Source organism: Mobula birostris, chromosome 16 (genome assembly GCF_030028105.1).
Source record: "Mobula birostris isolate sMobBir1 chromosome 16, sMobBir1.hap1, whole genome shotgun sequence".
Classification (NCBI taxonomy): Eukaryota; Metazoa; Chordata; class Chondrichthyes; order Myliobatiformes; family Myliobatidae; genus Mobula; species Mobula birostris.
The window spans coordinates 3,042,591-3,110,369 of NC_092385.1; the positions used below are offsets into that span (position 1 = coordinate 3,042,591).

At 50.6% G+C, this 67,779-nt stretch overlaps 1 protein-coding gene across 3 annotated transcripts; it reads right to left on the bottom strand.

Moving 5' to 3' along the window:
• Positions 1-203: 203 nt before the first annotated feature.
• Positions 204-36,463, bottom strand: LOC140210941 (sodium- and chloride-dependent taurine transporter-like). 3 transcript variants are annotated; one of them, XM_072280218.1, is made up of 11 exons: positions 36,381-36,463; positions 29,860-29,992; positions 26,524-26,658; positions 23,419-23,522; positions 23,195-23,319; positions 18,608-18,720; positions 12,126-12,263; positions 11,590-11,692; positions 10,213-10,313; positions 4,849-5,019; positions 204-3,888 (listed from the first exon to the last, which is right to left on the bottom strand). In XM_072280218.1, the coding sequence occupies exons 2-11, from the start codon at positions 29,968-29,970 to the stop codon at positions 3,736-3,738; spliced, it is 1,254 nt and encodes a 417-aa protein (XP_072136319.1). In that variant the 5' UTR covers positions 29,971-29,992; positions 36,381-36,463; the 3' UTR covers positions 204-3,735. The 3 variants fall into 3 exon arrangements, with proteins under 3 accessions (XP_072136319.1, XP_072136321.1, XP_072136322.1); XM_072280220.1 differs by lacking the exon at positions 36,381-36,463 and adding an exon at positions 31,430-31,518; XM_072280221.1 differs by lacking the exon at positions 36,381-36,463 and adding an exon at positions 30,311-30,393.
• Between the last annotated feature and the right edge of the window lie 31,316 nt (positions 36,464-67,779).

The window sequence follows — 67,779 nt, forward strand, 5'->3', positions numbered from 1 at the left end:
ACCCTCCCTCGGTTCCACCCCTCCCACAGTGTGACCCTCCCTCGGTACCGCCCCCTCCCACAGTGTGACCCTCCCTCGGTACCACCCCTCTCACAGTGTGACCCTCCCTCAGTACGACTCCTCCCAGTACTACTCCCCCTCCCTCAGGACTGTCCCCACACCCACTGCGTGTTACACTGTAAGAAATCACTGAAGACTGGAAGGTCAGTGAAAACTGTAAACATTTATTAATTTTTTTTTACTCACACATACAAGATCAAAGTTTCTAATACAATTCAAACTGTTACCTAAGAAAGCACATGACACATGAATATACCGTATCATATAAATACATATTTTTTTATATCCTTTATCTGTCTAAAAAAAACTTGCAAACTGCTAAACATTGAACCGAGTCCAGAGAAACGGTGAGAATTGGACAGAAACCGGCCCCCAGACAGCAACTGTGGGACAATGAGACTCACCCCACCCTCACAAACCCTTCACCACTAGGCCTGGTGTCCCAGAGTTTGGCAGAAAGGTGGGTGTGTAGGTAGGGGGAGAGGGAGGGAGGTGGTAGGGGAGGATAGGGTGAGGGGCAGAAAGGGAGAGATAAAGAGGGTAAAGGGGTATAGTAGAGAGAGGGGGGCTGGGGAGACAGGGAATGGGGCGGAAGGAGGGGGAGCCTCAGGCTGACGAGGCACATTCTGCTTCCCACCTGCAGGTTGTCTTGAGAGTGGGGATGGAATGGTAGCCATATCCCTTAAACCACCTCCCCCCACCCAACTCTTCACCAAGTGGCCGGGGTTCCTGCCGTGAAATCGAAACAATTCGACATGAGTCGAGAGAATTACCAGCGAACTTGTCGAATTCGGAGAACGCAACATTTCCGTATATAAAACAAAAATGCACATCGTTTTTCAAAGCTTATTCACTAGGAAAAGTGTTTGGTATCTAAGATTGCAAATCTGTCGTCTTGACACATTAAAAAAAGGAGTTAAAATGCTATGTAAGTCAGGGGCACCTGTATTTACAGAGGGCATCAAGAGGGGCTGGGGGTGGGGAGTTTGTGGATCAGAGCGATCACTACATCAGAGAGCGTCAACAAATGCAGGTTTTTTAAATACATAAAGCTTGTATTAATCACTCAATAGAATCAGAGCGACAAATTCTTGCCAACACTGTAAGAGATCAGTGTAGTGTGAGCTGCTTTCAGCACTGCCTTCCTTCTGCCAAGGGAGTTCTCAGTGGCACACACTCAACTATCTGCCTCCTCTCAGTGAAACTGTCCCTGCCAACGGCCTACAGCGTACATTGCTAGTGTGTGTGATTGAGTGTGCATGTGTGCCTGCGCGCTCACGTGCGTGTGTATGTGTGATTGAGTGTGCATGTGTGCCTGCGCGCTCACGTGCGTGTGTATGTGTGATTGAGTGTGCATGTGTGCCTGCGCGCTCACGTGTGTGTGCGTGTGCATGTGTGATTGAGTGTGCACGTGTGCCTATGTGCTCACGTGTGTCTGTGTGTGATTGAGTGTGCATGTTTGCCCGTGTGCGTGCGTGTGCATGTGCATGTGTGATTGAGTGTGCATGTGCCTCTCTCCCCCCGAGTTTGTCTGGACTGGCCCTCTTGTAACCCTAACTATGCACAGCCCTGGCAATGGTACCACACTCACCCTGGACAATGGTGCTAACTCCAAGTGGGGGGTTGTTAGGAGAAACGTTCCCTCCCCACGTGAGACCAGGAACTCCATGGGTATTGGGGGCCGATACCTCTCCCCATCTGGGACTTGAGCTGCATGAGGGATGGGGGAAATCGAGCTCTTCTCCAACTGGGACCAGAGCAGTACGAGTGTTGGGAGCAAGGGACCTCTGAGGAAGTTTGTTATGCAGTGTGGCGTGGCACCCTGGAATCACAGAACGTGCCCACAGCCGTTCAGATCTGGGCGGGCCAGAGTGGACCATAGATCACTGGTGAAGGTGTTCAAATCTCACCTCCCTACTCCCCACTCACCTGAACAGGGGGGAGTGATTTCCAGTGAGCCCCGGGCTGACCAAAGCATCACATTTCCCTCCTAGAGATCCAGCAGGGTTCTCTGCAGGGATGTCCTGGTGGTGGTGGTGGGGGGGGGGGGCGGGCAGTGAGCTGTCCTCAGGTGGGACGAGGAGGGGCGGGGTGCAATCAGGAGATACAGCACCCACCGTCCACGGCAGGGCTGCGCTGTAGAGAGGAACCCCCTCCCTCACCGCGGCTGCAGGTTGGGGCAATATATCTTGCCCCTCCCTCAACGTTAACCCTACATCCGTGTGGGGTGTGTGTGTGTGGAAAGAGGGTTCGGAATGGCCTCAGGTTCACTCTCCAGGTCTGGGGTACAGATAGTACAGTCCAGCATCGTGTTAACTCTCCCTCCCCTCCCCAAGAAGGTGACATGGGGGCCAGTTCGGTTGAGGTGGGAGACGGAGAGAGTGACGGAGGGTGAGAGAAAGGGTGGGAGAAGGATGAGGGGAAGGGAGAGGGAGGGAGAGGAAGGGAGAGGCAAAGAGAGAGGGGAGAGAGGGAGGGAGGGAGGGGGGAGAAAGAGAGAGAGAGACTGACTGTCTTTAAATACTCCAGAAGTACTCAGTCATAGAACACTACACTACAGAAACAGGCCTTTCTGCCCATCTAGTCCATGCCAAAAAGATCCAGTGACAGACCAGTAGCACTGTTAAGCTGCAATATATTCAATGCTTCTCAGTAAAATATACAGTAAACCTACAACAGATTAACACAAAGTTGTCGTGGATTGAAAAATACGCTCCATACAAAAAAAACGACAAGGATTTTAAAATCTTCCTCAAACTCTCTACAATATTGATGCTGGGATCATGTGCACAATGATCTTTGTTACAAAAAGCCACAGGTACAATGTAAATTTAATTAATTATTCTTACATACAGGCTCACACACACACACACGCACACTCACACACACACACACGCACACTCACACACACTCATACACACAAAAAAGTCTTAAAACACTGTGCAACATATTTTTTTTTAAGCTTTTTGTAAATCTACCAGCTGTATGTCATTGACAAAGCAGCCTCCAGCCACACCATCTCCTGGCCATGGGATCCTGCCGTTTACAGGGGATTGGTCCAGTGTTGTGTGGGATTTGGGCACTCCCCCTGATTTTTGGGAGGGGAGGGGGCAGGGCGTCAGAGGGGGAAGGGGAGATAAAACAGGGGGAGAGTAGACTCCCGACAGAGTTCAGTGTTTTGAACTGAAACTCATATTGCCCCAGTAATATTTAAGGGCTGATGGTATTGACAGACAGAGAGAGGGGCAGGGAGTGTTGGCGGCAGAGACTGGAATTGGCCGGTTCTCTGCAACGACTCTCCCCAGCAGTTTGACAGGGTAATCCCACCCACCCACGAGAACCTGCAAAGCGAGATTCGAGGGCGGTGACAAGGGAAGGGGAGGTGGGGGGGGGGCACGACAAATTGCCTACCCGCCAGACACCTCCTCCTTTGGAAGCGGGGAAACGGGCGTTGGATTGGGGAGCAGGTTGACCACTCGGGCAACTTCGATGGGTTGGTAGGTCGGTTCCATCGTTGCCGGAACGCCAGTGGGCTTGGACCAGCTGCTATGAATGGACGAGGTGAGACGTGGGGGGGGACTATGCTGGACGGTGGTGGGGTGGTGGAGAGGGAACTGGTCCTAAAAAGACTAGAGTTCGTCAAAAAAAGCAGAAATTGAGTCTCTCACAGAGAGCTTACATCGCAGTTTCTATAATTATTTGCGGTGGTTTCCCTCCATCGCTTTCCACAATCCCATTGGGACTGAGTGGGACCACAGCTTCAGCATCCAGAGCCACGTCTTTGGGCTTCCGGCCTTCTCCTTTGGGTGCTGTGAGCAGCTTGATCCGCTGGCGAGAGAAGGGAGAGGAGCAGAAATGATGAAGCACAGGGGAGAGCTCGCCCGCCCCTCCAAGATCCCAGCACACGGTTCCGAGGAGTGATACCCCGCCTGTGCCCTCCCCTTCCCGGCCGTGGGGAAACCCATCTCCCCCTGACCCATCAGGCTGTCTCAACGCCCTTCCCCTGAAGTGGGCAGCCAATATCCCGGCAGATTTGTAATTGCGTGCTGGTGACCGGCTACAGGAGAGAAATCTTCCACCCCCCTTTGGGGAACAGAAGTATGATCTCTCCTAGGAGTCTCCACTGGATTGTGGCGCTGAGGTAGATCTCCCACTGACCACCAGATCGTTCACTGACCACTAGATCGTGCCCACTCACCAGATCTTCTGACAACCAAATGTCCCCTAACCACTAGATCCTCCCCGGGTACCAGATCTCCTACCGATAACCAGATCATTCACAGGCCATCAGATCCTGACAACCAGAGACCCCCCACCCCCCACCTCCTTCAGCCTTCACAGACCAGGCAGGACAATGGCATAACAGGGAGGGGTGGCAAGGGAGAATCGTCCTTAGCACAACATTTCATAGCACCAGAGACCCAGATCAATTGCTGCCACTGTCTGTAAGGAGGTTGTATGTCTGTCTGGGTCTCCCCCAGGTGCTCTGGTTTCCTCCCACGTTACAAAGTGGTACCGGTTAGGGGTTTGTGTGTTGTGGGCACGCTGTGTTGGTGTCAGAAACATGGCGACACTGGCAGGCTGCCCCAGCACATCCTCGGACTGCGCTGGTCATCGATGTAACACATTTCACTGTGTGCTTCGATGTACGTGTGACATGTAAAGCGAATCTTTAAACCTTTAAGTGCCCATGTTGGAGGTCCATCTGTTGTGACCCAACTCAAGTGAGAATGACCGAAGCCGGTCGGGTGAATGATGTTTGAAGAGGATCTCTCATCAGCCACTTACCTCAATGATCGGCCCATCTGAATGAATGATCTTCACCACCACCACCAGCGGGATGCAGACCATGGAGGAGAGGGCAAGCAGCCAGCCGACTCCCTCTGCCCAGTCCGGGTACTTGTATGACTTGTTGTAGGTCAGGGGTGTGTACTTGGCCAGAGAGAACACAAAGCAAGCCTGTGGGGAGAACATCAGAATGATGGTCCGCCAAGACCTTGCCAAACTTCACCCAACCAGTCCCTCCTCTCCAAGACCTTTCAAACCTTCATCCATGAGCACTCCCACCCACTCCCTCCTCTTGCCGATCCACTAACCCCGCCAACCTTCACCCACCCACTGCTGGTCCAGCGAGACTTCGCTAACCTTTACCACATACACTCCCCTTCTACAGACACACTGAGATTTCACCAGCCTTCACCGTGTTAAATCCCAGCCATCACTCCTCTAAGACCCTGCCAACCTTCGCCCACCCACTTCTTCTTGGTTGGTCCAACAAGACTGTGCCAATCTCCAGTGTGTACACCTCCCACGCACTCCCTCTCTGCTGGTCCATCAAGAACTTACAATCCTTCGTGTGCACCCTGTGCCTCCCCTGCCACTCCGGGGCAGAGAACACCCATGTAAACATTGAACCAAATAATGGTTCAGTTGTACACCATAGAAACAAGCCCTTCATCCCAACTGGTCCACGTCAACAAAGGTCATTGTACCATTTGCCCAAGTCTGGCCCATATCTCTCCAAACCTTTCCGATCCATGGACCTGTCCAAGTGCCTTTGAACTGTTGTTATTGTGCCTGCCTCAACCACTTCCTCTGGCAGCTTTTCCACGTAGATAACACCCTTCATATAGAAGATTTGCCTGTCAGATTCCTTGGAAAATTCCGGTTAGACCACACTACAGAGTATTGAGCCCTTCAGCCTAATCATCCATGCTGACTCCCCTACCCCAGGAAAAAGACTGTGACCATGAGGCACCTCATCTCTGACCCTCAAGATGTCACAAATCTCTAAAGGTTCACTGTATGGAAAAGAGCCTGTCCAATCTCTCCTTGGAACTCAAGCCCTCCAGTCCTGGTAACATCCAGATGAATCATTCTGCATTCCTTTCCAAGTTAATGACATCCTTCCTTTAGCTGGGTGAGCAAATCTGAACACTCTCCTCTAATAGTGGTCTCACCAACATCTGTACACTGCATTCGAACAGTGGTCTCACCAACATCTGTACACTGTACCTCAACAGTGGTCTCACCAACATCTGTACACTGCACTCCAACAGTGGTCTCACCAACATCTGTACACTGCACTCCAACAGTGGTCTCACCAACATCTGTACACTGTACCCAACAGTGGTCTCACCAACATCTGTACACTGCACTCCAACAGTGGTCTCACCAACATCTGTACACTGCACTCCAACAGTGGTCTCACCAACATCTGTACACTGTACCCAACAGTGGTCTCACCAACATCTGTACACTGCACTCCAACAGTGGTCTCACCAACATCTGTACACTGTACCCAACAGTGGTCTCACCAACATCTGTACACTGCACTCCAACAGTGGTCTCACCAACATCTGTACACTGTACCCAACAGTGGTCTCACCAACATCTGTACACTGTACCCAACAGTGGTCTCACCAACATCTGTACACTGCATTCGAACAGTGGTCTCACCAACATCTGTACACTGCACTCCAACAGTGGTCTCACCAACATCTGTACACTGTACCCAACAGTGGTCTCACCAACATCTGTACACTGCACTCCAACAGTGGTCTCACCAACATCTGTACACTGTCCCCAACAGTGGTCTCACCAACATCTGTACACTTCACTCCAACAGTGGTCTCACCAACATCTGTACACTGTACCCAACAGTGGTCTCACCAACATCTGTACACTGCACTCCAACAGTGGTCTCACCAACATCTGTACACTGCACTCCAACAGTGGTCTCACCAACACCTGTACACTGTACCCAACAGTGGTCTCACCAACATCTGTACACTGCACTCCAACAGTGGTCTCACCAACATCTGTACACTGCACTCCAACAGTGGTCTCACCAACATCTGTACACTGCACTCCAACAGTGGTCTCACCAACATCTGTACACTGTACCCAACAGTGGTCTCACCAACATCTGTACACTGCACTCCAACAGTGGTCTCACCAACATCTGTACACTGCACTCCAACAGTGGTCTCACCAACATCTGTACACTGTACCCAACAGTGGTCTCACCAACATCTGTACACTGCACTCCAACAGTGGTCTCACCAACATCTGTACACTGTACCCAACAGTGGTCTCACCAACATCTGTACACTGTACCCAACAGTGGTCTCACCAACATCTGTACACTGCATTCGAACAGTGGTCTCACCAACATCTGTACACTGTACCTCAACAGTGGTCTCACCAACATCTGTACACTGTACCCAACAGTGGTCTCACCAACATCTGTACACTGCACTCCAACAGTGGTCTCACCAACATCTGTACACTGCACTCCAACAGTGGTCTCACCAACATCTGTACACTGCACTCCAACAGTGGTCTCACCAACATCTGTACACTGTACCCAACAGTGGTCTCACCAACATCTGTACACTGCACTCCAACAGTGGTCTCACCAACATCTGTACACTGCACTCCAACAGTGGTCTCACCAACATCTGTACACTGTACCCAACAGTGGTCTCACCAACATCTGTACACTGCACTCCAACAGTGGTCTCACCAACATCTGTACACTGTACCCAACAGTGGTCTCACCAACATCTGTACACTGTACCCAACAGTGGTCTCACCAACATCTGTACACTGCACTCCAACAGTGGTCTCACCAACATCTGTACACTGTACCCAACAGTGGTCTCACCAACATCTGTACACTGCACTCCAACAGTGGTCTCACCAACATCTGTACACTGTACCCAACAGTGGTCTCACCAACATCTGTACACTGCACTCCAACAGTGGTCTCACCAACATCTGTACACTGTACCCAACAGTGGTCTCACCAACATCTGTACACTGCACTCCAACAGTGGTCTCACCAACATCTGTACACTGCACTCCAACAGTGGTCTCACCAACACCTGTACACTGTACCCAACAGTGGTCTCACCAACATCTGTACACTGCACTCCAACAGTGGTCTCACCAACATCTGTACACTGCACTCCAACAGTGGTCTCACCAACATCTGTACACTGTACCCAACAGTGGTCTCACCAACATCTGTACACTGTACCCAACTGTGGTCTCACCAACATCTGTACACTGTACCCAACAGTGGTCTCACCAACATCTGTACACTGTACCCAACTGTGGTCTCACCAACATCTGTACACTGTACCCAACTGTGGTCTCACCAACATCTGTACACTGCACTCCAACAGTGGTCTCACCAACATCTGTACACTGTACCCAACTGTGGTCTCACCAACATCTGTACACTGTACCCAACAGTGGTCTCACCAACATCTGTACACTGCACTCCAACAGTGGTCTCACCAACATCTGTACACTGTACCCAACTGTGGTCTCACCAACATCTGTACACTGTACCCAACAGTGGTCTCACCAACATCTGTACACTGTACCCAACTGTGGTCTCACCAACATCTGTACACTGCACTCCAACAGTGGTCTCACCAACATCTGTACACTGCACTCCAACAGTGGTCTCACCAACATCTGTACACTGCACTCCAACAGTGGTCTCACCAACATCTGTACACTGTACCCAACAGTGGTCTCACCAACATCTGTACACTGTACCCAACTGTGGTCTCACCAACATCTGTACACTGCACTCCAACAGTGGTCTCACCAACATCTGTACACTGCACTCCAACAGTGGTCTCACCAACATCTGTACACTGCACTCCAACAGTGGTCTCACCAACATCTGTACACTGTACCCAACAGTGGTCTCACCAACATCTGTACACTGCACTCCAACAGTGGTCTCACCAACATCTGTACACTGTACCCAACTGTGGTCTCACCAACATCTGTACACTGTACCCAACAGTGGTCTCACCAACATCTGTACACTGTACCCAACAGTGGTCTCACCAACATCTGTACACTGTACCCAACTGTGGTCTCACCAACATCTGTACACTGCACTCCAACAGTGGTCTCACCAACATCTGTACACTGCACTCCAACAGTGGTCTCACCAACATCTGTACACTGCACCCAACTGTGGTCTCACCAACATCTGTACACTGCACTCCAACAGTGGTCTCACCAACATCTGTACACTGCACTCCAACAGTGGTCTCACCAACATCTGTACACTGCACTCCAACAGCGGTCTCACCAACATCTGTACACTGCACTCCAACAGTGGTCTCACCAACATCTGTACACTGCACTCCAATAGTGGTCTCACCAACATCTGTACACTGTACCCAACTGTGGTCTCACCAACATCTGTACACTGTACCCAACAGTGGTCTCACCAACATCTGTACACTGCACTCCAACAGTGGTCTCACCAACATCTGTTTCTTCAACTTTCCTAACTGTGATGAACGACCTTCAGCTCTGTCGCCTGGAAGGGGGGGTTAGTAAGTTTGCCGATGGTGGCATTTTGGATGGTATAGAACATTGTCATAAGTTACAATGGGGCATTGACAAGATGCCGATCTGGTCTGAGAAGTGACAGAGTTCAATCGAGATGAGTGTGAAGTAGTTTACTTTGGAAGATTAAACTTGAAGGCAGAGTACAAGTCAATGGCAGAATTCTTGGTCCATGAAGTCTGATCCATAGCTGATTTATTTTCCCTCTCGACTCCATCCTCCTGCCATCTCCCTGTAACTTTTGACACCCTGACTAATCAAGAGCCGATCAATATCTGCTTTAAATATACTCGATGACTTGGCCTCCACAGCCATCAGAGGAAATGAATTCCACAGATTCACCGCCCGCTGACTAAACAAAATGACATCCTTCTGTTCTGTGGCTGTGCCCTCTGGTCCGAGACTCCCCCGCGATAGGAAACATCCCCTCCACATCCACTCTATCTAGGCCTTTCAACATTTGATAGGTTTCAATTAGATCCCCCTCATTCTACTAAACTCTGGTGAATACGGGCCCAGAGCCATCATACACTCCTCATACATTAACCCTTTTATTCCTGGATCCATTCTTGTGAAGCTCCTCTGCAGCCTCTCCAATGTCAGCACATCCTTTTTTAGATATGGGGCCCAACACTGCTCATAATACTCCAAGTGCCCCAGTTTGACCCTGCAGAGCTACTGGTCCCTGTGGGTGACGCATGTACAGCCAGCCTCTGCCACAGTGAACCGGTAATGACTCGGCCAGGCCCCCCGCCCCCCACTCACCATGCAGAGGAACGGAGTGATCACTGCCCAGCTCCACTTCATCCACCGCCCTGGTCGGTACCCAATCATGTCCTCCACTGCGTCATAGAAGTTGTCGGCTCCTGTTGGGAGTTGGGAGAGCTAACTGAGTCACCGGGGCACGCTGGAAAATGGCGCCCAGCAGCCGGGCACTGTACTCGTAGACTGCTGGAAAACTGGGGAAAGGCAGTTCACAGTGGCTGTAGCAGCAGAACTCATCCTGGGACCACCTTAGAGGGGATGGGACCATGGATGGGGTCCTGGTCAAGATGGGGAGAACCCACCCTGGGACCACCTTAGAGGGGTTGGGACCATGGATGGGGTCCTGGTCAAGATGGGGAGGGTGAAGGATCAGCCAGGGCTGAAGCCGGTCAGGAAGGGCGGTGGGCAAAGACATTTATGGGTGTTCGAGTCCGGGAGAAACCGGAGGCACAGGAGCGTAGCCATTAGCGCAATTGTGATCCAATTCCCGCTGCCCGTAAGAAGTTTATATCTTCTCCCCGTGACAGCGTGGGCCTCTCCTGGGTGCTTGTTTCCTCCCACAGTCCAAAGACGTATGGATTTAGGATTAGTAAATCATGTTTTGTACAGCACATTGATCTCAGTGACCTTTCCCCAAGAGCTACAAATCAGAAGGTGGCCGATATTCTAACAGATAAACACCACCAGAAATAAATGAGAGTGAGAGGGACCAGTGCTCTGGGGATGAGCCTAAACACTAACAGCAAGTCTTCAACACTGACCAAAGATGGTCAGGACCATGTATGGAGAGAGAGAACAGCTGCAGAAAAAATCCAAAAGGATCTCAATCCAATCAGCAAAATTCAGCACGGCCCCCCGCATGGAAAAGATTTAAAATTAGACTCCGCAAAGTCAGTTCAGGAAGAGGCAATCTGTGAGAGAGGGCACTCTGCATTTGTGTCTGTGCCTGTGTAGCACCAGGGTACAGTACCGCTGGGGATGGGTCTGTCACTGTATAACACCAGGGTACGGTACCAGTGGGGATGGGTCTGTCGCTGTATAATACCGGGGTACGGTACCGGTGGGGACAGGTCTGTCGCTGTGTAACACCGGGGTACGGTACCGGTGGGGACGGGTCTGTCACTGTATAACACTGGAGTACGGTACCGATGGGGACGGGTCTGTCAGTGTATAACACCGGAGTATGGTACCAGTGGGGACGGGTCTGTCACTGTATAACACCAGGGTACGGTACCGGTGGGGACGGGTCTGTCACTGTGTAACACCGGGGCTCGGTACCAGTGGGGACGGGTCTGTCACTGTATAACACCGGGGTACGGTACCGGTGGGGACGGTGATGATCTGTGCGTTTGACGTTCGCTGCGGAGGACAACTCACCATACACCCACGCTATTGCAATGCATTCAAAGAATGCGACCCAGAGGAGGCACATGCCACTGGCTGCATAGTAATCAAACAGCTGGAACACGTACAGACCGCCCTGGGGACAGAGGAGGGAGAACACAGTGAGGGTCAGAGCGAAGAGAACCGGATTCCACTGCCCAATCTACCAGAAATGCACTCTCACTCTCCCACCCCTCTGCATTTCACAACCCCCCCTCCCTCGTTAACTTCTCCAGCCACTCCCTGAACAGCTCTTCCCCGGGGTCAGCCTGGTTTTACCCTGTCAGAAACATCCCCCTCCCTCACCCTGCTGTTTTGTCTGTCCCCTTCTCAGCTCTGATGAGTTTGTTGGTCTGAACCGATGTGGGTTTCTCCCTCGTAGAGGCTGCCCAACCTGGGTGTCTCTGGCTGGCTCCACCCCACCCCCCACCCTCCTGTGCCTCTCGTGGAGGGCCACCCCCCACCCTCCTGTGCCTCTCGTGCAGGGCCACCCCCCACCCTCCTGTGCCTCTCGTGGAAGGGCCACTGACCTGGGTGACCATAGCCAGGCCCATCAAGTAGCTGAGCGTGCAGGTTATAGCGATGAAGATTTCCCTTCGGTAACCCTTCCTTAGGAAGGATGGGTACAGGTCCACCAGCGAAGTGATCTGACCTTCTACCTCCACGAACTGCGGGCAGAGATCAGGGGTTAGTGACTGGTTCGATTCCGGGCAGCATCCACCCACTACCCTCCCAACTGAGCAAAGGCTCTGTGCCGGGAGACCCCTGGATTCTAGGGAGTGGCAGGGAGTCTGGGTGGAGGAGATGGGGTGGGGAGGACACAGCTTAGGAGAGAGGGGAGGTAAGTTAAGGGAAGGCGAGAAGTAAGATGAGAGGGGGGATGGTGTGAGGAGGGTAAAGTGAAGTTGTGTAAAGGGCGAGCAGATATACGATGGGATGGAGGGGGTACCGTTTACTCAAAGGTGTTGGCTAGGACAGCTTACAGGGATTCAAAACCAGCAAAAGGACACAACCGAGGAAAACGTTTCCCACTGAGGAGGGCTAGATTCCATCACAGACTATCCCACTGCCCATCTCAGTGCAGGGACAAAATGGATGAGAAGAGAGTGACACTCCCTGTCCACTGTCACAAAACACAAATTGAGTGAAACTTGCCCCCACACACTCCCAGCGTCATACACAGGGAGACCTCCGTCATTCCATCCCATCACACACACCCAGGGTTAAACACAGACAGAATCTCTTCCACACTGTCCCATCGCACACTCCCGGGGTCAGACACAGAGTGAAACTCCCTCCACACCGTCCCATCACACACTCCCGGGGTCAGACACAGAGTGAAACTCCCTCCACACCGTCCCATCACACACTCCCGGGGTCAGACACAGAGTGAAACTCCCTCCACACCGTCCCACCACACACTCCCGGGGTCAGACACAGAGTGAATCTCCCTCCACACCATCCCATCACACACTCCCGGGGTCAGACACAGAGTGAAGCTCCCTCCACACTGTCCCATCACACACTCCCAGGGTCAGACACAGAGTGAATCTCCCTCCACACCGTCCCATCACACACTCCCGGGGTCAGACACAGAGTGAAGCTCCCTCCACACTGTCCCATCACACACTCCCAGGGTCAGACACAGAGTGAATCTCCCTCCACACCGTCCCATCACACACTCCCGGGGTCAGACACAGAGTGAAGCTCCCTCCACACTGTCCCATCACACACTCCCGGGGTCAGACACAGAGTGAATCTCCCTCCACACCATCCCATCACACACTCCCGGGGTCAGACACAGAGTGAAGCTCCCTCCACACTGTCCCATCACACACTCCCAGGGTCAGACACAGAGTGAATCTCCCTCCACACCGTCCCATCACACACTCCCGGGGTCAGACACAGAGTGAAGCTCCCTCCACACTGTCCCATCACACACTCCCAGGGTCAGACACAGAGTGAATCTCCCTCCACACCGTCCCATCACACACTCCCGGGGTCAGACACAGAGTGAATCTCCCTCCACACCGTCCCATCACACACTCCCAGGGTCAGACACAGAGTGAATCTCCCTCCACACTGTCCCATCACACACTCCCAGGGTCAGACACAGAGTGAAGCTCCCTCCACACCGTCCCATCACACACTCCCGGGGTCAGTCACAGAGTGAAACTCCCCCCACGCTGTCCTATCACACACTCCAGGGGTCAGACACAGAGTGAATCTCCCTCCACACCGTCCCATCACACACTCCCGGGGTCAGACACAGAGTGAAACTCCCTCCACACTGTCCTATCACACACTCCTGGGGTCAGACACAGAGTGAAGCTCCCTCCACATCGTCCCATCACACACTCCCAGGGTCAGACACAGAGTGAAGCTCCCTCCACACTGTCCCATCACACACTCCTGGGGTCAGTCACAGAGTGAAACTCCCTCCACACCGTCCCATCACACACTCCCAGGGTTAAACACAGACAGAATCTCTTCCACACTGTCCCATCACACGCTCCCAGGGTTAAACACAGAGAGAACCTCTTTCACACCGGCCCATCACACACAGACTGAGCTCCTTCACTCCACTCCATCACATACTCCCAGGTTAAAAACACAGAGTGAAGCTCCCTCCACACTGTCCCCCTCTTAGGACGCTAATCTTTCTAATGAACAGAGGTAGACAGACTGTTGAAGGAAGTGTTTGCAACATTTGCCTTCTACAGCTTGGTTACTACGCTGTTGAGGCTGCTCCTGGAGTACTGTGAGCCATGCCAGTCACCACACAACAGTGTGATTACGCTGCAGAGGGGGCAGAAAGGATACACTGACATGTTGACGGGACCGGAGGGCTGGAATTTCAAGGCGAGACTAGTACAGGCTGGAGTGAAGAGGAGGCTGAGGGTGCCCTTATAGAGGTTTTAAAGGTCAAGAGGGACTTGGCTAAGGTCACAGTCTATCCCTGGGGTAGGGGATACTGAAACTAGAGGGCACAGGTTCATGGTGAGAGGGAAGATTTAAGGTGGATCCTGGAGTCATGTTTTTCATGCAGATGGAAGAGGGTTGATGCAATGAGCTGCAAAAGGAAATGAAGCAGGTTGGTATGATTACAATGTTTACAAGCCACTTAGATAGGTACATGGATAGGAAAGTTCCGGGGGATAGGCATCAAATCTCCCTCCGCACCACCCCATCACACACTCCCAGGGTCAGACACAGAGTGAAGCTCCCTCCACACCATCCCATCACACACTGCCAGGGTCAGACATAGAGTGAAACTCCCTCCACACCGTCCCATCACACACTCCCAGGGTCAGACACAGAGTGAATCTCCCTCCACACTGTCCCATCACCCACTCCCGGGGTCAGACACAGAGTGAAACTCCCTCCACACCGTCCCATCACACACTCCCAGGGTCAGACACAGAGTGAAGCTCCCTCCACACTGTCCCATCACACACTCCCGGGGTCAGACACAGAGTGAAGCTCCCTCCACACTGCCCCATCACACACTCCTGTGGTCAGACACAGAGTGAAGCTCCCTCCACACCGTCCCATCACACACTCCTGGGGTCAGATACAGAGTGAAACTCCCTCCACACCGTCCCATCACACACTCCCGGGGTCAGACACAGAGTGAATCTCCCTCCACACCATCCCATCACACACTCCTGGGGTCAGACACAGAGTGAAACTCCCTCCACACCGTCCCATCACACACTCCCGGGGTCAGACACAGAGTGAAGCTCCCTCCACACTGTCCCATCACACACTCCCGGGGTCAGACACAGAGTGAAACTCCCTCCACACCATCCCATCACATACTCCCGGGGTCAGACACAGAGTGAAGCTTCCTCCACACCGTCCCATCACACACTCCTGGGGTCAGACACAGAGTGAAACTCCCTCCACACCGTCCCATCACACACTCCCGGTGTCAGACACAGAGTGAAGCTCCCTCCACACCGTCCCATCACACACTCCTGGGGTCAGACACAGAGTGAAGCTCCCTCCACACCGTCCCATCACACACTCCTGGGGTCAGACACAGAGTGAAGCTCCCTCCACACCGTCCCATCACACACTCCCAGGGTCAGACACAGAGTGAAACTCCCTCCACACCGTCCCATCACACACCCCCAGGGTCAGACACAGAGTGAAGCTCCCTCCACACTGTCCCATCACACACTCCTGGGGTCAGAAACAGAGTGAATCTCCCTCCACACCGTCCCATCACACACTCCTGGGGTCAGACACAGAGTGAAGCTCCCTCCACACTGTCCCATCACACACTCACAGAGATTCCCAAGGAGCTGTGGGTGACGTATGTTTTCCATAGCAGTTTACAGTTGGATATGTGGGAGAGTATCAATGTACCCCAGCATTATTACCAGGAAATATGGCTGCATTGTTTATTCACTATTTGTCTTGGCCAGCTCAATGCTAAACATACAAGATCTTTCTGCTAATCAGTCGTTTGTCAAAGACACACCTGTAAGTCAACATTACACGTACGTGTTTTAAGTCTTTTACAGCCTCGCAAGATTGTGAGTTAGACTCTGACCACAGGCAATGTCTGACAGTGTGTTAACACCCAAATGGAGTTTCTGGAACATTCTGCCAACCATCTGGTGCACATCAGATGTTTAGCTAGGGTGGGGAATCGGAGAACATTGAGAGACTCCCAGTAAGCAAGGTGAGGCCAGTGACCTCTGCTTTCTTTCCACCTCTCGATGTCCCTGAGAAGCAGCCGGACATTGGTGGAGGACTGGGTGACAGGGAGCGCTCACTACGATGGGCAAAACCCCATCAGCTGTGGGCAATACAGAAACGTGGCAGTTACAGCCACTGAGGCTTGCTTCCCGCTGTCGCTCTCCCTATGACTGTGTGGGTTTCCTCAGGGTGCTCCAGTTTCCTCCCACGTTCCAGAGATGCATGGGTTGGGTCTAGTTAGTTGTGGGCAAGCTGAACGTGGTGCTACTCGCAGGCTGCCCCCCTGCACGTCCTCAGACTGCCTGGTTGTTGGTGCAAACGACACATTTCACACAGAGCTAATCCCGTACCTCTGAAACACCCCTGCACCTCGGGCTGGGAGACGGGCAGACGGGGAGGGGAGCTGCAGCCTGCACGCGGAGGTCAGGTGAAGGTCAGAAATATAACCGGTGAAGGCAGAGAGCACAATGGAAATAAAACACTTACCTGCTCACACAACAGGATCATTAACCCACACTTCAAGCCTCTTGACTGTTCTCCGGGTACACACACCCAGCAGGCGCGACAAGACCAATGTCCCTGAGTACACCAGCCCATCCCTTGGCACACAACCACCTCCCGATCCCTGGCAGATGCCATCTTCTCTGTTCTTCTGCCCCACGGGGAGGGAGCTACGCCAGGTAAGATGGGCAGACAGACTCCCTCGCACTCGCCAAGGTACAGGCTTGTGCGTTGACTAGACACTGGAGATTGTGCAGACACTGGAAATCCAGAGCAACACACACACACGAGATGCTGGAGGAAATCTGCAGGTCAGGCAGCGTCTACGGAGGGGATAAAGTGCCCCGCTGAAGGGCTTCGCTCTGGCCGCTACAAAAGGCAGGAACTCCTGGTAGCCACCCACTCCAACTCTGCTCCCCTCTCCCATTCTGACATGTCAGTCCCTGGCCTCCTTTGCTGCCACAGAGAGCCCCCTCACAGCCTGCAGGAGCACCACCTCATGCTCTGCCTCCAAACCTGACGGCACAAACATCGATTTCTCCAAGTTCGGGTAATTTCTCCCCCTGGTTCCACTCGACCCCTCCTCATCTCCTCACCCCCCCATTACTCCCTCTTATGCACCTCCTCCTTCCCTTTCTGCCAGTCTACACTCCTCTCCAATCAGATTCCTCCTTCTTCAGCCCTACTCTTTTCCACCTATCACCTCCCAGCTTCTTAATTCATCCCACCCTTCCACAAACTACCTGCCCCCTCAGCTGGTCTTACCTCTCTCCCCCCCCCCAAACATTCGGGCTTCGTCCCCCTTCTTTTCCGGTCCCGAAACATTGCCTGTTTCCCACCCTGCCAAGTTCCTCCTGCATCTTGTCTGTGCTTATTGACTCTGTCAGTGTACGGGGCACCAAAGACCAGTTTGGGTCTGGTGAGCATGCCTTCCAGGCTGGGGAGCAGCCTGGAGGTGCTGGCCGAGCGAGGCAGGAACGAGCAGTTCGTGGACAATCCCGGTGAAGAGAGACTGTCCTGGGTGTGAGAATGGGCTTGCACACCCACCACACACCGAGAGAATCTCACACACACACCCAAGATATCCGTGTCCAGGTGCTTCTCGGTAAGGCAAACGCACACATCTCACCAAGGAAAGGACACGTGTGCATGCATGGTGCCAATCCAGAGACACGCGTGTGTGGGCACGAGTGCCCAGAGACAACGGCAGGCGGGTGCCTGAAAAGGACATGTGGGTGTGGGGAGAACATGGGACACGCACATACGTGACCCAAAGAAAAGCGTGTGACACACATACACACACACACAGAGGCCAAGGCATACACCTGGCCAGAGACACGCGGGTGGACGCGTGCTCAAACACGCGTGTGGGAGCTCATGCAATCCAGAAACGGCATGCGTGAGTGCAGGGGATGAGCCGCCTCGTGGTCTGGATGCCAGTCAGCACCTCCTCCCTCACTGCAGGGGAGGTAGGGGTGGGGGATCCAAAGCGGGGAGTTTTCTTTCGCCCCATGCTGTCGGGTGGGGGGGTGGGGGGGGTTGGTGGGTTGACTCTCATTTCCTGGCTGGGCTAACCCCAGCCCCCATCTCCCACCCTGCCCTCCGCCCCGCCAAAGCCCCTCCCTCGCAGAGGGGCACAGCCACCAAGTATTGATGCGCGGCGGAGACCCTCGCCCCCGTGGTAGGGGGAGGGAAGCGAAGAGAAAGAGGAGTGGGGGAGCAGAAAGAGAGGGGGCGAGCACGGCACACCCCACTCTGCACTCCCCCCCCATTAAACGATGAGAGAGACACAGTGACTGACCTGACTGTCCAAGCCAAGAAGAAGGATCATTACGAAAAACAAGACGGCCCAGAATGTTGGCCAAGGCATCAAGCTCACAGCTTTAGGGTAAGCGATGAATGCCAGACCGGGACCTGGAGGAGGCAATGCAGAAATAGAGGGTGGGGGTGGGGAGAAATAAAATGGGGAGGGGGGTAGAGAGAGGGGAGGGGGTGATGACAGGGGAGGGTGTGTGGAGAGGGGAGGGGATGGGGAGGAGGGGTGTGGAGAGAGGGGAGGGGGTGAAGTCAGGGGAGGGTGGGGAGAGAGGAGAGGGTGGGGAGAAGGGAGGGGGGTGGGGATATGGGAGGGGGACAAGAGGCACTAAATGATAATGCTTTTGCATTGAACAAAAGTACAAGCACATCACATCGCAGCGGTATCTCTTAAAACAAAGCTAACGTTCGACCTGATGAGATCTCCCACCCGACGGTGTGGGTGTGGATAGCAAACCTACAGTTACAGGAACTCCCTCCCTAAGTACGGCCCAGCACGTGGTGATGGGCAGAGTGGCCTGAGAGGCTCGGTGCAGGCCAGTCTGAGTGGAGGGGTGTGAGGGGGTGGGTGGTTCTCAGACAGAGTGCCCGTTCCTTACACAGCCTCCTCTGTGGTTAAGTTCCAGTCTTCCAGGAAAGTGATTAAAGGGCACGGAATGTTCCAGAAACTGCAACAAAATGTCTAACAGAGATCGTATGGAGATACACAAATCCTCTCCCTCCCAAAAAAACCCTTTTGGCATCTTCCTCGTTACGGCAGAATGTGAACGTCAGTAGGAATTACGCAGGTTACAGTTTAACAACGCAAATCGTTATCCAAAAAACAAAGCAATGCAGAGAATTGTGTGTGTGTGTGAGTGTGTCAGAGTGTGTGTGTGTGAGTGTGTGTGTGTGTGTGTGTGAGTGTGTGTGTGTGTGTCAGAGTGTGTGTGTGAGTGTGCGTGTGTGTGTGAGTGTGAGTGTGTGTGTGAGTGTGCGTGTGTGTGTGTCAGTGTATGTGTGTCAGAGTGTGTGTGTGAGTGTGTGTGTGCGTGTGTGTCAGTGTGTGTGAGTGTGTGTGTGTTTGTGTGTGTGTGAGTGTGAGTGTGAGTGTGTGTGTGTGTCAGTGTGTGTGAGAGTGTGTGTGTGTCAGAGTGTGTGTGTGTGTGTGAGTGTGTGTGTGTGTCAGAGAGTGTGTGTGTGTGTGTCAGAGTGTGTGTGTGTGTCAGAGAGTGTGTGTGTGTGTGTGTGTGTGGCTGTGTGTGTGTGTGTGTATGTGAGTGTGTGTGAGTGTGTCTGTGTGTGTAAGTGTGAGTGTGTGTGGATCAGTGTGTGTGTGAGTCTCTGTGTGTGAGTCTTGAGGATATGTGTTTCTGTATGTTTGTGTGTGACATCACGTGCAAGTTTGTGAAAGTGTGTGGGGATGTGGGTCTATCAGTTTGTGTGTGTGTGTGTGGGAGAATGCGAGTGCGTGTGAGTGTGCGTGTGATCACAGTTACGATCAGGTCAGCCAGTTACTGGGCAAGAGAGAGACGTGTACCCCTGATGCTGTGGGGGCTGTACTGGGGAGGTGCTGGGAATGAAGGAGATTCCGTTTGATGTTGGGGAGGGGGAGAGACCGGGGGCTGAGTCAGAGGGAGATGTTGGTTTGGGTTGAGAGTGGGGAACAGCAGGGGTGACTTGTGGGAACTGAGAGGGAGTGGTGGTGGAGGGAGTCCTGGGTATCAGGGAAGGATAATGTTTCAGAGACATGGAACTACATCCATCTTGCGGTGGGTGGAAAGCTGATGTCAATGGTCTCTGCGGATCGAGCACAGGCCTTGGCCGGGAAAGCTGCATATTGACCTCAGATATCAGGGGAACGTGGCAGATGGACAAGCCAGTGGCCAAGTTCAAGGCCTGGGCAAATCAATAAGATTTACAAAAAAAATTCCAAATAGCCTTGGTTTGAGATCTCAGTTCCACGAATGTTTACACTGAAGAAATCGATGAACATTACAGCAATCGATGCAATGAAACCGTGTCAGTTTTGATCATCTCCTGGCCACCAGGTATCACGTTTGGCCAGCTCTCCTTGACATGAGGCGGTGGCACACAGAGGGATGGACAGCTGGGGCAAGGCTGGTGCCCAGCAATGTTACGGCTATGAAAACCACGAGCCCTCTGCCCAAAGTGATAGACTAACCCTACGCGAAAACTAGTGAGGGACAGCTTAGGCCGTCGAGACAGAGCGGTGGGAAAGGCAACGGACATGGACAACAAAAACATATCTCGACAAATAACAATAACAACATTTCAAACTTTCTGCCACAGATTATGGTGTTTACGTTAAACCCTTGGTAGACACTTATTAAGGGTTTATAATGTGGGCTAAAACTATAAACTTGGGCAGTATGTGGAGACCACCACGGCAGTTCACTGAGCATTATCCTAAACTGTTCCCACCACACTCGACCAGATCTACATCTCCCTCCACACCGTCCCCTCACACACTCCCGGGGTCAGACACAGAGTGAAGTTCCCATCACACACTCCTGGGGTCAGACACAGAGTGAAGCTCCCTCCACACCGTCCCATCACACACTCCAGGAGTCAGGCACAGAGTGAAACTCCCTCCACACTGTCCTATCACACACTCCCGGGGTCAGACACAGAGCGAAGCTCCCTCCACACAGTGCCATCACACACTTCTGGGGTCAGACACAGAATGAAACTCCCTCAACACCGTCCCACCACACACTCCCGGGGTCAGTCACAGAGTGAATCTCCCTCCACACCGTCCCATCACACACTCCCGGGGTCAGACACAGAGTGAATCTCCCTCCACACTGTCCCATCTCAAACTCCCGGGGTCAGTCACAGAGTGAAGTTTCCTCCACACCGTTCCATCACACACTCCCAGGGTCAGACACAGAGTGAAGCTCCCTCCACACCGTCCCATCACACACTCCAGGAGTCAGGCATAGAGTGAAACTCCCTCCACACTGTCCTATCACACACTCCCGGGGTCAGACACAGAGTGAAGTTCCCTCCACACCGTCCCATCACACACTCCCGGGGTCAGACACAGAGCGAAGCTCCCTCCACACAGTGTCATCACACACTTCTGGGGTCAGACACAGAATGAAACTCCCTCAACACCGTCCCATCACACACTCCCGGGGTCAGTCACAGAGTGAATCTCCCTCCACACCGTCCCATCACACACTCCCAGGGTCAGACACAGAGTGAAGCTCCCTCCACACCGTCCCATCACACACTCCCGGGGTCAGACACAGAGTGAATCTCCCTCCACACTGTCCCATCACACACTCCCGGGGTCAGACACAGAGCGAAGCTCCCTCCACACTGTCCCATCACACACCCCCAGGGTCAGACACAGAGCGAAGCTCCCTCCACACAGTGCCATCATCACACACTTCTGGGGTCAGACACAGAGTGAAACTCCCTCAACACCGTCCCATCACACACTCCTGAGTCAGACACAGAGTGAATCTCCCTCCACACCATCCCATCACACACTCTTGGGGTCAGACACAGAGCGAAGCTCCCTCTACACTGTCCCATCACACACTCCCAGGGTCAGACACAGAGTGAAGCTCCCTCCACACTGTGCCATCACACACTCCCAGGGTCAGACACAGAGTGAAACTCCCTCAACACCGTCCCATCACACACTCCTGGGGTCAGATAGAGAGTGAAATTCTCTCCGCACCGTCCCATCACACACTCCCGGGGCCAGACACAGAGTGAAGCTCCCTCCACACCACCCCATCACACACTCTCAGGGTCAGTCACAGAGTGAAGCTCCCTCCACACTGTCCCATCACACACTCCCAGGGTCAGATACAGAATGAAACTCCCTCCACACTGTCCCATCACACACTCCTGTAGTCAGACACAGAGTAAAGCTCCCTCCACACTGTGCGGTGGTCTGCCTCTGAACGAACCCTACTCATGCTGGTCAGATGTGCTTGTGTAGTTTCTCACAGAGTGAGTACATCGGTGGCTCCATTTCCTGACTGCTCAGTAGGCCCATCAGAGAACAGAGTGTAGAACACAGAACGTTACAGAACAGTATAGGCCCTTCAGCCCACAATGCTGTACCCACCCCTTAACTTACTCCAAGATCAATGTAACTCTTCCCTCCTATATAACCCTCCATTTTTCTTTCATCCATGTGCCTATCTAAAGAGTCTCTTAAATGCCCCAAATAGGCGTCTGCATCCACCCCAGCAGAGTGTTCCACACACCCACCACTCTGTGTAAAAATTCTACCTCTGACAACCCCCTGTACTTCCCTCCAAACACCTCAAAATTATGCCCCTCATGTTAGCTATTTCTGCCCTGGGGGAAAGGCTCTGGCTGTCCCCTCCATCTGTGCTTCTGGTCATTATCTACATCTCCATCAAGCCACCTTTCATCCTCCTTCACTCCAAGAAGAAAATTCCTCGCTCGCTCAACCTATCCCTATGAGACATGGTCTCTAATCCAGGAAGCACCCTGGTAAATCTTGTCTGTACCCCCCTCTCAAGCTTCCACATCCTTCCTACAGTGAGGTGATCACAACTGAACAGCTGCCCCCCACCCCTACCTGACTCCGCCACGTCGGCGATGTTTACTCCTTGCTCTTGCGCCATGAAGCCAAGGATGGAGAAGATGGCGAACCCTGAGACAAAGCTCGTCCCGCTGTTCAGGCATCCCAGAAGCAAACAGTCCCTGAAGGCAAAGGCGATAAGTGGTTCTGGTTATTTCTACACGGGGCACGCCCCAACACTCCGGCCACCCCTCCCTCTCCTCGCTGCCCCACAGTCTCACCGGTAGCAGTTGTACTTGTATTTGTTGTAACTCCCCAGGGACGTCATCGCACCCAAGCAGATTGCATAGGAGAAGAAAATCTGAGTCCCTGCGTCGATCCAGACCTGCGCGAGGACGGGGAGAGAGAGCGGGGGGGGGGGAGAGGTACGGACAGAGACAAGGGTAGAGGTCAGGACAAGTTATCGTACCAGTGGTGGGAACCGCCCACACAAAGAATCAAACAGGCCCTTTGGCCCAGCTCTTCCATGCTGACCAATGTGACTGCCTGGGCTAGTCCTGTTTGCCTGTGTTTGACTCTTATCTCTCGAAATCAGGGGTTCCCAACCTTCTTTATGCTAGGGACCAATACTATTAAGCAAGGACTCAATGGATCTGCTCTGAACCTTTCCTGTCCATGAAAACGAACCTGTCCAAATGGCTTTTAAAATTCTCATTGTACCCACTTTCACCATGTCCTTGGACAGTTCATTGCGTATATCTACCAACCTCTGGAGAATTTGGTCCTCAGGGTCCTTTAAATCCCTCCCCTCTCATTTTAAACCTCTGCTCTCTAGTTTTAGAGTCCTTCACTCTGGGGGAAAGAAAGTCTAACCACCTACCTATGATTGCCTTCTTGATTTTACAAACCTCTGTAAGGCGACCCCTCAGCCTCCTCCACTCCAGGGAAAACACTCCTAGGCTGTCCAGTCTTCCCCTGTAACTCAAGCCCTTCAGTGCCGGTAACTTCCCTTGTAAAAAGTTTCTGTACTCTCTCAAGTTTAATGACCATCAGAACTATACACAATTCTCCAAATGTGGCCTTAACATCATAGTCATAGTCATACTTTATTGATCCCGGGGGAAATTGGTTTTCGTTACAGTTGCACCATAAATAATAAATAGTAATAAAACCATAAATAGTTAAATAGTAATATGTAAATTATGCCAGTAAATTATGAAATAAGTCCAGGACCCACCCAGTACATTATGTAGTGGATGGGAGACATTGACCAAGATGGCATGCAACTTGGACAGCATCCTCTTTTCAGACACCACCGTCAGAGAGTCCAGTTCCATCCCCACAACATCACTGGCCTTACGAATGAGTTTGTTGATTCTGTTTGTGTCTGCTGCCCTCAACCTGCTGCCCCAGCACACAATAGCAAACTGGCCACCACAGACTCGTAGAACATCCTCAGCATCATCCAGCAGATGTTAAAGGACCTCAGTCTCCTCAGGAAATAGAGACCAGTCACCCTGACCAGTGAGAAAGTGATATCCCATCTCCTGTCCTCGGTGCCCTGACCGACGAAGGCTAGTGGGCCAAATTCCTTCTTCACCAGTCTGTGAGAGAACCATGCATGTGACCCCCGGGTCTGTCTGTTCTATGACACGCCTCAGGCCATCGCAGTTACTGTGAAAGTCCTGCCCTGGTTTGTCGCCAATATTTATTGCTCATTTATTTATAATTATTCTTTCTTTCTTTTTGTATTTGCACAGTTTGTTGTCTCTTGCAGACTGGTTGTCCACCCTGTTGGTGTGATCTTTCATTGATTCTGTTATGATTATTGGATTTAGTTAGTATGCCCTGAAGAAAATGAATCTCACAGTATAGAGTAATATATACTTTGATAATATATTTACTTTGAACTTTGAAGAGTTTGTTCGTCACGGGGTCCAACTACTTTAGGATGGCATTTTGAAAGGGGATGGGAGAAAGATCCAACTCAGGGCACTATTATTTCCTTCTACCCCAGGCATAGAAACATAGAAAACCTACAGCACAATACAGGCCCTTCAGCCCACAAAGCTGTGCCGAACATGTCCCTACCTTAGAACTACCTAGGCTTTACCCATAGCCCTCTATTTTTCTAAGTTCCACGTAGCCATTCAGGAGTCTCTTAAAAGACCCTGTCATTTCCTCTTCCACCACCATCACCGGCAGCCCATTCCACACACTCACCACTCTGCGTAAAAAACTTACCCCTGACATCTCCTCTGTACCTACTTCCAAGCACTTTAAAATTGTGCACTCTTGTGGCAGTCATTTCAGCCCTGGGAGAAAGCCTCTGACTATCAAAAAAATAAATTACCTCTCATCATCTTATACACCTCTATCAGGTCACCCCTCATCCTCCGTCGCTCTAAGGAGAAAAGGCCGAGTTCACTCAACCTGTTTTCATAAGGCATGCTCCCCAATCCAGGCAACATCCTTGTAAATCTCCTCTGCACCCTTTCTATGGTTTCCACATCCTTCCTGTAGTGAGGCGACCAGAACTGAGCACAGTACTCCAAGTGGGGTCTGACCAGGGTCCTATATAGCTGCAACATTACCTCTTGGCTGTTAAACTCAGTTCCACGATTGATGAAGGCCAATGCACCGTATGCCTTCTTAACCACAGCATGTGGTCCAGTGAGGAGAGCGAGCCCAGCACCCGAACACAGCAGGCCATACTGATGGAGCTAAGGCAGCCATGTTTGATGTGGGCAGGGTGCCTATTCTTGCTCTCTGGATTTCTGGTCATTGTTCTTAAACATGAAGTCTTTTTCTCTCTCTGTTGATACTGAATTGATGAAAGTTGTTTCATGAATTTTCTATTTTAATTCACTGTTTATGTCGTGGGCTAGGCAGCTATGTTTGATATAGGTATATCGGCCATATGTTAATTGGGCATAGAGGCCTTTTTTTGATATTGGCTAGGTGTAGGTAGGGTGGCCATGATTAATGTGGGCAGGTTGGCCGCCATTCGTGAGGTCAGGCTGGCCATGATTAGCATGGAAAAGGTGGCCATCATTAGTATGGGCAGGCTGGCCACCACTGGCATGGGCAGGCTCAATGGGTGTGGGCAGAGCAGCCACGATTAATGTGAGCAGGTTGGACACTGTTGGCATGGGAAAGATGGCTACGATTAGTGTGGTCAGTTTGGCCATGAGTGGCATGGGCAGAGTAAACATCATTATTATGGACAGGGTGGCTATGGTTAGTCTGGTCAGGAAGCCATGATTAGTGTGAGCAGGCCGGCCATGACTGACAAGGCATTGGCGGCTGTGTTTGATTGGGGATGTTTCACAGTTGACCTCAATGGAAGCTCAGCCCTGATCTGGAAGGTTCTGCAGGACACTCACCTGTGGGTCACCCAGGCGTGTCATGTCAGGATACAGATAAAACTTGATTCCCTGAGTTGCTCCTGGCAGGGTGACTCCACGGATTAACAACACCAACAGCATCAGGAAGGGGAATGTGGCAGTGAAGTACACAACCTGGCAGGGAGAGAGGACAACGGGCAAGAGAACGGTGAGTGTTAACATCATCAGTAACTTTCCCCACTGTCACCTGCTCGATTGACACACTGTCCACCCTGCTACACACTCGCTCCCACCAACACACACCGTGGCCGCAGTCTGCTCCGTCTACACAACGTACCGCAGCTTCTCACCGCGGCAACCACCAAACCCACAACCGCTTCCATCCAGACGGACAAGGGCAGCAGGAACACCCCCACCCACAGGTTCCCCTCTCAGTCACACACCCCCACCCACAGGTTCCCCTCCCAGTCACACACCCCCACCCACAGGTTCCCCATCCAGTCACACACCCCCACCCACAGGTTCCCTCCCAGTCACACACCCCCACCCACAGGTTCCCCTCCCAGTCACGCACCCCCACCCACAGGTTCCCCATCCAGTCACACACCCCCACCCACAGGTTCCATATCCAGTCACACACCCCCACCCACAGGTTCCCCTCCCAGTCACACACCCCCACCCACAGGTTCCATATCCAGTCACACACCCCCACCCACAGGTTCCCCTCCCAGTCACACCCCCCCCACAGGTTCCCCATCCAGTCACACACTCCCACCCACAGGTTCCATATCCAGTCACACCCCCCCACCCACAGGTTCCCCTCCCAGTCACACACCCCTACCCACAGGTCCCCTCCCAGTCACGCACCCCCACCCACAGGTTCCCCATCCAGTCACACACCCCCACCCACAGGTTCCATATCCAGTCACACACCCCCACCCACAGGTTCCCCTCCCAGTCACACACCTCCACCCACAGGTTCCCCATCCAGTCACACATCCCCACCCACAGGTTCCATATCCAGTCACACACCCCCACCCACAGGTTCCCCTCCCAGTCACACACCCCCACCCACAGGTTCCATATCCAATCACACACCCCCACCCACAGGTTCCCCTCCCAGTCACACACCCCCACCCACAGGTTCCCCATCCAGTCACACACCCCCACCCACAGGTTCCCCTTCCCAGTCACACAGCCCCACCCACAGCTTCCCTCCCAGTCACACAGCCCCACCCACAGCTTCCCTCCCAGTCACACATCCCCACCCACAGGTTCCTCTCCCAGTCACACACACCCACCCACAGGTTCCCCATCCAGTCACACACCCCCACCCACAGATTCCATATCCAGTCACACACCCCCACCCACAGATTCCCCCCCAGTCACACACACCCACCCACATGTTCCCCTCCCAGTCACACACCCCCACCCACAGGTTCCCCTCCCAGTCACACATCCCCACCCACAGGTTCCCTCCCAGTCACACACCCCCACCCACAGATTCCCCTCCCAGTCACACCCTCCACCCACAGGTTCCCCATCCTGTCACACACCCCCACCCACAGATTCCCTCCCAGTCACACACCCCCACCCACAGGTTCCATATCCAGTCACACACCCCCACCTACAGGTTCCCCATCCAGTCACACACCCCCACCCACAGGTTCCCTCCCAGTCACACACCCCCACCCACAGGTTCCCCTCCCACTCACACACCCCCACCCACAGGTTCCATATCCAGTCACACACCCCCACCTACAGGTTCCCCATCCAGTCACACACCCCCACCCACAGGTTCCCTCCCAGTCACACCCCAGCTTGTCTGGGAGATCCATTTCTGTTCTGTCACTGGCTCTAACCTCAGGAACTCTCCCCCCATCGGCTTTATCTCTGACTCAGGAGGGTGGGGGACAGCCTTTGGGACTCGGTCAGCTCCCACCCTCCCACCTCCTACAGCCCCAACTGAACCACAATACAGAATTAGGAGAGACACGGGACAGAAGCACGCCCCTCGACCCAACTGGTTCACGCTGACCAGTCACATGTGCCTCCATTCAGTGCATATCCCTCTGAACCTTTCCTGTCCAGAGTCGCTGAAAGTTCGAAGTTCAGAGATTATAGACGTCAGGAGGAGGAAACCACAGGTCCATGACCCGATCCTCAGCGGGCGGGGGAATCAGAGGGAGAGAATCGGCAATTCCTCAGTGCCATCATTTCAGAGGGCCCAGCGCAGGACGGTAATTACCAAGGAAGCACGGCAGAGTCTCTGCTTCCTTCGGAGTTTGCGGAGACTTGGCATGACACCTGACTTCTACAGAGCTGTGGTGGAGAGCGTACTGACTGGCTGCAGCGCAGAGCGAAGCCATCGAGCATCTCCACACGAAACACTGTCGCAGGAAAGCATCCCCGCCACCCGGGACGTGCTCTCTTCCCACGGCTGCCATTTGGAAGGAGACACAGGCACCTTGGGATCTTCTCCACCAGGTTCAGGAACAGTTACTAGCCCTCAACCAAAGGAGATAACATCACTCACCCCATCATCAAAATGTCCCTACAACCAATGGACTCACTTTCAAGGACTTTTCATCTCGTGCTCTCAGTATTTACTGCTTATTTATTTATTATTATTGTTTCTTTTTTTAGGATTTGTACATTTTGTTGACTTCTGCACTTTGGTTGGATGGTCTTTCATTGGTTCTGCTTTGCTTGTTATTCTATAGAATTATCGAGTATGCCCACAAGAAAATGAATCTCGGGGTGGTATACGGTGACGTATATGTACTTTGAACGTTAAAGCTTTCCTGGCCATGAATGTGTCCCAGTGTTGTTGTGAGTGATGGTGTTACCAGCTCTGGAGGGAGGACATGAACATCATGGCATAGTACAGGCCCTTTGTCCCACAATCTTGTAACCTATTCTAAGATCAATCTGACCCTTCCCTCCTACACCCTCCATTTTTCTATCATCCGCCTGCCTAATTAAGAGTTTCTTAGATGTCCCCAGTGTATCTGCCTCCATCACCACCTCGGCAGTGCATTCCACCTACCTCTGATATAACCACTATACTTTCCTCCAATCAGTTAAACTTATGCCCCTTTGTATCAGTCATTTACAAGTCTCTGGGTATACACTCGATCTCTGCCTCTCGCCATCTTGTCATGCAGACTTGTGGCGGCAGGTTGCATCGGAATAAAGTGATTTAATTTAGGGGTGAGGGGCGCAGGCAGGTAAAAAGGATGGGCCTGCGGTCCTGAGTGAGCAGTAAGCCAGGGGAGAGGAGTTTGGTTTGATAACGACCCTCACCGGGTGGTGGGGAGCCCGGGGCAAGGGAGTGGTACGGGTTTGGTGCCGACGGACGAGCTGTGCTCTCACCTTCCCGGTGGACCGGACGCCCTTCCAGATGCAGAAGAAACAGATGACCCAAGCGGCAAGCAGGCAGAGGGCCAACTCCCACCGCAGCTCGCCCATCTTCTCGATACCCATCGACAGATCGAGGACATTCCGCCTGGGGAGGGGAGAGGAAAAGGAAGGGAGAGAGGGGGGAGAAGAAAGGAGGAAGGAGAGGGGGAGAGGGACGGGGAGAGTGGGGGGTGAGAGGGGAGAGGGTTGGAGCAAGGGGAGAGAAGAGAAAAGACATTACTCAATCTGTGGGCCAGGGAGTGTGTGCAGGGGTGGGTGGGGGGGTAGGGGCCGGGAATCTCCTTCAGGTTGTGCCAAACATGCTGATCGGAAGCAGAGAAACTCGCCTCGTCCTCGAGCTGGGAAAAAGCCGGCATGCAAAAACGCTCGGAGAACATTAAAAAACAAAAGAACCAAGGGCTACCTTTGGGTCAACCCAAATTCCAATTTAGTGTGCGCACTCCGGCTGACAGTACGGCACGCTGGGCACAGCCGTGGGGGGGAGGAGCACCAGGCTGGCCGGGGGTGGAGTGTGTTAGCCCCCTGTCCTGTGCAGCTCTGCCGTATGGCGTTCACGACCCCGCTGGCTCAGACACCCCCACACAGTGCAGGGGGCGGGGGCACGGGTTTAACAAGGGCACACATGCCAGCACACTGCAAATAACATCAGAACACAGATTGGTGCGGATACAGATTGCCAGAGCACTCTGTTACATTTCAAACGAACCCCCACCCTCCACCCGCCAGTTCAAATGCAACAACCTCCATGTTACACCACCCACGCACCCCCCCACATAAGAGTAACAGATCTAACAGCAGAGACTCTGCAGGTGCTGGAAATCCAGAACAACGCACACAAAATGCTGGAGGAACTGAGCAGATCAGGCAGCACCTACTGAGGGGAATAAACAGCCACTGCTTTGGTCCTGATGAGGGGTCTCGGCCTGAAACGTCGACTGTTTATTCCTCCACAGAAGCTGCCTGACCTGCTGAGTTCCTCCAGCACTTTGTGAAAGCCCTTTGCAGTTCACTGTACCTCTGACAAACAGATCACTGTTAGCACCAATGATCAACGTAGTCTTGAGAAAGTGCTGGGGACAGCCTACAAGTGTTGCCACACTTCCCTGACCCATGTTTTTTTTGGAACCTGGGAGGAAACGGGAACACCCAGACGAAACCCATGTGATCTCCTCAAACAGGGAGAATCCTCACGGACAACGGTGGGAATTCAATCCCGACCGGTGATCGCTGGCAATGATATAGACTTGCACAAACCGTGACAGTGCCGCCCACGTATTGAACCTGTACTGTATGACTCACAGAGTCACACCGCACAGAGTCACCCTTTGGCCCAACCAGTCCATGCTGACCAAGATTCTCATATCCCTTTAACTTTCCTATCCATTTACCTGGCCAATTACCTTTAGAATGTTCTTAATGCACCTGCCTCAACCACTTCCTCTGGCAGCTCGTTCCATATACAGACCACCCTCTGGATGAAAAAGATGCCCCTCAGGTTCCTATTAAATCTCTCTCCTCTCACCTTAAACCTGTGCCCTCTGGTTCTTGATTCCCCGTCCCTGGGAGAAGGGCTGTGTGCACTCAGGTATGAATGCGCGGCCTGTGTACAGATTGTAATGTCAACCAGCGTTTGGGAGACGGTGGAATGCAATTGCCAGCCGCAGGAATCTTCTGCTGTGTGTGGCCGCACTTCAGACTTGTGAACTGCCCGGATAGCGGACAGTTCACAGGAGCGGAGCCCGTAGTAACCTGGGAAGGAGCTGTATAGAGTCATGTAAAATATGCATGGGATTTCAACGAACACCAGGGAATAGGCCTCACTACACTGTCCCATCACACACTCCCAGGGTCTCAGAGTGAAGCTCCCTGCACACCGTCCCATCACACATTCCCTCACCCACTCCCAGGGTAGGACACAGAGTGAAGCTCCCTCCACACCATTCCATCACACACTCACAGGGTCAGACACAGAGGGAAACTCCCCCCCACACCGTCCCATCACACACGCTCGAGGTTAGACACAATGTGAAGTACCCTCTACACCGTCCCATCACACACTCACAGGGTCAGACACAGAGGGAAACTCCCCCCCACACCGTCCCATCACACACTCACAGGGTCAGACACAGAGGGAAACTCCCCCCCACACCGTCCCATCACACACTCCCGGGGTCAGACACAGAGTGAAGCTCCCTCCATACCGTCCCATCACACACTCTTGGGATCAGACACAGAGTGAAGGTCCCTCCACACCGTCCCATCACACACTCCCGGGGTCAGACACAGAGTGAAGCTCCCTCCACACCATCCCATCACACACTCCCGGGGTCAGACACAAAGTGAAGGTCCCTCCACACCGTCCCATCACACACTCCCGGGGTCAGACACAGAGTGAAGCTCCCTCCACACCGTCCCATCACACACTCCCGGGGTCAGACACAGAGTGAAGCTCCCTCCACACCGTCCCATCACACACTCCCGGGGTCAGACACAGAGTGAAGGTCCCTCCACACCGTCCCATCACACACTCCCGGGGTCAGACACAGAGTGAAGGTCCCTCCACACCGTCCCGTCACACACTCCCGGGGTCAGACACAGAGTGAAGCTCCCTCCGCACCGTCCCGTCACACACTCCCGGGGTCAGACACAGAGTGAAGGTCCCTCCGCACCGTCCCGTCACACACTCCCGGGGTCAGACACAGAGTGAAGGTCCCTCCACACCGTCCCGTCACACACTCCCGGGGTCAGACACAGAGTGAAGCTGCCTCTACACTGTCCCATCACACACTCCCGGGGTCAGACACAGAGTGAATCTTCCTCCACACCGTCCCATCACACACTCCCGGGGTCAGACACAGAGTGAAGCTCCCTCCACACTGTCCCATCACACACTCCCAGGGTCAGACACAGAGTGAATCTCCCTCCACACCGTCCCATCACACACTCCCAGGGTCAGACACAGAGTGAAGCTGCCTCTACACTGTCCCATCACACACTCCCGGGGTCAGACACAGAGTGAATCTTCCTCCACACCGTCCCATCACACACTCCCGGGGTCAGACACAGAGTGAAGCTCCCTCCACACTGTCCCATCACACACTCCCAGGGTCAGACACAGAGTGAATCTCCCTCCACACCGTCCCATCACACACTCCCAGGGTCAGACACAGAGTGAAGCTGCCTCTACACTGTCCCATCACACACTCCCGGGGTCAGACACAGAGTGAATCTTCCTCCACACCGTCCCATCACACACTCCCGGGGTCAGACACAGAGTGAAGCTCCCTCCACACTGTCCCATCACACACTCCCTCTACACTGTCCCATCACACACTCCCGGGGTGAAGACAGGGGTTCTCTGTCCTTCACTCTCTGATCCCCTCATCACCCCACCCCTGCATCTATTCTCCCCCCACCCCCAGTCCCCAACACACACATGTGAAACTAAATATAAAGGGTGATAGAATGAAGAACAACTGGACTGGATCACCAATATCTGTAAAGAGAAAGAGGGGTGAAAGTTGGTGTATCGGTGCCGTGGAGGGGAGGCATGGCTGACGGGGTGTGAGTGTGAGGCTGTATTAGTTCTCAAGGATGTGATGGCCACACTGGGCTCTGGCGTAGCAATCCTTGGGCTGGAATGAAGCCGCAGAATGGACAACACGTATGTCCCTCCGAAACAGAAACTTCTTCCCACACCGGACTGACATATCCCTCTGTTCAAGAGAGAGGGTCAGTGTGTAAGACAGAGAGGGGGAGAGGGAGAACGAGGGTGGGGGAGGATGGAGGGCAGAGAGATGGTGAGGAAGAGGGAAATGAAGAGAGGGAGGTGTGACAAAGAAAGGAAAGCAAGATAAGATTTTGAGGAGGAGGAAGGGGGAGGGGAAGAGAGAAACAGAAAAAGGGCTGAATGGGGGGAAGTGAGATAAAAACAGGGAGGAGGGAGGAAGTGAAAGAGGCACTCTGGGGAGACACAGAGAAGGAGGGGGTGGGGAGGGAGAGAAAGTGGGAGAGAGAGGGAGAGAGGGGGAGGGTGAAGAGGAGGTACGGAGAGGGTGCTGTCTGGTCTGGTAGAGGAAGGAACATACTTTGAGTGGACAGATATTTTGGTGTCAGTGATGGTGAAAGCACAATCACAACGGGAATCTACAAAAATGGAGGGGGGGCAGGGGTGTGGGGCAAACAGGGAGAGGTACTATCTTCATCATGGACGTTCCTACATGGAGGGCGGGTGGAGTCGGTGGCAGTCACTGTGTACGACAGGCAGCGAGCCATTGGCAGGACCGTTCTCACTGTGAGCGTTGAGGACAGAGGGGTATGGAGGGGTTAATGGGAGGCTCTGGAGGACCAGGCTCTTAAATAAACAACAAAACAAACTGCAGATGCTGGAAACAATCAAAAAGCACAGAAACAGGCCATTCAGCCCATCTTCTCCATGCCAACCGTGATGTTTATCTAAGCCAGCCCCATTTGGCCCAGATCCCTCTAGGCAGAGGGGAGGGAATGTCGACTCAGACCATGAAAGGCCTGCGTTGGGCATATTCTGCCTTACAAGGTGCAGATTGGAAGTCTGTGTGGGGCGCCACTCCTCACACAGACACTAGAGCAATGTGTGGTTAAGTGCCTTGCTCAAGGGCACAAACACACTGCCACAGTGTGTCTAAAGCAGAAGTGCAACTTTTTCACCCAGAAGGTGGTGAGCATGAGCATTTGGAATGAGCTGCCAGAACTGGACAACACAGATGGCTTGGGTGTGACGGGGCCCTAGGGGCCTGTTTCTGTGATGTATGTCTCTATGGTAACCCTGCTCCTCACCCATCCCACCATGGCCTCTCCATCCGCTGCTTCTACATTAGTCCAACCTGGCTCAGGCGTAAGCACCGGGAACAACTCCTCATCAAGGACCAGAGCACAACTTCAGATAACCTGCCCCTCCTGTTTGTTTCAGAGCCACCACTAGGCCTCAACGTTAAATGGGTGCCCCTCCCCACCTGCTCCACATCTGGAAAGTGTGGTCGAGTAACCGTTAAAGTGTAACACTTCACAGTGTCGGTGATCAGGGTTCAAATTCTGCTGCTGTCTCTAAGGAGTTTTTGTACGTTCTTCCCGTGACTGCACCGGTTTCCTCTGGGTGCTCTGGTTTCCTCCCACACTCCAAAGCGAATGGGTTAGGGTTAGTAAGTTGTGCACGTGCATGGGACACTATCGGGCAGAACACCCCCCCACCCTGGCAGCCCGCACACCCTCAGACAGGGCTGGTCATTGATGCAAAATGATGCATTTCACTGCGTGCTTTAATGCTTCAATATACGTGCGACTAATTTACAATCTAATCTCCAGCACATGCTGCATTGTCTTCTCACCATTCCAACGCGCTGTCTTTCTTCCTAACACCCTCTAAGCACCTCGCTCTTCCTTCTTCTCACTTGCTGATGTTTCACTAACACTTCCTGTCCTCCCCCTCTCTGCAACACACACTAAGTGCTGGAGGAACTCAGCAGGTCAGGCAGCATCGGCGGAGAGGAAGAAACAAACGGTCGATGTGTCGGGACGAGGCCCTTCATCAAGGAAAGACGTGCTGAGCTCCTCCAGCGTCTTGTGTGTGTTGCTCTGGACTTCCAGCAGAACCTCTCGTGTTTCACTCGTTTACTCTTCTCCACTTCTGATGAAGAGCCGTAGGCCTGAAAGTTTAACCCCGTTTCTCTCTTTCTGCCCAAATGGTGGCGTGCTTCCTGCCTGCTTCTGTTATTTCCAGCAAACTGCAGTTTCTGTTTTGATTCTCAGACTTGAGTTGGTGAGGCTGGGCTGAGAACAGGAAGTGGTGTCAGTGAGTCTGTGTTGTGTAGAGAGAGAGGGAGTGACAGGTTACCAAGGCTGGGCTCTGCAGAGAAGGTTTCGGGGTGTGGAGGGGTGAGGGCAGGTCACCCGGTCAGAGAGCAGACAGTGGTCTGGGATCTGGACATGAAAGTTACATCAGAGGTGAAAGATCTCATTGAGTGGCTGGGCAGGCAGGAGGGGCAGAATCTGAGGGGAAAGTGGGGGGGGGGGGGGAGAGGAATCAAGATTGAACCAGAGGCCTTGAACATGACTTTCCTCTCAGGGTGGGGTGTACCCAAGGCCATTCAGCCAGTAACCCTGTGCTGGCCCTTCCTGAGGGAGTGTCAACAAAGAACAGTCAGGGCACTAAGGTCAAGGTGCAACCAGATCAAAGGGTAGTTAGGCCAAGGGGAAACAGTACTGTGAGGAGAAGGGGCAGATAGTGAGGCCGAGAGTTAGACAGGCCAATGTGCAGTGAGTTCAAGAGACAAGGGGATGAAGGGGCAGCAAGGTCAAAGGGCAGACCCTGCAGCAGAAGGGAGTGGCATTTGGGAGCAGGGTGCACCCCAGTGGTGCTGGGACACCCCAGTTTGGTGCTGTTCACCAAACAGAGTCACGGAGACATTGGAAAATAACGCGATCACTGGCTTTCTTACTCCCAGAATTCTGTCACGGGGGAGGTGTAGTTGGTGTAGTTGGTGGCGTTGCAGCCGGCACAGAGAGAGAGGTTCTTTCGCAGGCGGTCCTCAATGCAGTGATCAGTGTTCCAGGTATGGCCACACCTGGCCCAGGGCAGCTCGCTCTGGAAGGTCTGGAAGAGGTAGTAGATTCCCCAGGCCAGGATCACGATATAGTAGACATTCAACAGAGACACGATGACGACGGAGGCACAGCCAATTCCTGTCAGGGCAGCCATACACGGCAAACAATTAACACGGCAAACAGTCCCAATTGCACCCCCTCTTCCCTTCAACACCTCCATTCCCAAAAGCTAGACCAGAGTGTTCCAATTCCAATGTCTGCATCAACTACCAACCATTGGCCCCAAATCCCAAACCTTGACGTGAAATCCTAAACATTGGTTCCAAATCACAACCCTTGACTCCAGTTCCCAATGAATAGTCCCAAATCCCTCTGGGTCAAAATCCAAACCTATCTCCACCTCGATCCCCTGCCTCACCCACCATCTGCTGAGGGCCATTAGTTAGACATGTCTTCATCCCCTACTTCTCTCTCTCAATCCTCTCTCTCCTCGACCCAGCCCATGATTCTGATCATTGTGGTAACACCACCTTTTCTGACCTGTCTTCCTTCCAGTCCTGCACTCTATCCTGTCCATTTCTTCCTTGTCCATCCTCCACCCCCATATCTCTCACTCTCTCCCATTTCCCTCCATCATCTCTATCTCCATCCCCTCCCTCATCTCCTCCTCTCTTTCCCTGTATGTCGCCACCCATTCCCCCCTAACTCCCCCCCCCCCATGTGCTGCCCTGACATGAAAGCCACACTCACCAGAGAAAATGGGGCAGAGTTTCTCCCAGCAGGTGATTCCTCCTTGAGATGTGTACTGGCCAACAGCAACTTCCAGAAAGAACACAGGCAGACCTCCACCAATCAGGAAGATAAAATATGGGATAAGAAAAGCACCTGAATGGGGGAAGAGAAGACTTACAGGTAATACAAGCTCAAACAAAAATTCCTTGATTGTCAGACTACAGGAGTCATTCCTAGTGGGAGGTCTGTGGCAAATTCATTGCAAATACAGGATCATGTATATCCTCCAGTCCTATAGGGGGCGCTGTACGTCGATGCCAAGTCTCTCTCTCTCTCTCTCCCTCCCTCCCTCTCTCACACACACACACACACACACACACACACACACACACACATACAGGGAGTGTAGTATACAAATTCCCATACAAACCAATCAGATGTGTTGTAAAGCAGCAACAACATGGTAGTTGGTGGGTCTCAGACCCTGCCTGACCTCCGTGGAGGCTCCATCCCAGAGCCTGACTCCCACTTTGGGCAGCAGCTGGCTCCCAGAACTGGTGACAGGAGAAAGCCAGGGCATTACACCATCAAACTAAGCACACTCTGGAAAGTGATGGCATGGGGAAGCTCAGAGAAGGTCGCTGGTGGAACGGCTGTACATTGGGCCTGACTCAGGACAGTCTGTGCTTAACCTGGATGAAAAGCAGGGGCAGGTTGTGATGCCTGTCACAGCTCAAAAACCCAGCACTCATAGTCACAAACAGGCCTTTCAGCCCGACTCATCCATGCTGACCAAGATACCCAACTAAGCTAGTGCCAGTGTTTGACCCATGTCCCTCTAAACCTTTTCTATCCAGGTATCGGGTCCAAGGGTCTTTTAAACGTGACAATGTACCTGACTCAGGCACTTCCTCTGGCAGACTGTTTCATACAACCCTCTGAGTGAAAATATTGCCTCTCAGGTCCATATTAAATCCCTCTTCCTTCTCACCTTCAACCTGTGCCCTCTGGTTCTTGATTCCCTGTCCCCGGGATAGTCCCAGCCCTGGCACAGCAGCACTGTACTCATTCACCGTACTGATGCCCCTCGGCATCTTACACTCAAGGGAACTCGGCCACCAGCTAGTTGGAGGCAGTAACCCTTCCCCTGCCTTCTGAGTGCCGTCTCCGATAGAGATAGGAGACACAGAGCTTTTATCTCGCTTGTTTTGGAACAGGGTTCACAGCTGACGGTTCAAAGTTGTGGACGTTTTGTCCAAGTGGCTATGCCTCAGTCACATCAGCGTCATCACTACACCGCTAAGCCGGCTTTAGGAAGGCCACACACACTCAGACCCTCACTGGGGACAGGTCCCGTGCATACTAAAGTACTAAACACACACACACACACACACACACAAAAAACAGGTTAATTCTATTCTGCAGATAGGAACCATCTCCCAACATTCACCGTTCAGCCACTGTGCGTTAAACTCTATTCAGTCTCTCCACAGTTCACTGTTCAAAGGCTGAGACATGATGACGATTGGAATCCAGTCTGGCCCAAATCAAAACATTCTCGGCCCCTTTCCCAGAGGTACACAAAAAATATTTTAATTTGTTTTCCGATAAACTTAACCTTGAGTTCATTCATGCAGGGTCTGAGGAAGTATAAAATCAAATGACTCACTTTCAGCCAAAGTTCTGAGATGCCTTCATCTTAACTGCAACAAGCTCAGGGTCACGACCAGGGAGGGACTGAGGTCCCACAAAAATTAACTCCCTTTGCAACACACACACAAAATGCTGGAGAAACTCAGGTCATAAAATTCCATGGCATTACAGGAAAGACACTGGCATGCATAGTGGAATGGCTGGCAGGCAGGAGGCCGCTAGTGGGAATAAAAGGGGGCCTTTTCTGGTTGGCTGCCGCTGACTAGTGGTATTCCTCAGGGGTCAGTATAGGGACAGCTACTTTTCACACAGTGAAGTCAACGATTTAGATAATGGGATTGACGGCTTTGTGGCAAAGTTTGCAGATGATACAAAGATAGGTGGAGGGGTAGGTAGTGCTGAGGAAGATAGGTGGAGGGGTAGGTGGTGCTGAGGAAGATAGGTGGAGGGGTAGGTAGTGCTGAGGAAGCAATGCGATTGCAGCAGTGCTTAGACAAATTGGAAGAACGGGCAAAAAGGTGGCAGAATGGAATACAGTATTGGGAAATGTATGATAATGCATTTTGGTAAAAGGAACAACAGTGTGGACTGTTATCTAATTGGAGAGAAGGTTCAAACATTAGAGGTGCAAAGGGATTTGAGAGTCCTCGTGCAAGACTCCCAGAAGGTTAATTTACAAGTTGAGTCTGTGGTAAAGAAAGCAAATACAATGTTGGCATTCATTTCAAGTGGAATAGAATACAAAAAACAAGGAGAATAATGCTGAGCCTTTATAAGACACTAGTTATGCTGCACTTTGAGCATTGTCAACAGTTTTGAACCCATATCTCAGAAAGGATATGCTATCATTGGAGAGAGTCCAGAAGAGATTCTCGAAGATGATTCCAGGAATGAAGGGGTTAACATATGAGGAGCTTTTTTTTCAAGCCTGTACTCACTGGAATTTAGAACGTGGGGGTTAACCTACCGAATGTTGAGAGGACTAGATAAGGTGGATGTGGAGAGGACGTTTCCTATGGTGGAGGTATCCAGAACTAGAGGGCACAGCCTCAAAATTGAGGGGTGACCTTTTAGAACAGAGGTAAGGAGGAATTTTTTTTAGCCAGAGTAGTGAATCTGTGGAAGGCACTGCCACAGACTGCGGTGGAGGCCAAGTCCGTGGGTATATTAAGAGTGAGAATTGCTAGTTTCCAGATTGGTCAGGGCATCAAAGACTACGACAAGAAGGAGGGTGTGTGGGGTTGAGCGGGACTGAGGACCAGCCATGATGGAATGGCGCAGCACTCCCAACGAGCTGAGTGGCCGAATTCTGCTCCCATGTCTCAATTTCAGGCAGCATCTATGGGGGGCAGGGGGAACAAACGGTCGATATTTCAGGCTGAGACCCTTCATCAGGATCCAATACTGACCCCTGCAGAACAACTCTAGTTACTGGCAGTCAACCAGAAAATGCTGTCTTTATTCCCAATCTTTGCCTCCTGCCAGTCAGCCAATCCTCTATCCATGCTAGAATCTTTCCTGTACAATCAGGGGCTCTTATCTTGTTAAGCAGCCTCAATTGTGGCACCTTGTCAAAGGCCTTCTGAAAATCCAAGTAAATAACATCCCACTGACTCTCCATTGTCTATCCTGCAATCCTTCATTGTTATTTCCCCAAAGAATTCCAACAGATTTGTCAGGCAAGATTTTCCCTTGAGGAAACCATGCTGACTACAGTCTATTTTATCATGTGCCTCCAAGTACCCTGAGACCTCATTCCTTCCAACCACGAAGGTCAGACTAACAGGCCCATAGTATCTTTTCTACGACCTCTCTCCCTTCTTGAAGAGTGGTGTGACATTTGCAATTTTCCAGACTTCCAGAAGCACTCCAGAATCTAGTGATTCTTGAAGGATCATTACTAATACTTCCATGAACTCTTCAACCACCTCTTTCAGAACCCTGGGGTGGACACCATCTGCTCCAGGTGACTGATCCAAGTGAGTTTAAGAGTTGTGATGTAATGATGCAGCTCTATAAAACTCTGGTTAGGCCACACTTGGAGTACTGTGTCCAGTTCCGGTCGCCTCACTATAGGAAGGATGTGGAAGTATTGGAAAGGGTACAGACGAGATTTACCAGGATGCTGCCTGGTTTAGAGAGTATGGATTATGATCAGAGATTAAGGGAGCTAGGGCTTTACTCTTTGGAGAGAAGGAGGATGAGAGGAGACATGTTAGAGGTGTACAAGATAATAAGAGGAATAGATAGAGTGGATAGCCAGCATCTCTTCCCCCAGGGCACCACTGCTCAATGCAAGAGGACATGGCTTTAAGGTAAGGGGTGGGAAGTTCAAGGGGGATATTAGAGGAAGGTTTTTTACTCAGAGAGTGGTTGGTGCGTGGAATGCACTGCCTGAGTCAGTGGTGGAGGCAGATACACTCGTGAAGTTTAAGAGACCACTAGACAGGTATATGGAGGAATTTAAGGTGGGGGGTTATATGGGAGGCAGGGTTTGAAGGCCGGCACAACATTGTGGGCCGAAGGGCCTGTAATATGCTGTACTATTCTATGTTCTATGTTCTATCTATCTTCAGACCTTTCAACATCCCAGGCACCTTCTCCATAGTAATAGCAACTACACTCACTTCTGCCCCTGACACTCTTGAACTTTCGACATACTGCTAGCATCTTCCACAGTGAAGAATGGTACAAAATACTTATTCAGTTCTTTTGTTATTTCCTTGTCCCCTATTACTAGCTTTCTAGCATCATTGTCCAGCGGTCCAATATCTACTCTCACCTCTCATTTACTCTTTACACATCTGAAAAAAATTCCGCAACCCTCTTTGATATTATTGACTAGCTTACCTTCATATTTAACCTTTTCCCTTATCATCACTTTTTTGGTCGACTTCTGTTGGTTTTTAAAAGCTTCCCAATCCTCTGACTTCCCACATGTCTTTGCTCTATTAAATGCCCTCTCTTTGGCTTTTATGTTAACACAGAAACATAGAAAACCTACAGCACAATACAAGCCCTTCGGCCCACAAAGTTGTGCCGAACATGTCTCTACCTTAGAAATTATTAGGCTTACCTATAGCCCTCTAATTTTCTATGTACCTATCCAAAAGTCTCTTAAAAGACCCTATCGTATCCGCCTCCATCACCATTGCCGGCAGCCCATTCCACTCTCTGAGTAAAAAACTTACCCTGACATCTCCTCTGTACCTACTCCCCAGCACCTTAAACCTGTGTCCTCTTGTGCAACCATTTCAGCCCTGGGAAAAAGCCTCTGACTATCCACACGATCAAGGCCTCTCATCATCTTATACACCTCTATCAGGTCACCTCTCATCCTCCGTCACTCCAAGGAGAAAAGGCCGAGTTCACTCAACCGGTTTTCATAAAGCATGCTCCCCAATCCAGGCAACATCCTCGTAAATCTCCTCTGCACCCTTTCTATGGTTGCACATCTTTCCTGTAGTGAGGTGACCAGAACTGAGCACAGTACTCCAAGTGGGGTCTGACCAGGGTCCTATATAGCTGCAACATTACCTCTCGGCTCCTAAACTCAAACCCACAACTGATGAAGGCCAATACACCGTATGCTTTCTTAACCACAGAGTCAACCTGCGCAGCTGCTTTTTTTTGTTGTTTTTGACTTCTCTTGTCGCCACAGTTGCATCATCCTGCCTTTAGAATACTTCTTTGTTGGGAAATATCTCTCCTGTGCCTTCCGAATTGCTCCCAGAAAGTTCAGCCGTTGCTACTCTGCTGTCATCCCTGCCAGGGTTCCTTTACAATCAATTCTGGCCAACTCCTTTCTCTTGCCTCTGTAATTCCCTTTACTCCACTGTAATACTGATACATCTGACTTTGTCTCTCTCAAATTGCAGGGTCTCCTGAGGGTTCCTTTACCTTCAGCTCTCTACTCAAATCTGGTTCATTACACAACACCCAATCCCAAACAGCTGATTCCCCTAGTGGGATCAACCACAAACTACTCTAAAAAGCCATCTCATAGGCATTCTACAAATCCCCTCTTTTGGGATCCAGCACCAACCTGATTTTTCCAATCCACCTGAATTTTGAAATTCCCTATTACTATTCATAACATTGCCCTTTACACATATCTTTTCTATCTTGCATTGTAATTTACATCCCACATCCTGGCTACTGTCTGGAGGCCTGTATACAACTCCCATCAGGGTCTTTTTACCCTTACAGTTTCCTAAATCTACCCACAAGAACTCTGCATTTCCTGATCCTATGTCACTGCTAAGGAATTGATTTCATCTTTTACCAACAGAACTATCCCTCCCTCCCTGCCTATCTGCCTGTCCTTTTGATACAACGTGTATCCTTGGATGTTAAGGTCCCAACGATGATCTTCCTTCTGGCACGACTCAGTTATGTGTTAGAGTCATATCTACCAATCTCTGAGCTGAGCTACAAGACAGCCTGCAGAAGAGGTTCACCAGCGGTATCTGTGTGCTTGTGTGTGCGCGCATGTGTTCGAGCACGTGCTTGTGTATGTGTGTGCGTGCACATGCCTGTGCGTGTGAGGAACGACCTGACCTTCAAGCTCGTACGACACTTCCCCATCTGCCTCTGAGGCATCACAAGCAGCGTGCATCATCTGATCCAGCGCCTCCACCAGGCCTCAACACCGAGCAGCTCTGTGAAAGCTCCTCCCCGACTCAGAACCCTCCCCCCTCTGTGGCAGAGACGTGCTGTGAGCTGCAGCGTCACTGTGGTGGGCAGAGGTGTCTGCTGCCTGATACAGTCACTGCTCACACAATGACTGCACTCCCCTGCACTGAAGCAGGACATGACTGGGACAGGCATGGCTCCCCTAACTGGACACCCCCCCCAACCCCCCAACAGTTCAGAACAGCCAGGGGGAACTACACAACTGAGACCGCTGGTGTCGGAGGGGAGGGGAGTATGTCGGGGGCTGCAGGGAGAACGGGGGTACGGGACACAACGTCACCAGATCATCTCTGCCACAATCTAGGAGGTTGATGATTCATCAGAACCCACGACGGCTCAGACTGCAATTCTAATTCACAGACCTCAGAAAGACATGGTGGGAGGAAGTTCATTACACTGCAGACTCATTCCAGCACATGCTGAGAACAGGAAGGCAGGCTTTCGATGAGGTGGTGACAGTGAAACAGCGGGTAAACCATCATTTCTAGCCGATTTCAAACCCCACCCACCATTTCTAGTCCATCCCCACGCCTTATGAGGAAAGGTTGAGCAAGCTTAGGCTCTTCCCTTTGGAGCAAAGGATGAGAGGTGACTTGATAGAAGTGTACATAGTGATGAGAGGCAGAGATCGAGTGGCAGCCAGAGACTTTTTCCCAGGATGGAAATGGCTAACAAAAGGGAGCATAATTTTAAGGTAATTAGGGGAAAGTATGCTGGGGTGATGTCAGGGGTGGTGGGAGAGGCAGATACATCAGGGACATTTAAGAGACTCTTAGATAGGCACATGGGTGATAGAAAAATGGAGGGTTATGCAGGAGGGAAGAGTTAAATTGATTTAGGTTAAAAGGTTGGCACAGCATTGTGGGCCAAAGGGCCCATACTGTGCTATCTCCTATCATTTAGAATTTACACAAAGACAGGTGCAGTTATTAAATGGTTTGAGGAAGAGTACAAAATTATTATAATAATCTTTGTCTTGGTATGGATGATTTTTGTTTTGCAATACCGTCCGGGTCAAAGCGACTTCCCAAAACATTTACCCCCTTAATGTTCTCTGGCTGCCTACGCAACCTGGGCCTCATCTCATCTTGTACACCTCTATCAAATCTCCTCCTTCACTCCAAAGGAAAAACCCTTAGCTCACTCATCCTCAGCAAGTCACAATGAACTGTACAGTCAGCTGGACAAATGGCGGGTGAGATTTGTACTCAGCTCCTCGGGGTTGTTAGTCCGGGCCTCCGGAGTACCAGAATGGCGATTTAACCACTTTTCTCCCGTCACCGCCTCAACAGGCTGCCTGAACACCCCATCCTCCCAGTGTCTGGTCTGTCATTCGCAAGGTCATGTTTGAACTGCAGGTGAACCACATGCTCAGCTCCAGCCACACCCCGGGGCATTGGCGGAGTCCACATTGTCCCCCGCTCATTCCCAGCGCGCAACGTCTCTCTGCTTTCGGAGTTTCACTGACATGCAATTATCAATCCACACCTGCACGTCCCCCGCTCCCTACCTCTCATTCTAACGCCATCTCTAACTTGCAGGTGGAGCCAGCCGTAGCAGAAATGATCCTTTATTCCTACCCTTGGGTACGGGATGCTCCGTCGCTGGCCGGGAGGCAGAGAGGGCAGGTGGAACTCCGCCGGCCACCTTCCCGGGACTGGAGAGGGACAAGTACCCAGCCAGAGCTGGCGTTCCAGGCCTGGTTATGCACAGAGGTCAGAGACAACTCATCTGACTCAGGAATGGGAGACCGTATCCAGGGCTCTTCTGTCCCAACCAGCCCACCCTGCTCAATGACACCCCTGTAACCAATTAACCAACCAGCCTGCGTTCAAATCCCACCCGGCATTCAGTTCATCGGGCTCTATCGACGTTGAGTGAGCTGGGCTTTTCCTTTTGAAGTGAGGGAGGGTGAGAGGTGGTTGACAGAGGTATACAAGGTGATAAGAGGCATCGATCGAGTGAACAGGCAGAGACCTTTTACCAGAGGGTAAATGGCTGATGCAAGGGGACTTAATTTTAAGGTGATTGGAGGAAAGTATAGGGCGAATGCCAGACATAGGATTTTTATACAGTGGGGTGGGTGTGTGGAACGTCCTGCCAGGGGTGTGGCAAAAGCAGATACATTAGGGACATTTTAGAGTCACGTGGATGATAGTAAATGGAGGTCTTTGTGGGAAGGATTAGATTGATCTGGGAGCAGTTCAGGCCTATACTGTGCTGTAATGTTCCATATCACTCTGAACAAACCTCTTGTACAATGGAAGTTAACTCTCAATCTCCCAGTCTACCTCATCACGACCCCAGCCATCTTGTACAATGGAAGTTAACTCTCAATCTCCAGTCTACCTCATCACAACACCAGCCCTCTTGTACAATGGAAGTTAACTCTCAATCTCCCAGTCTACCTCATCACGACCCCTGCGCTCTTGGACAATGGAAGTTAACTCTCAATCTCCCAGTCTACCTCATCACGATCCCTGCCCTCTATTGGCCAGCCTGTCTCAGTAGCTGTAACTGCAGGTGACCATCTTATTCGCTTTTCTTCTGATCGCAAGACCCTGTTGGACATTGTTGATGTGGAATCCTGCAAGTTCGATTCACTGATTTATAGGTGGACGGCGGAGCAAGCTGCTTGGATCGGCTGTGGTGAGGACTGGGCCTTGACCTGCAAGGAACATGGAAAACCTACAGCACAATACAGGCCCTTCAGCCCACAATGCTGTGCCGAACATGTCCTTACCATAGAAATTACCCATAGCCCTCTATTTTTCTAAGCTGCATGTAGCTGTCCAGGAGTCTCTTAAAAGACCCTATTGTATCCGCCTCCAGCACCGTCACCGGCAGCCCATTCCACGCACTCACCTCTCTCTGTGCAAAAAACTTACCCCTGATATCTTCTCTGTACCTACTTCCAGGCACCTTAAAACTGTGCCCTCTCGTGTTTGCCATCTCAGCCCTGGGAAAAAGCCTCTGACTATCCATACGATCAATGCCTCTCATCATCTTATATACCTCTATCAGGTCACCTCTCATCCTCCGTCACTCCAAGGAGAAAAGGCCGAGTTCACTCAACCTATTTTCATAAGGCATGCTCCCCAATCCAAGCAACAATCTTGTAAATCTCCTCTGCACCCTTTCTATGGTTCCCACATCCTTCCTGTAGTGAGGTGATCGGAACAGAGCATAGTACTCCTAGTGGGGTCTGACCATTTGCCACCTTTCTGCTGTACATTTCCGTGAGAACATCTGTTCCCAATTTACGCTTCCAAGTTCCTGCCTGATAGCCTCATATTTCCCCTTACTGCAATTAAACACTTTCCTAACTTGTCTGTTCCTATCCCTCTCCAATGCTATGGTAAAGGAGATAGAATTGTGATCACTATCTCCAAAATGCTCTCCCACTGAGAGACCTGACACCTGACCAGGTTCATTTCCCAATACCAGATCAAGTACAGCCTCTCCTCTTGTAGGCTTATCTACATATTGTGTCGGGAAACCTTCCTGAACACACCTCACAAACTCCACCCCATCTAAACCCCTTGCGCTAGGGAGATGCCAATCAATACTGGGGAAATTACAATCTCCCATCACGACAACCCTGTTATTATTGCTCCGTTCCAGAATCTGTCTCCCTATCTGCTCCTCGATGTCCCTGTTACTATTGGATGGTCTATAAAAAACATCCAGTAGAGTTATTGACTCCTTCCTGTTTCTGACTTCCACCCACACAGACTCTGTAGACAATCCCTCCATGACTTCCTCCTTTTCTGCAGCCGTGACACTATCTCTGATCAACAGGGGTACTGGTCGCCTGTTAACAGACAGCCAGCAGAGAGACGTTGGCGTCGGTGCACTCCACTGGGGCATGGGGGTGGTGTGATGTGTCATACATGCTGGAGTCTCTGCTGCTCCCCACCTCCCCCCCCCCCCGCAACACCAGTGTCTACTTGGCAGAAGACAAGCCATATTGTGTTCGGCTGCAGACTGCTGCAACGTTCATGGACTCGGGGACTTGGACTATATACTTTTTGTGTGACTATATTTTACTGATATCTTCTATGTACTTTCTATCTTATAGGTGCTATATGTACCTTGGCGTTGGAGTAACGCTGTTTCATTTGGCTGTGTTCATCTGCATTCATGTTGAATGACAATAAAACTTCAATTGAACTGAATATTCTGTGGTCTTTCTTTCCCTCTGTGCTGCGTTGGTGAACTTAAACACGGAATTATCTGGATGGCGCGTAAACAAAACCTTTTCACTGCATCTGAGTGCACAGGAAAGCAGAGAGCAGGTAACAAGGTAGACTTAATAAAGCTTGGCAAAATTCCCTGAAAAGTCAAGTGGAGGCTCTGAAAGGGCGGTAGTGCTGAGAAGGGATCCACGTCACACAGTGTCTGTCTGTAACTCAACAACTGATTCGGAAGTTTGGTTAAGTACATAGATGATAAGATGGAAAAAAGTGGAGAGAAAATTTGCAAGGATGTTTCCGGGACCCGAGTTACAGAGTAAGGTTGAACAGGTTCGGACTTTATTCCCTGGAGTGATGAGGGGAGATTTGACAGAGGGATACAAAATTATGAGGAGTATAGACAAAGTAAACACAAGTAGGCCTTTTCCACTGAGGTTAGGTGAGACTAGAGCCAGGTCATGTGTTAAGGGTGAAAGGTGAAGTGTTTAAGGGGAATTTCTTCGCTCAAAGGGTGGCGAGAGAGTGGAACAAGCTGCCAGTGGAAATGGTAGATGCGGACTTGATTGAAACATTCAAGAGAAGTTTGGGTAGGTACATGGATGGGAGGGGTATGGAGCACTAAGGTCTGAGTGCAGATCAATGAGATTAGACAGAATAACAGTTCATAAGACCATGAGATATAGGAGCAGAATTAGGCCATTCAGCCCATCGAGTCTGCTCCACCATTCCATCATGGCTGATCCTGGATTCCACTCAACCCCATACACCCGCATTCTCACCATATCCTTTGATGCCCTGACCGATCAGAAATGATCAACTTCTCCCTTAAATATACCCACACACTTGGCCTCCATCGCAGCCTGTGGCAGTCTTCCATAGATTCACTACTCTCTAGCTAAAACAATTCCTCCTTACCTCTGTTCTAAAGGGTTACCCCTCAATGCTGACGCTGTACCCTCTAGTTCTGGATACCCCCACCATAGGAGCATCCTCTCCACATCCACCTTATTTAGTCCTTTCAACATTCAATAGGTTTCAATGAGATCCCCCCACATTCTTCTAAATTCCAGTGAGTACAGGCCCAAAGCTGCCAAACACTCCTCATATGTTAACCCCTTCATTCCCAGAATCATCCTCATGAACCTCCTCTGGACTTTCTCCAATGACAACACATCCTTTTTGAGATGTGGGGCCCAAAACCATTGACAATACTCCAAGTGCAGCCTGACTAGTGTCTTATAAAGGCTCAGCATTATCTCCTTGCTTTTATATTCTATTCCCCTTGAGATAAGTGCCAACATTGCATTTGCCTTCTTTACCACAGACTGAACCTGTAAATTAACCTTCTGGGAGCCTTGCACGAGGACTCCTAAATCCCTCCGCTCCTCTGATGTTTGAACCTCCTCCCCATTTAGATAATAGTCCGCACTATTGTTCCTTTTACCAAAATGCATTATCGTACATTTCCCAACATTATATTCCATCTGCCACCATTTTGCCCATTCTTCCAATTTGTCTAAGTCCTGCTGCAGTTGCATTGCTTCCTCAGCACCACCTACCCCTCCACCTATCTTCCTCAGCACCACCTACCCCTCCACCTATCTTCGTATCATCCGCAAAGCCATCAATTCCATTATCTACATCATTGACAATGTGAAAAGTAGCGGTCCCAATACTGACCCCTGAGGAACACCACCAGTCACAGGTTCCCCATCCAGAAAAGGCCCCCTCCTGCCTGTCAGCCATTCCTCTATCCATACCAGTGTCTACCCTGTAACGCCTTAGGATTTCATCATGTTAAGCAGCCTCATGTGAGGCACCTTCTCAAATGCCTTTTGAAAATCCAAGTAAATTACATCCCCTGCCTCTCTTCTGCCCACCCAGCTTGTCACTTCCCGAAAGAACTCTGACAGATTTGTCAGGTAAGATTTCCCTTCACAGATATCATGCTGACTTTGACTAATTTTATCATGAGTGTCCAAGTGCCCAAAGTATGGACTAGATGGGCCACAAGGCCTGTTTCTGTACTGAAGTGAATCTAAGATTGTATTATTCATTCATAGGTGCTTAGATTTCACTGAACACGCCCCCCCCCCCCCCACAAGGTACCACAGTTCTCTCCACTCCAGTCAGGACAAGCTTCTGCACACTTCACCCTGACATTACACAGTCACCGTCCCTCTCTCCCACCAGCAGTCCGTGCCCATCTCCAGTTCCCTCCGCGAACCGCGGTGGTTCTTCTGTGGTGGGGAGGGAGTTACAGGGAGTGACAGAATGGTGAGATTACCCAGACAGGCCGGTGTGTGACTGGGAGGGAACCTGAGGGTGGGGGGGTGTGTGACTGGGAGGGAACCTGTGGGTGGGGGTGTGTGACTGGATGGGGAACCTGTAGGTGGGAGGACGTGACTGGGAGGGGAACTTGTGGGTGGGGGTGTGTGACTGGGAGGGGAACCTGTGGGTGGGGGTGTGTGACTGGGAGGGAACCTGTGGGTGGGGGTGTGTAACTGGGAGGGGAACCTGTGGGTGGGGATGTGTGACTGGATATGGAACCTGTGGGGGGGGTTGTGACTGGATATGGAACCTGTGAGTGGGGGGATGTGACTGGATATGGAATCTGTGGGTGGGGGTGTGTGACTGGATATGGAACCTGTGGGGGGGGGGTGACTGGATATGGAACCTGTGGGTGGGGGGGTGTGACTGGGAGGGAACCTGAGGGTGGGGGGGTGTGTGACTGGGAGGGAACCTGTGGGTGGGGGTGTGTGAATGGATGGGGAACCTGTAGGTGGGAGGGCGTGACTGGGAGGGGAACTTGTGGGTGGGGGTGTGTGACTGGGAGGGGAACCTGTGGGTGGGGGTGTGTGACTGGGAGGGAACCTGTAGGTGGGGGTGTGTAACTGGGAGGGGAACCTGTGGGTGGGGATGTGTGACTGGATATGGAACCTGTGGGGGGGGTTGTGACTGGATATGGAACCTGTGAGTGGGGGGATGTGACTGGATATGGAATCTGTGGGTGGGGGTGTGTGACTGGATATGGAACCTGTGGGGGGGGGGGTGACTGGATATGGAACCTGTGGGTGGGGGGGTGTGACTGGGAGGGAACCTGTGGGTGGCGGGTGTGTGACTGGGAGGAAACCTGTGGGTGGGGGGTGTGTGGCTGGATATGGAACCTGTGGGTGGGGGGATGTGACTGGATATGGAACCTGTGGGTGGGGGTGTGTGACTGGATATGGAACCTGTGGGTGGGGGGGGTGTGACTGGATATGGAACCTGTGGGGGGGGGGTGACTGGATATGGAACCTGTGGGGGGGGGGGTGTGACTGGATATGGAACTTGTGGGTGGGGGGGTGTGACTGGATATGGAACCTGTGGGTGGGGGGGTGTGACTGAGAGGGGAACCTGTGGGTGGGGGTGTGTGACTGGATATGGAACCTGTGGGTGGGGGGGGTGTGACTGGATATGGAACTTGTGGGTGAGGGGGTGTGACTGGATATGGAACCTGTGGGTGGGGGGGTGTGACTGGGAGGGAACCTGTGGGTGGGGGGGTGTGACTGAATATGGAACCTGAGGGGGGGGGTGTGTGACTGCATATGGAACCTGTGGGGGGGGGGTGTGACTGGGAGGGAACTTGTGGGTGGGGGTGTGTGACTGGATATGGAACCTGTGGGTGGGGGGGGTGTGACTGGATATGGAACTTGTGGGTGGGGGGGTGTGACTGGATATGGAACCTGTGGGTGGGGGGGTGTGACTGGGAGGGAACCTGTGGGTGGGGGTGTGTGACTGGATATGGAACCTGTGGGGGGGGAGTGACTGGGAGGGGAACCTGGGGGTGGGGGGGTGTGACTGGGAGGGGAACCTGTGGGTGGGGGTGTGTGACTGGATATGGAACCTGTGGGGGGGGGGGTGACTGGATATGGAACCTGTGGGTGGGGGGGTGTGACTGGGAGGGAACCTGTGGGTGGGGGTGTGTGACTGGATATGGAACCTGTGGGGGGGGTGACTGGGAGGGGAACCTGTGGGTGGGGGTGTGTGACTGGATATGGAACCTGTGGGGGGGGTGTGACTGGATATGGAACCTGTGGGTGGGGGGGGGTGTGACTGGATATGGAACCTGTGGGGGGGGGTGTGACTGGATATGGAACCTGTGGGGGGGGGGTGCTTCCGCTGCCCTTGTCCGTCTGGGTGGAAGAGGTTGTGGGTTTGGGAGTCACCGCGGTGCGTTGTGTAATCGGAGCACACTGCGGCCACAGTGTGTGTTGGTGGGAGCGAGCATGGATGGGGCACAGATTCAGTGGACTGATCTGTCTTAAATGTCGCTGATCTTGCTTAGTTTTTCCAAACCTTAACCTTTTCAAACCTTAATATGTTATCTAGAAATGCGTTTCTGTTGCCTGTGGTCTTTTATCTCCCATTGCGATCTTAATCTGAGCATCTAATTCAGGCCCCAGCCACTCAGACATTCTCTCTTCTTGCCTCTCCCATTGGGCAGAAGATGCAAAAGACTAAAAGCTCGTACCGTTAGGAGCTCTGTCAAAAGTATTGGCATCAGTATTGGTTTATCAAAGTCACATGTACTGGGACACAGTGAGAAGTTTGTCTTGCACACTGTTCATACAGATCAGATCATTACACAGAGCACGGAGGGAAAACAGGGGAAAATAATAACAGAATGCAGAATAAAGGGTCACAGTCACAGACAGAGAGTGCAGTGTAGATGAACAATAAAGTACAAGATCATAACGAGGCAGAATGTGAGGCCAAGAGTCCATCTTATTGTACAGGATGTTGATTCAAGAGTCTGATCACAGTGGAGTAGAAGTTGTCCATCACCCTGGTGGGACGTACTTTCAGGCTTTTGGCTTTCTGCCCCTTGGGAGGTTATGGAAGAGAGAATCTCTGAGGAGAGGGGTCGTTGATGATGCTGGCTGCTTTACCAGAGCCGTGAGAAGAGTAGAGACAGAGCCCATGGAGGAGAGGCTGGTTTCTCTGATGTGCTGAGCTGTGCCCCCAACTCTGCAGTTTCTTGTCCTTACGGGTAGAGCAGTTTGCATACCAAGCAGAATGCTTTCTGCAGTGCATCAGTAGAAACTGGACAGTCCCCAAGTACGGTAAGGATTCTTGACTTCACAATCTACCTCAATCTGATCTTGCACCTCCTTGTGTGACTGTAGCACGCTTTCACCGAAACTGTAACACTTTCTTCTGAATTCTGTTTTCCCTCGCCCTCGTACTACTTCAATACACTGTGTAATGACTTGACTGGGTGACAGAGTGGAGACACCTCTCTTAAGGCACTCTCTCCCCCCGCTGGCCAGCAGGACCCCTTGGGCAAGGTGTAGCAGTTACTTAGCCCACCGATCCGGGCCACGTGAAGCCATGGGAGCAGCCGGCACAGATCACACGTCCTGATTACGCAACCTTTGACGCCAGGCAGACAATCTCTGAAGAGTATTGACAATGTCTTGTAAAGACACTGCCCAGGAGGTGATGGCAAACCAGTTCTATAGAAAGATTTACCAAGAACAATCATGGTCATGGAAAAATCATGATCACCCACATGATATGGCATGACACATAATGATGATGCCATATAGAAAACATAGAAAAAAACATAGAAAATAGGTGCAGGAGTAGGCCATTCGGCCCTTCGAGCCTGCACCGCCATTTATTATGATCATGGCTGATCATCCAACTCAGAACCCCGCCCCAGCCTTCCCTCCATACCCCCTGATCCCCGTAGCCACAAGGGCCATATCTAACTTCCTCTTAAATATAGCCAATGTACTGGCCTCAACTGCTTCCTGTGGCAGAGAATTCCACAGATTCACCACTCTCTGAGTGACGAAGTTTTTCCTAATCTCGGTCCTAAAAGGCTTCCCCTCTATCCTCAAACTGTGACCCCTCGTTCTGGACTTCCCCAACATCGGAAACAATCTTCCTGCATCTAGCCTGTCCAATCCCTTTAGGATTTTATACGTTTCAATCAGATCAATCTTCTAAATTCCAACGAGTACAAGCCCAGTTCATCCAGTCTTTCTTCATGTGAAAGTCCTGCCATCCCAGGAATCAATCTGGTGAACCTTCTTTGTACTCCCTCTATGGCAAGGATGTCTTTCCTCAGATTAGGGGACCAAAACTGCACACAATACTCCAGGTGTGGTCTCACCAAGGCCTTGTACAACTGCAGTAGTACCTCCCTGCTCCTGTACTCAAATCCTCTCGCTATAAATGCCAGCATACCATTCGCCTTTTTCACCGCCTGCTGTACCTGCATGCCCACTTTCAATGACTGGTGTATAATGACACCCAGGTCTCGTTGCACCTCCCCTTTTCCTAATCGGCCACCATTCAGATAATAATCTGTTTTCCTATTTTTGCTACCAAAGTGGATAACTTCACATTTATCCACATTAAATTGCATCTGCCATGAATTTGCCCACTCACCCAACCTATCCAAGTCACTCTGCATCCTCTTAGCATCCTCCTCACAGCTAACACTGCCGCCCAGCTTCGTGTCATCCACAAACTTGGAGATGCTGCATTTAATTCCCTCATCCAAGTCATTAATATATATTGTAAACAACTGGGGTCCCAGCACTGAGCCTTGCGGTACCCCACTAGTCACCGCCTGCCATTCTGAAAAGGTCCCGTTTATTCCCACTCTTTGCTTCCTGTCTGCTAACCAATTCTCCATCCACATCAATACCTCACCCCCAATACCATGTGCTTTAAGTTTGCACACTAATTTCCTGTGTGGGACCTTGTCAAAAGCCTTTTGAAAATCCAAATATACCACATCCACTGGTTCTCCCCTATCCACTCTACTAGTTACATCCTCAAAAAATTCTATGAGATTCGTCAGACATGATTTTCCTTTCACAAATCCATGCTGACTTTGTCCGATCATTTCACCGCTTTCCAAATGTGCTGTTATCACATCTTTGATAACTGACTCCAGCAGTTTCCCCACCACTGACGTTAGGCTAACCGGTCTATAATTCCCCGGTTTCTCTCTCCCTCCTTTTTTAAAAAGTGGGGTTACATTAGCCACCCTCCAATCCTCAGGAACTAGTCCAGAATCTAACGAGTTTTGAAAAATTATCACTAATGCATCCACTATTTCTTGGGCTACTTCCTTAAGCACCCTGGGATGCAGACCATCTGGCCCTGGGGATTTATCTGCCTTCAATCCCTTCAATTTACCTAACACCACTTCCCTACTAACAAGTATTTCGCTCAGTTCCTCCATCTCACTGGATCCTCTGTCCCCTACTATTTCTGGAAGATTATTTATGTCCTCCTTAGTGAAGACAGAACCAAAGTAATTATTCAATTGGTCTGCCATGTCCTTGCTCCCCATAATCAATTCACCTGTTTCTGTCTGTAGGGAACCTACGTTTGTCTTTACCAGTCTTTTCCTTTTTACATATCTATAAAAGCTTTTACAGTCAGTTTTTATGTTCCCTGCCAGTTTTCTCTCATAATCTTTTTTCCCCTTCCTAATTAAGCCCTTTGTCCTCCTCTGCTCTACTCTGAATTTCTCCCAGTCCTCAGGTGAGCCACTTTCTCTGGCTAATTTGTATGCTGCTTCTTTGGAATTGATACTATCCCTAATTTCTCTTGTCAGCCACGGGTGCACTACCTTCCTTGATTTATTCTTTTGCCAAACTGGGATGAACAATTGTTGTAGTTCATCCATGCAACCTTTAAATGTTTGCCATTGCATATCCACCGTCAACCCTTTAAGTGTCATTTGCCAGTCTATCTTAGCTAATTCACGTCTCATACCTTCAAAGTTACCCCTCTTTAAGTTCAGAACCTTTGTTTCTGAATTAACTATGTCACTCTCCATCTTAATGAAGAATTCCACCATATTATGGTCACTCTTACCCAAAGGGCCTCTCACGACAAGATTGCTAATTACCCTTCCTCATTGCTCAAAACCCAGTCCAGAATAGCCTGCTCTCTAGTTGGTTCCTCGACCTGTTGGTTCAAAAAACCATCCCGCATACATTCCAAGAAATCCTCTTCCTCAGCAGCTTTACCAATTTGGTTCACCCAATCTACATGTAGATTGAAGTCACCCATTATAACTGCTGTTCCTTTATTGCACACATTTCTAATTTCCTGTTTAATACCATCTCCGATCTCACTACTACTGTTAGGTGGCCTGTACACAACTCCCACCAGCGTCTTCTGCCCCTTAGTGTTACGCAGCTCTACCCATATCAATTCCACACCTTCCTGGTTTATGTCCTTCCTTTCTATTGCGTTAATCTCTTCTTTAACCAGCAACGCCACCCCACCTCCCCTCCCTTCATGTCTATTGCTCCTGAATATTGAATATCCCTGAACAATACAGCACATAATGATGATGATGAATGACTTGATCTATATAAACAGTATGCAGGACAAGCCTTTCACTGTACAATATGTACTGCTCTGCCAATTTATCTACTAATCCATTAACTCCATACCTTTTGTTCAGACAGGTCAGACTGCTTATGGGACTGACTCACAGCAGACACAGGGGCAATTGTGTCTTTATTTATCAAGAGATCTGTATTTCAGACACAACATCTCAGGATCTAAACACTGAGAATCCCAGCCTCGCTGTAGTACCCTGCAAACATCTGCAAACTCTTCCTTCGTGCAGCCCATCTTTGTCTGGAATGTGCTACTCATACCCTAAACAAGGGAATCTGCAGAGGCTGGAAATCTGCAGCAACACACCCAAAGTGCTGGAGGAACTCAGCAGATCAGGCAGCATCTGTGGAGGGGAATAAGCACTTGATGTTTCAGGCCAAGACCATTCATCAGGACTCATTGTACCAGGGAACTGTTCAATAGTCTTATAACAGCAGGAAAGCAGCTGTCCTTGAACCTGGTGATACGTACTTTCAGGCTTTTGGATCTTCTGCCTGATGGGAGAGGGGAGAAGGGAGAATGTCTGGGGTGGGTGGGGTCTTTGGTAATTACACTGGCTGGTTCACTGAGGCAGCGAGAATTAGACAGTGTCCATAGAGGGGGAGGATGGTACCTATGATGTGCTGATCTGTGTCCACTGCTCTTTGTAGTTTCCTGTGGCCATAGCATCTCGAAAGTACTGTCAAAGGAGGTGCTGGAATCAGCTACAATCTAATAGGTAAAGAAACAGCAGGGAATGGATCGAAAGCAATTGAAGTTCTCCGCTATCCTTGTCCTTCCAGCAGGTAGAGGTAGTCATTTTGGACAGGGAGCCTGTAACCCATGGATCATATCGATTTCTCCAACATCCAGTAATTCAGATGGAGTGGACATGGAGAGGACGTTTCCTATAGTGGGGAAGTCCAGAACCAGATGGCACAGCATCAGAATAGGAGGGCCATCCATTTAGAACAGAGATGAGAAGGGATTTCTGTAGCCAGAGGGTGGTAAACCTGTGGAATTCATTGCCATGGGGCTGTGGAAGAAAGGTCACAGGGGATATTAAAAACAGAGGTTGATTACTTCCTGATTAGTCAGGGCGTCAAAGGTTATGAGAAGGCAGGGGAATGGGGTTGAGAGCTTTAATAAATCAAAAGTAAAAGAGCAGAGAAGGCTCAATGAGCAACTGTGAGTAGTTGGCTGGTTCACCAGGAGAGCAGAGTTTGGCTTAGTGTTGCCCGGGTCACTCCCCCACCCATGGCCTGTTGCAGTATCACATAACATTTCCACTTGGATCCCTGCCCGGTATTTCATTAGGAGTTTGAGGAGATTTGGTATGTTACCAAATTTCTACAGAGAAAACCCCTAGCTCACTCAATTATTCTCATAAAACGTGCTCCCTAATCGAAGGAAAACCTCCTGGTAAATCTCCTCTGTGCCCTCTCTAAATCATCCAGATCCTTCCAGGTCTGAACTGCACACAATTCTCCAAATAAAGATTTAGTGGGGATTTTTGACCCCACTAGCCCTTAAATCCATAAGACACAGAAGCCAAATTAGACCATTCAGCCCATTGAGTATGCTCTGCTATCCCATCATGGCTAATTTATTATCCCTCTCAACCTCCTGCCTGTAGCCTTTGACACCATTAGTAATTAAGTACTTATCAACATTGGCTTTAAGCGTACCCAATGACTGATTCCTCAGCCGTCAGTGGCAATAAATTCCACAGACTCACCATCCTCTGGCTAAAGAAAATCCTGCTTATCCCTGTTCTGAAGGGATTAAGTACTGTGGGAAGCATTCTAGCTGGTTGCATCATCGTGTGGTGTGGACAGGATCGGAAAAATCTGCAGAGGCTTGCAGGCTTAGTCAGCAGCTTGAGCCTCCCCAGCAACAAGGACAGCTTCAAAAGGCAATGCCTCAATATGGCAGCATCCATCATTAAGAACCCCTTCATCAGGGTCAGCCCAAAATATCGACCCTTCTTCTTTCCCATATATACTGCCTGACCTGCTGAGTTTTATGTGCGACATGCTGAATTTCCAGTATCTGCAGCATCTTGCGTTTATAACCAATGAGGATAAAGGCGATGCAGAAAGCTAACCAATGGAAAATACAGGAAGGTCATCAAGGCTAACCAATAGTGACAAAGCAAAGCAGAATACTAACCAATAAGTATAAAACAATTCAGTAAGCTAACCAATAGGGATAAAGGAGATACAGAAAGCTAACCAATTAGGATAAAGGAGATACAGAAAGCTAACCAATAGGGATAAAGGAGATACAGAAAGCTAACCAATGGGGATAAAGGATACTCAAGGATAACCAATGGTGGGAAAGGAAGTACAGAGGCAAACCAATGAGGACCAAGGACACTCCAAAGCCAACCAATCATGATAAATCAGATACAGAAGGCTAGCCAATAGAGAGAAAGGTCACTCAGAAGGCTAACCAATAGTGGTAGTACTCAAAAGAAGATGTGCCAGTCTCTTACAAGAAAGGTTTGCAGGATGTTGGTGGGGAGAGCAGGGATAGGAATATCTCACCAGATCTGGCAATACGATATATATTCAATAAGCTGTACAGTACAGGATCAGGACCTTTAGGCCAAATAGCTCATGGTGATGTTTCTGTGAGATCTGGTGAGATATATTCAATAAGCTGCACAGTACAGGTCAGGATCAGGACCTTTAGGCCAAATAGCTCTACAAAAAGGCTTCACTGATGCATGCTGCCCATTCATGGGACAGTGACGTGGATGTCAATTCATTGCCCAGACTCTGATGTTTTGTGGGGTAGTTTAGAGTCAAATCGAGACTAGATAAAGAGGGCAGATTCCCTCCCTTGACGGCCACCAGGCAGCACCATGGGTTCTTAAACAACGATCTGGCAGGTAACAAGATGCTGAGGGTTTCAGGCACTCCACCATGGGAGAGGCATAGCCACACTGGAGAGGGCAGAGAAGTGTTACCTGAGGTGGAATGAGGGGCAACTTCACCCTGCCTGGAACACAGCAGGCTGGGGTGGGAGAGGGAGTGGGGGAATGACCTGATTCTGCGAGGCCTAGTCCATGAGATACAGGAGCAAAATGAGTCCATTTTGCCCATCAGGTCTGCGCCACCATTTCCCCTGCCTTCTCCGTCCATTTCCCCTGCCTTCTCCCTGACTAACCAAGAACCTATCGACCTCTGCTTTAAATATACCCAACAACTTGGTCTCCACAGCTGTCTGTCGCAATGAGTTTCAGATTCACCATTCTCTGGCTAAATTTCCTGCTGATCTCTGTTCTAAATGGACATCCCTCTATTCTGAGTGTGTGATAGACATACGTGGTTCCTGAATCAGAGGGTGCAGGTTCAGAAAATTGAAAATCAGCCAACAGGTTTGGTTTGTCACCAAAGGCTCCAGCAAGTTTCTTCAGATGTACCATGGAAGGCATTGTAACTGTTTGCAACACCGTCTGGTATGGAGAGAAAATGCTGCAGAAGGTTGTAGACCGAGCAAGGTCCATCATGGTCACCGGCCTCTCCAGCAACAATGACACTACCGAGAGATGGTGCCTCGAAAAGGCATCATCCACCATGAAGGACCCTCACATCCAGGACATACCCTCTCCTCATCACTACAACCAAGAACATACCCCCTCCTCATCACTACAACCGAGAACATACCCCCTCCTCACCACTACAACCAGGACATACCCTCTCCTCTCACTACAACCAAGAACATCCCCCCTCCTCATCACTACAACCAGGACATACCCCCTCCTCATCACTACAACCAGGACATACCCCCTCCTCATCACTACAACCAGGACATGCCCCCTCCTCACCACTACAACCAGGACATACCCCCTCCTCATCACTACAACCAGGACATGCCCCCTCCTCATCACTACAACCAGGACATACCCACTCCTCATCACTACAACCGAGAACATGCCCCCTCCTCATCACTACAACCAGGACATACCCCCTCCTCATCACTACAACCAGGACATACCCTCTCCTCATCACTACAACCAGGACATACCCCTCCTCATCACTACAACCAGGACATACCCCCTCCTCATCACTACAACCAGGACATGCCCCCTCCTCATCACTACAACCGAGAACATACCCTCTCCTCTCACTACAACCAAGGAGGAGGTACAGAGACTGAGGACTCACACCTGAGTCAGTCATCGTTTTAAGACTGGCTTCTCCTCTTCCACCTTCCTGAATGGTTCATGAACCCATGGACACTGCCTCAGTATTTTTTTTACTTTCTTGTGCACTGTTTATTTAATAATTACATATTTTTCCATTATAATTTATAATATATTTTACACATTGCAATGCAGTGCCGTCACAAAACAAATTTCACGAGGTATGCCAGTGATAGTAAACCTGACTCTGATTCTGGGGGAGAGAAAGGAAAACAATGTCTGCATTAAAAAAGAGATTAGGGCTAAGGGGGAAGGTTTGAGCCCAGCATGAGATGTGTGTGTCAGTACAGGAAGGAAGTAGCAGCAGAGTGAGCAAATAGAATTGAAACCCATCGTGATGTGGAATTGGTTTGATCTGCTGCCTTTCCTCCACCACCCCACTCTTTCACAGATAACAACAGGTCTGTAGAAAGAGGGGAGAGAGAGTCAGAAAGTGCCAGGGTAGGAGGGACACCTCCTCACTTCTTCCAGAACACAATGAACAAGCCGAGAGATCATGTTTACACTTCTGTATGTCAGCTCCAGTTTCCACTTCACTTGGCCACATTAACTACTGTACACGGAGCAATTGCTATCTCCTAGTGTGTTCCTGGGCCCTTTCCTTCGAGTTCGGTGGTCGAACAGAGGGGATGCAGTGAGGCATCATCACAAGAGATTCTGCAGATGCTGGGAATCCAGAGCAACACACACAAAATGCTGGAGGAACTCAGCAGGCCAGGCAGCGTCTATGGACAGGAATAAACAGTCGACATTTCTGGCTGAGACCCTTCAACAGCCCCTCATTAAAACTCACAAACAGCACAGTAGCACAGAGGTTAGTCAAACAGTACTACAGCACTAGCGACTCAGACTCAATTCCCACGCTGTCTGTAAGGAGTTTGTATGTTCTCCCCATGACCACATCGGTTTCCTCCCACAGCCTGAAGACATACCGGTTAGGGTTAGTAAGTTATCATGGTGGTTCTAGCACACCACACGAGGGCGGTGGGGAAGAGGGGGAGGGAGAGGGAGAGAGGAAGCTGCAAGGATGTACGGCCGTGCAATAACTGAAATGCTATTGTGCACATAGCCTTTGTTGCCACACAGCTGAAATTTTTTTAATATAATGTTTCATTAAAATGCTGCTCAGTCTTCAAGCCATGTATAAATTTCCTGCTCAGAGCAAAGGCTAGTGTGAACAGCTGTAAAATAACCTCGAGGGAATGCTGCTGTTAAATAATCTTTTTAAAGCCAAGCCGACTGCTACCACTCATGTGGCTCCCTGGGGTGGTACATGACTATAACTGAGGGCTCGCTCGCTCACCCAACCCAGTCCCTTCCTCTGCAGTAACAGAGCCTCACTGGGCAAGTAGCCACGTCTGGTGGGTGTTAACCACTTCACCCATATTCTGACGTTTCCCAACTGCTGTTGTGTTGGGTACAGGAAACCACACCCTGTAGCAAGTCACCGGTTCACCGTAGCTCACTGATCACCACTCTTCAGCACTGGCGTCGGTCACCAGGTTGCAACAGTCAAATTCATTCAAATTTATGTGGTATTAGTTGCTCCACACCAAACTAAACACGGGACACTTAGTGTGAAAGAAGCACTGTTCACTTTCTTTGCAATTGTCTGCAAGAAGATGCGTTAGATTCATCTTGAAGACTCTTAGGCACATGGAGGATATAAAAATGGAGGTCATGTGGGAGGGAAAAAGTTAAGATTCATCTTAGAAAAGGTGAATGGTCGGCTGAAGGGCTCGGACTGTGTCGTAATGTGCATGTTCTAAAACGTGGGTACAGTATGGGGGGGTGCAGAGGACTTCTACATGACGAGTAGTGGGTGTGTAAAACATTCTACCAGGGGTGGTGGTAGAGACAGATACATTAGGGACGTTAAAGAGACTCTTCGGTAGGCACACGGATAATAGAAACTGGAGGGTCATGTGGGAGGGAAGGGTTCGATTGATCTTAGAGTGGTTTAAAACTGCAGTACTCTACTGTTGTACTTTCTGTGTTCCACTGTGAGGGGCATAGTGATGAGATATGAGACGTTTGGAGGGAAGTACTGGGTGGATGTCGGGGTGGGGGTTTTTACAGAGAGTAGTGCCCTGTCATGAGCAGTGGTAGAGGCAGATAGTTTAGGAACATTTCAGAATCCAATCACTGCCAAAAATGTCATGACATTTGTAGTCTTTGAGGCAGCAGTACAATTCAATATATAATGGAGAAAATAACTGCACTACAGTAAGCATATATTAAATAGTTACATTAAATAAGTCGTGTGTGGAAATAGAAATAAAAAAGTAGTGAGGCAGTGTTTGTAGACTCGGATGGCAGAGGGAAAGAACTGTTCCTGAACTGTTGAGTGTGTGCCTTCAGACACCCGTACCTCCTTCCAGCTGGTGGTAATGAGAAACAAAGCGTGTTCTGGGTGATGGGGGTCCTTAATGGTGGACATCATCTTTCAGAGGCACCGCTTCTTGAAGATGTTCTGGATTCTACGGAGGCTAGTGCCCATGATGGAGCTGACTTGAGTTTACAACTCTCTGCGGCTGACTTCGATCCTGTGCAGTGACCCCCGCCCCCCCCAGACCAGACGACGATGCAGCCGGTTAGAATGCTCTCCGCAGTACGTCTGCAAAAATTAGCCAGTGTCTTTGGTGGCGTACCAAATCTCCTCAAACTCCTGAGGAAATATAACCGTTGCTGTGCCTTCTTTGTAGCTGCATCGATATGTAGAGTCCAGGACAGGTCCTCAGAGATACTGACACCCAGGAACTTGAAATTGTAAACTCATTCCACTTCTGATCCCTCTGTGAGGACTCATGGTAAGAGACTACTACACAGGGAGATGGTTCTATGAGGGGAAAGATTTCTTCCAGAGAGTGGCTGATATACAGAATGTGCTGCCAGAGGAGGTGGAGGAATCAGACTCAGTTTAGACTGCTACTTCAATAGATGGGGCATAGAAGGGTAGAGTTTTAGTGTGGGCATGTGGGTTTAGTGTGTGTTGATCTGTAGTGGTTAGTGCAAACGCTTTACAGTGCCAGCTGTGAGATTGGGGTTCAGTTCCTGCCATCTGTAAGGAGTTTGTACGTTCCCCCCGTGACTGTGTGGGTTACCATCGGGTGCCCCGTTTCCTCCCACATTCCAAAGACGCACGGGTTAGGGTCATGCCACGCTGGCGCTAGCAGCATTGCGACACGTGGGCTGCCACAGCAGGATCCTCACTGATTTGATTTGATGCAAAAGACACTTTTCAAAGTTTAGTTGTACATAGGACAAATTAAGCCCATCATGAGATGAAATCACTGCACCGAAGAGATATTTAGACAGACATTAAAACTAGGCAAGGATACAGTCCTAATGAGGGGAAACTGGACTAGAGTAGATCAGAGGTTTCCAGCCTGGGGCTCACAGACCCCTGTGCTTCATGGTATTGGTCTATAGCATAAAAAAGTTGGGAATTCCTATGTAGATGGACAAATAGAGGTCAGTAGGAGAGAGAGTGGCCAAAGGGCCACTTTTGTTGTATAGCTCTAAGGCTCTCTCACTCAATGTCAGCAAAGGAGGGTCTGTGAGGAACAGTTCAAAGATGGCTGGAAATGGAGGGCAACCAGCAGATAGGAAAGGCATTTGAATAGATCTGATTAGCCAGGTGTTTTGATAAGGACCTCACCACGTGAGCTGGGTACCCAGTGTCAGGCTCAACAGCATCGTGTATTCATTGTCCACCTCAGTGGACTGTATCTCATTCGGAGTTTCAGGAGATTCTAGCACATTCCTACAGATGTACGGTGGAGGTTCGGAGGCTCGAATGTATCGATCAGAAGAAGCTGCCGAGCATTGTAGACCCATCATGGGCACAATCCTCCCCACCGGTGGGGCCGTCTTCAAAAGGCGATGCCTCAGGAAGACAGCATCCGTCATGGAGGACCCTCCCCACCCAGGACATGCCCTCTTCTCATTACTACCAGGAGGTACACGAGAGTGCAGACACACACTCAACCGTCCAGAAACAGCTTCTTTCCCTCCGCCAGCAGATTTCTGAACGGTCCATGAACACTCTCTCACTATTTTGCTATCTTTTTGCACTTTCAAAGACTTTTTAACAACTCAAGTTCTCAGTATTTTTTTATTTGCATGAGCGCCCCATTATAGGAAAGATGCTGAGGCTTTGGAGTAGGACCGGAAGAGGTTTACCGGGATTCTGTCTGCATTAGAGACTGTGCTGTAGTGAGCTGTTGGACAAAGCTGGGTTTTTCCCTGTGCTGTGTTGTGTTGTTCATTGTTCTATTTTGTAATTGGTCTCCGTTTGCACGCTTGTTTTTGTCTGTCTTTATGTAGATTTTCAGATATTCTGCTGTATCCCTTTTTGCTGTGAATGCTGGCAAGAAAATGAATCTCAAGACACCTTGATAATAAATTTACTTGGACTGTTCTTTGACTTCTGCGGGCAGAATATATTAGTAGGGTTGGTGTAAATGGGTGGTCGGGTCAGGTCAGTCCAGACTTGATGGCCGGTAGGGACGGCTTCTGTGCAAAATCTCCCTACGACCAAAATGAGCTCCAGGGTTCAGAGTTCAGGTCCCTGCCGTCAGCTCCCGCCAATGCCCAGACCAAGCCATGTTCTTGATTTAACACGAGAGACACTTAATCCCAACAGCGTGACCTTAATTCTCCCCACTTCCTCTGAGAATTTGAATTTAACTCTTTTTGTGAAGTAAGTTGATATTTATTTTGCATCATTTCAGATTATGCATTTGATGATTTGCATAAAATTCAACAGGATGAACAGAGTTGTGTGCCAGAGAGATCACTACGTGAATGGACAGACCAGCAGATGTCACAGAGAAATAACCAGGGAGTGAGATTCATTGAGGGAGCTCCTCCCGAGGCCTAGCACAGACACAATGGGCCAAATAACTTTCTTTGCAATAATTGGGAATTAGTAATCGGATCCCACGGAGCAAAGGAACAATCTAGGGAATGCATTTCAAATGGAAGAGTTACGTAGTAATTAGTGCAATCGCTTTTCAATGCCAGCAGTTGCTAATCGAGGTCAGTTCCCACCACCATCTGAAAGGAATCTGTATGTGAGCAGAGTGACAAAGCATCCTTGTCCATGCCGGGCAGGACCTCTCACCTGAGCCCGTCCCGTCTCCCTCTGTTCTCGCTGTTACCATCGGGTAGGTGTCCCACGCCGCAGTCTGGCCGCAGTTGCTGCTCTGCATTCCTCGGGCTCCTGGACCGACATTACTCGCCTCAGTGCTAAGCTCACTCTGCAGCCATTGGTCTAGCTACCAGTTTTTTGTTGTTTACGAATTGGACAATTTGTCCTCTTTTTCAACAATTGGTCTTTGTGGTTCTCGAATTCCATTTACTTATTCATTGATCTAGTGATTGTGTTTCTGTGTTTTGTGGGCCAAGAAGACAAATCTCAAGGTTCTATGTGGTATATATTCGATAATAAATTTGAACTTTGCACTGTGACCACGTGAATTTCCTGCCACTGTCCGAAGCCGTAGGGGTGAGGGCTGGGGAGCGGTGGGCACGCTATGTTGGTGCCAGAAGCACAGTGTCACTTGTGGGTTGCCCCCAGCACAGCCTCAGACTGTGCTGTCGATTGACGCATTCCACTGTATGGTTTCAAGCTCGTCTCATCTTCTTCCCATATTTGGGTTAGTATTTTAATTGGTCACCTGGGTGTAAGTAGTGGGTTTGATGCCGTGCACTATCTCAAAATAAATAAACAGAATGCTCAGCACAGGAAAAGCTTCAGTGTTTTTCTACACTAATGCAATCACATCATGATCAAATTTTGCAGCGGCACAAAGATGCTCCTAGTTTGGGTGCTCGAGCAGTAGCCAGCAGTGGTTTATTCATTCAGATTGAGATTCCCCAGTGCAGACAAACCTCATATCCTCACCCCTGGTGGCAGCTCTGTAGTGCACTTAATATTTGGGTAACATTGTAAATATGTTGCTTGATTGTTTGTTTACATAACTCATTACAGGTTATATGTAAAAGTATGTGAATGGCGTACGTCATTACACCACCACATCATACGTACATGCCTCACCAAAGAGAAACCAAGTACACAAGTAAACCCGGCTCCCATGGGATATTTATACACTCAGAGATTCAGCCCTGACAACATCAAATTTGGGTGTGTGGGATCTCTGTCCCTGAAAGGTTTGATACCATCCGTGTGAATTTCATTGTCCCAGCAAGGGTGTTTGTACATTCAGAGTTGCCTCCCACTGTAGATATGTAATTCAAAGGGAAGCATTGTCAACCCCAAATACTGAAATAAACAACGTGATTGTAACTACTGGAATTGTGCTGAATCACCTTTGATCATAAGTACTTTGAGTTTGGGAGCTCCTGCTTGTCGTGATGAATAAAGACCACCAGGGTCAGTGGAGTCTCTCCGGTGACTCCATTCACAGTCACAACAGACGACTCCTGCCTTCCACCTGGCGTCAGAGATCAAACTGCTGTGTACCTGCTGCTGAAATCATCACCAGATCACAGGATCGATCAAGTGGTCAGCCAGCACCTTCTCCCCAGGGTGGAAGTGGCTAATAGAAGAGGGCATCATTTTAAGGTGTTTGGAGGAAAGACTGGGGTGAGGGGGGCAGATGTCAGAGGAAGGCATTTTTACACAGAGTGATGAGTGTGGGCCGCGCACTGCCAGGGGTGGTGGGAGAGGCAGATACATTAGGCACATTTAAGAGATGGAAGGAAAACGGAGGGTTAAATAGGAGGGAAGGGTTAGATTGATTTTGGAGTAGGCTGACAGGTCACATCATTGTGACCCAAAGGGTCTGCACAGGCTTGTAATGTCCCACGTCCTAACGAGTCCACATCAGTGAGCACTCTCACCCAGTACTGGGGAGTGCAAGTGAAGGTTATGTAACAGTTATTGATAAGAATGTCTATCTCACTAACCAGGCAGTTACAGCGTTTGGAACCTCTTACCGTTGGGTAACTAGAGACACTAAGGCACAACAGCAGTCCCGAGATATTTGCAAATCCAGTTTAGCAACAACTCCAGAGAGAAGGCTTTAATTCACACAATGTGTCCGAGTGAGCACTGCCAGCAGAGATTGCTGGTACCAATATTTTAATTTCCAAATCTACCAATTAAAAATAGAACTGGCAGATTGCTGTAGGAAGCCTTGTCAATTCTTGATAGATGTCCAAGGAGATATTATGGAACAAGTTAAACAGCAACAAGATATTAATTCTACACGTGACATAATCACAAAGCCATATAAGGCAAAACTAAACACACTGTCCAAAGCCTCTTGTCTGCCGCCTACCTCCCGGTCGGTAGAATCTCTCCCCAGTCAAAGTCGGACCTAACCAGAAACGAGGGCTTCACTCACCTCCACCATTCTTGTAGCAGAGATA

Coding starts and splice junctions, on each gene's coding strand:
- LOC140210941 (XM_072280218.1), bottom strand. CDS start 29,970: ATGGGTATCGAGAAGATGGGCGAGCTGCGGTGGGAGTTGGCCCTCTGC. Junction 10,314..11,589: donor TGCAATAGCGTGGGTGTATG/GTGAGTTGTCCT, acceptor AACTCCCAACAG/GAGCCGACAACTTCTATGAC. Junction 3,889..4,848: donor CAGATGGGCCGATCATTGAG/GTAAGTGGCTGA, acceptor TTCTCTCGCCAG/CGGATCAAGCTGCTCACAGC.